This window comes from Podarcis pityusensis (assembly GCF_964106645.2).
Source record: "Podarcis pityusensis genome assembly, chromosome: 1".
In the NCBI taxonomy this organism is placed as follows: Eukaryota; Metazoa; Chordata; class Lepidosauria; order Squamata; family Lacertidae; genus Podarcis; species Podarcis pityusensis.
In genome coordinates this window covers 83,306,337-83,369,111 of record NC_138028.1, presented here as the reverse complement: position 1 = coordinate 83,369,111, position 62,775 = coordinate 83,306,337, and the positions used below count along the sequence as shown (strand labels likewise).

At 45.7% G+C, this 62,775-nt stretch overlaps 2 protein-coding genes across 19 annotated transcripts in view; one reads left to right on the top strand and one right to left on the bottom strand.

The window, feature by feature from the left end:
- The first annotated feature begins 2,086 nt into the window (after positions 1-2,086).
- On the top strand, positions 2,087-34,285 carry P2RX3 (purinergic receptor P2X 3). 8 transcript variants are annotated; one of them, XM_080994868.1, is made up of 12 exons: positions 2,087-2,391; positions 13,702-13,837; positions 23,688-23,759; positions 24,391-24,454; positions 25,204-25,297; positions 27,072-27,149; positions 28,346-28,487; positions 29,894-30,030; positions 31,237-31,330; positions 32,489-32,554; positions 33,098-33,175; positions 33,853-34,285. In XM_080994868.1, exons 1-12 carry the CDS (start codon positions 2,273-2,275, stop codon positions 33,976-33,978), a joined length of 1,206 nt encoding a protein of 401 aa, XP_080850994.1. In that variant the 5' UTR covers positions 2,087-2,272; the 3' UTR covers positions 33,979-34,285. The 8 variants fall into 8 exon arrangements, with proteins under 8 accessions (XP_080850994.1, XP_080850998.1, XP_080850993.1 ...); XM_080994872.1 differs by lacking the exon at positions 2,087-2,391 and adding an exon at positions 12,346-12,429; XM_080994869.1 differs by lacking the exon at positions 2,087-2,391 and adding an exon at positions 13,241-13,459.
- Positions 34,286-36,937: 2,652 nt separating this feature from the next.
- The window catches only part of SLC43A3 (solute carrier family 43 member 3), a 46,580-nt gene continuing 20,742 nt past the window's right edge, over positions 36,938-62,775 (bottom strand). For 10 of the 11 annotated variants that reach the window (XM_080994597.1, XM_080994603.1, XM_080994604.1 and 7 more), the window contains 12 exons: positions 57,474-57,698; positions 55,984-56,113; positions 52,766-52,812; positions 49,854-49,930; positions 49,557-49,649; positions 45,805-45,944; positions 44,140-44,294; positions 42,853-43,035; positions 41,067-41,186; positions 40,764-40,950; positions 39,122-39,245; positions 36,938-38,447 (listed from right to left, as the gene is read on the bottom strand). In XM_080994597.1, coding sequence (XP_080850723.1) covers positions 38,295-38,447; positions 39,122-39,245; positions 40,764-40,950; positions 41,067-41,186; positions 42,853-43,035; positions 44,140-44,294; positions 45,805-45,944; positions 49,557-49,649; positions 49,854-49,930; positions 52,766-52,812; positions 55,984-56,113; positions 57,474-57,657 — 1,593 coding nt within the window. In that variant the 5' untranslated portion in view covers positions 57,658-57,698 and the 3' untranslated portion in view covers positions 36,938-38,294. Of the gene's footprint in view, positions 38,448-39,121; positions 39,246-40,763; positions 40,951-41,066; positions 41,187-42,852; positions 43,036-44,139; positions 44,295-45,804; positions 45,945-49,556; positions 49,650-49,853; positions 49,931-52,765; positions 52,813-55,983; positions 56,114-57,473; positions 57,699-62,535; positions 62,681-62,775 lie in introns of all 11 variants that reach the window. The other variant, XM_080994596.1, reaches the window with a different exon arrangement.

Here is a 62,775-nt window from a genome sequence, read left to right as displayed (position 1 = left end):
TATTTGAAATACTGCCCCTCAATGGGGCCAAACTTAGATACACAAAATGTTTAGGGGTATGCGTACACCTCCATCCCAGAAAAAAAGCACTGGTTTCAAGTTACAAGAAAGGAAATTCCTATTAAACACCAGGAAGAATTTTGTGACGGTAAGAGCTGTTTGACAGTGGAATGGACCCCCTGGGAAGGTGGTGGAGTCTTCTTCCTTGGAGATTTTTAAGATGAGGTTGGATGGCCATTTGTCATGGATGGTTTAGTTAAGAATCCTGCACTGCAGGGGGTTGGACTAGATGACCCTTGGGAACCCTTCCAACTCTTGATTCATAGAATCATAGAATTGCAGAATATCACTTAAGCAATGTTACGGACAATAAATAATTTGAAGAGCTGAAACTGTACAAGACTTTTTGCATATAAGGCTCCATTCAAAGTCTTTCTGTAGCTCAGTAATAGTTGCTTTTAAGCTTTTCTGACCCTGAACCTACCTTTTAATCTCAGCCTGCAACTTGAGTTCTGGTTTTAGTTTTTAAAAACTGTATATATCACCTTTCTTCTTTCCTCTCAGGCAAAATTCCCATACTGTGTGCCACAAGAGAAATGGGAGTGTGCTGTGAGAAGCAGACAATTAAAGGCTGTACAAGTCAGTGCTGTGGACTTGCTATCTTCCTACTGGGGAGGTCACATCCAGAACACTAACTTGTGTAGAAACCGGGGGGGGGGGCAGGGGGTGCCATGCTTATTTTGTTCACTCTTAAGAACAAATCTTCTCAGGCACAATAGTCAAGTGATGTTGTTGGAGGGCAACTCACATCCACCGCAGCCAGTATGGCCAATGGTAAGGGATGATGGGAGTGTTGGACCATGTATATGCCATGGAAGCTCAGTCAAGAGTTAAGCTCACCACAGAAATCAGTTCTTTAGCAGACTTGTCTTTACCGGTCCAACGCCAACACACACACACACACACACAATTTACAGATGTTACAAGTAGTCTTCTCTCTATATCTCTGAGCCCAGAGAGGGGTCTTTGCTTCAAAGTCCTTGCTGTGTTAAAGTCCACAGCCAAGTCCTTAGTCCAGTTGCTTTCAAAAGTTCTACAGTCTTTCAAAAACTGTTAATAGTAATAATAATAAAAAATGTATTTATACCCCACCCTCCCCGGCCAGAGCCGGGCTCAGGGCAGCTAAAATTACAGTAAAAACATTGTAAAATTACAATGAAAACATAATGGGGGGATTTAAAATACAGATTAAAATACAATTTAAAATGTAGCCTCATTTTAAAAGTAGCCCATAGATCAAAACCATAAGGGGAGGGAAACATAAGGTCCACACCAAAGGCCAGGCGGAACAGCTCTGTCTTGCAGGCCCTGCAGAAAGATGTCAAGTCCCGCAGGGCCCTAGTCTCTTGTGACAGAGCTTTCCACCAAGTTGGGGCCAGTACTGAAAAGGCCCTGGCCCTAAGTTGAGACCAGTTCCAATTTTTCTTCTTCAAACTGCTTCACACTGTCTCAGGCAAATTCTCCTACTGTCCCACAAAACATATGCCGTAAACTGGACCCCTGGACCTAGCCTAATATGCTTCCTTTTTTCGGCTACTGAGCTTTGGTAAGTGAACTTGAATTGTGCGTCTTGAGACAGATAGCCCAAAGGAATAACCAGGAACTTCCTTTTGCGGTTGCTCACACTGTCACTGATTTGGGACTAGGATCCCACTGTTTCCAATGCAGGCAGCATCTTGTCAGAATGATTTCCCATTTTCCAATGTCGTCTCCGGAGGGGAATATTATTCAGCTTTCTCCTCCCCCTCTCCTTCCTTCCCCTTTGACTGATGTTGCGAAGGTCTGACACAGCAGGGGCACTATCTGTAGAGCTGGAACACCACTCAGAGGAAATGCAGCAATTGCAGATTCATTATTTAATGCTCAGATCTCTTCCATCTAGGCACTCGCTAGAATCCAATTTGTAATTGATGAGCTGGAAAGCCCCACCTTTCTCTGACTGCATCACCGGGTGTTGGGTAGGGGTGGGGGTGGGGAAAGAGATCTTATAAAAGGGGGTCCCAGCCTCTCAAGCATGCCCAGAGTAGCAGGAGACAACAGCAGGAGGGAGCTAGCAGAACGTCTTCTTTTCAAAAAGCTTCTGAATCTTCTCCCTGCGCAGATTACACCTCCGTGTCCACCACTCATAGACCCATCACAACACCCTTGACATTCCAGTCCGGTCTGCAGAACATCTTGGATTTGCTCCTCAGCGCCCAGGCTTTCCTTCGGCATGAACTGTGTGGCAAACTTCTTCACCTATGAAACCACCAAATCGGTGGTGGTAAAAAGTTGGACCATCGGCGTGATCAACCGGGCCGTCCAGCTGCTGATCATTTCCTACTTCATTGGGTGAGGGATGGCATGTGAATCGGGGAAATATATTCTCACATGGGGGAGGGAGGGTGGCTGTAGGAGAAACAAGGTAAGGGCTTACACCCCACAAATCATCATCACTCAAGAGGTGACAACTTTTTACACAAAGGTGTTGGTAGAGGACAGTAGAACAAGGAAGGTGTTGGGGAAGTAACCGAGAACAGCTTATTTTTGATGGGTGTGAGAAGCCAGGTAGATAAGGCTGCTAAGTCAGGGCTTTTTTTCAGCTGGAACTCACCAAAACGCAGTTCCAGCACCTCTCAGGTGGGTACCATTGCCACTGTAAGAGAGAACAAGGAAGGTGTTCATGGTGAGTTCTGCTATTTCTTTTTCTAGAAAAATAGCACTGTGCCAAGTGAATGGTTCTAAATGTAACTTGTTCCTGTAAGGGAGACTTGAAATACATAGAGATTTTCACTTGGATTCTCCAAACTTGCAAAGATCTCTAAGGAAATAATAACTCACATAGGCTCTGTCAGCTCTGGAAAAGGAACATGCAGTTGCAGGTGGCAGGAAAGCTTATGGTCCCACGAGGCTGCAGACAGTGTTGTCTCTGGCTTGTGGGGTTTGGGTAGCGGATAGAAAATGATTACCATCTCTCACAAGTCTGGAGTTGAGGAGCTGTTTGGAGAGCCAGGAGACTTGGATTCAGGGCCACAGCAAATTTTATTTGTTAAAACCCTGTTTCATCATCCCAAAGGGATGTTGTACAAATTCATGGGCTTCTGCCCTTAGATAGCCCCAAGGAAATCATAGAGAAAAAGGAGCTGCTGTTGCTGCTGCTTTTTAACTGAAGAAGTGCTTCACAATTATTTGCCTATTGTGCCATGTGTTTACCTGAGATCAAGTAGCTGAATTCACGTTATCCCTTTAGAAACTTTGTTTGGACGTGTGATTATGTAGGCAAGCTTGTCCACACATACTGTATAGTCATTTCTTCCAACAAAAGAAGGATTCTGATAACTCTTTGCACTATGTTGTGCCATTGCAAACTTGCCACCCGAGCCAGAGCATCCAGCCCCACAGAGAGGCTGACTTTACCACATGCCATGATAAAATTTGCTTTACCAGATGGCAAGAGGCTCCTGGTAGTTGTTTTAATTCATTCTACTCGTGGCTTTTATGGGTTGGGTGTTCATTTGAATGTGAGCAAAGAAGAGGGACACGTGCACGTTTGAACAGACAGAGATGGGGGAGCTGCGTGTCGTTCCTGGAAAAGTAAATCTATCTGTGTGCTGAATGTGGGAGATCTGTATGAATAACTGAAGCAAGGACGTGATTCATAGGTTAGTGGCAGACAGCACATGATTTGACTGCGGAAAGCCCCCTGCTCCATCTCTCCACATCTTCAAGGAAAATTATTAGGGAGCAGGTGATGTGAAAGAGCTCAGCTTGAGACGCTGGAGAGCCACTGTCAGTCAGAGTGGGCAATGCTGGGCTTGATAGCCAAAAGGTCTGGCCTGGTAGAAGGCAGCTTCCCACAGTTCTCAGGGGAGCTGGGACGGTTTGGGAAGGAGGCGCTTAACAGTTCACTTAACTGCTTTGGGATGGGTTCTGTGTTCTGTTTTTCCTGAGACTGTTTATACCGGAGTAGTCTCACTGACATCTTAAAGTTGTTTCTGGGAGAAAAATATATATTGGGGGGTGGGGTAAAGGAGGGGAAGCCTTTTGGGGGATGACTGCATGGGATGGTAACTCTATAAGAAGGTACATTAGTGGATTGTGAGCAGGCTGACCAACTTTGAACTACTTCAGCAGGAAGGGTGTGTGTGTGTGTGTGTGTGTGAGAGAGAGAGAGAGAGAGAGAGAGAGAGAGAGAGAGAGATTGTGCACATGGAGATCATAGCTGCAGGAGACAACTACTATATAGGGGTAGAGGTTATGAGTAGTTGGAAATTATGGAAGCCAGCAGCTACCTAGGGAACAGTGACTGTGAAGGCCATCTGGTGGCAAAAAAAAGAAGTAATATGGAAACAGCTTTTGCTGCACACAGAGAGATGTAGAGGGGGGGTGGGGGGAATCACTGCTGGGTATCCTAGTGCCCTGGGCTTACTATTATTGATTACAGTTAAATAGGTCCATGATATGGTTTTGCCTTACATGCGAAAGAATGTTAATGTCTCCTAATGGCCCGTGAAGGTCTCTTTATGGGAGATAATTGTTAGGAGATGGTTTCTTCTAGTTAACAGAGAGCTTTCTGGAATGAGTAGGACGGGAAAGCCAGCGGAATGAGGGGAAGAGGATAAAGCCTCAGTTTCCCCAGGCAAGGGGTGGGGGTTGTTGTGAGATGTGTGCCTGTGTATGCTGTTACAGAATAAGCACTTTTGAAACTGATATTGTTGTGAAAAGGCAGCACCTATACTTTGGAGCTTCCCGCCAATTCACATCAGGCAGGCACCTTCACTGTATTTTTTCTGTAAGCAAGATCCAAACAGGTAGATGTCAATATGCTTTAATTTCTTTTTAGCTTAGTCCTGATTCTAATTGTTTTTTAAAAATGTTTTTAAATACTTGTTCTTAACTATTTTTTACAGAGAATGAACATATCTTGTAAACCCCTTAGTTTCGTTACAAACAAGCAGTACATTTTTTTATTTTTATTTTTGGTAAAATAAATATTTGCAGGTAAGAGGGGCAGGATTCAGCTAAAAACAAAAACAAAACACCGCTGCTGTGAGTCAAGCAGTGAAACGGAGGGCCTTGAATTTGGAGCTTTGGGGTTCAAGACTTCTAGTCTGGCCCCACATAGGTCCCTGACTGCAGACCTCAGTCCCTGATCTGTTAAATGGAATGATGGGTTGCTTGTGAGGATAAACTCTACAAAGTCTGCAAAGCAGATTAGTGTTGTCTAATTTCCAGGAAGTCCCATGGAGATAAGTCCCATGGAGATATCCCTGTATAAACAGTGTTGGGAAGAGGCTATAAAAGTACAATATGAAACAATAATTACGAGCTCTATTCTGGGTTGTGAAAGGGGTGGTGAGAGAGGGCAGCTATATTAGCAAGTGTCCTGGTTATATGCAGAGGTGGTAGTAGTATATGGGAGTTGCAACAGTGGACACTTCCAGATGAGCATTGAACCTGAATTGTTTGTAGGAAGATTAGGTGATGTCTGTTCTTTGGGTATTCACTTTGATTTGTTTATCAGGACCTTAAGACGACCATTGCATCAAGCATACCATCCAGTGCATTTTCCCGGTCACTTTCCTTATCTCAAAAAGTGGGAGTGGATTTGTCATGCAGGACACCAAATCCACTTTAATTGCACAACCTGAATTTGCTGGTGTATGACTGAATCCCACCTGAAAATAGATAGCCTGCAAGCGCTCAGTGCCAGAAGATTGGTGGGAGTTCATTTGCTTGATGAGGCACAGACTTGTTTCCTGGGCATCCTTCCAGAGGAATATGAACGGAGGGGCTGATGGCAGGAAATAGGTGGAGGCCAAGCCCCCTCCCCCCTCTGCCATCTTTGCTTGAGTGCTTGGACAAAATTGTTCCCCACCCCAAGCCTGATGTTGTTAACCAGAGTTCCATTAGCATGGATAGCCGCTTGGGCCTTGCCCATTACTTTCTCTCTCCCCTATGCATACTCCCCTCTTCCGGGGGAAACACAATTTCTTATCCGCTACTGCATTGCTGGAGAAAACTCGGCTGTAAATCCTGTCTTCCCTCTCCACTCCCAGGGGTCTAACAGACTAAAGAACATTGTTCTTCTTGAGACAATTATTTAGCAGTGCAATAAATGCACAGACTCTAATCCAGCATTAGTTCCCTAGGATTAAGGCTGCAGTCCTAAGCACATTTACTAGGGAGTGAAAACCGTCAAAACATAGTTACAGGTAGGGAGCCGTGTTGGTCTGCCGTAGTCAAAACAAAATAAAAAATTCCTTCCAGTAGCACCTTAGAGACCAACTAAGTTTGTTATTGGTATGAGCTTTCGTGTGCATGCACACGTCTTCAGATACCTGAAGAATCTGAAGTATCTGAAGAAGTGTGCATGCACACGAAAGCTCATACCAATAACAAAGTTGGTCTTTAAGGTGCTACTGGAATGAATTTTTAAATTTTGTTTTGTCAAAGCATAGTGCAACTTACCGTATTTTTCTGTGTATAACACGCTCCCGTGTATGAGACGTCCCCTATTTTGGGGGACCCAAAATTAAGAAAATAGGCGGAGATTGCCCGGAGTTGTTGAGCTTTTTTGAGGGGGGATTGCCCAGGGCCATTCAGCTTTTGTGGGGAGATTGCCGAAATTCCCTTGCCCACCTGAGCAAAGCTTCCTATTGCAGACGACGCAAAAGCCACCAAACATCTGACCGCAAGCCGCCAGCAGCTGCCTATCGCCTGCCCAACTGAATTGTCGCTGCAGCAGCCAGTTTTAAAAAGCCCTTGCCGCAGCCAACAATCACGCACAATACCACCGCAGACAATCTCCAGCTCCCGGTGGCAACCAATCCCCAATCACCCCTCTGCACTACCCATGTATAAGATGAGCCCAGCTTTTCAACATTAATTTAACGTAATAATTAATGATGATGATAAAAATAATAATAATAATAATAATAATAATAAATTTATACCCCGCCCTCCCTGGCCAGAACAGGGCTCAGGGTGGCTAACACCAATAAAACTACAATAAAACATTAAAGAAAAAACAGTTAATTAAAATACGGGTTAAAATACAATTTAAAATGCAGCTTCATTTTAGTAGTAGCCCATAAATCAAAACCATAAGGGGAGGGAAACATAAGGGTCAGACTGAGTCCAAACCAAAGGCCAGGTAGAACAGCTCCATCTTGCAGGCCCTACTGAAAGATGTCAAATCCCGCAGGGACCTGGTCTCTTGTGACAGAGCGTTCCACCAAGTTGGGGCCAGTACTGAAAAGGCCCTGGCCCTAGTTGAGACCAATTTAACCACCTTGCGGCTCAGGACCTCCAAAGTTTTGTTATTCGTGGACCTTAAGGTCCTCCGCGGGGCATACCAAGAGAGGTGGCCCCGTGGGTATGAGGGTCCTAGGCCACATAGGGCTTTAAAGGTCAAAATCAGCATCTTAAACCTGACCCTGTACTCCACTGGGAGCCAGTGTAACTGGTAAAGCACTGGATGAATGTGATCCCATGGCAAGGACCCCGTAGGGAGCCTCACTGTGGCATTCTGCACCCACTGGAGTTTCTGGGTCAGCTTCAAGGGCAGCCTCGCGTAGAGCAAGTTACAATAATCAAGCCTGGAGGTGACCGTCGCATGGATAACTGTGGCCAGATCAGGGTGAGAAAGGTAAGGGACCAACGGCTTGATACGGCGGAGATGGGAAAATACCAGCTTTGCCGTGGCTGAAACCTGCGCCTTGATGGAAAGGGAGGCGTCGAAGGTTACACCCAAGCTCTTGAAAGAAGGTGCTGGCACTAATTGAGCTTCCGCAAAAGATGGGAGTTGCCCCCCCCCAACCCCATGTCGTCCCGACCCAGCCAGAGGACCTCTGTCTTCAAAGGATTTAACTTCAACGCAGCCATCCGTAAAAAATCCTCATCTTATACACGGGAAAGTACGGTACTTCTGCATAAATATGCATAAGATTGGGCCATCCATCTTATTGAATGCAATCTGACCTCAGTCACAAGTTGTTCTTATAGTAGTTTCAATGGGCCTCATGCTACAATGCTATGGAGACCTCCTTGGGAGTAAGCCCCCTTGAACTTAGTATGATTTACTTCCAATAAACACGCATAGGAATGGGCTGTTAGTCACCACACACTGTAGCTAGATCAGGACTACAGTGTTTTACCCATCTGATGTGTGGGGTCCTCAAGGTAGTCCATATTTCACAAACTTAAACTGCAGTATGTTGTCACTGGTAAAAATTCCCCGCACCTGCGCGCGCACACAGTGCAATTGTGGGACTTGTTAGATAGCACATGAAATCTCTCAACCGGCAAGTGAAATAACCACCCTGTTTCATTTCTGTGTGATGCTATGAGCATGGGCGATTTGCAGTGGTGTTTCCCAGAGAGTTGAGGGTAGTCTGAAAGATAAGTTGCTGCTTGCGATGAGATTCTCATCACACTTTCACAGCTAGAAATGGGTTTGGGAGGGTTTTGTATTGTACTGCAAAGTTCCTTGTTCTTGACACTTTGATATGCCTGATCTACTTCCTGGCACCACCTTCTTTGAGGCTTCTCACTACACCTGTAGCTGGCCTGGCCTTTTAAACGGGTGTTCAGCTTATCCACATTGTTCTGCCTTCTGAGCCGGAACGCTCAAGAGCATTGCTTCCTTACTGGAAGAAGAACGCATCAGCAACACAAACTCAAAAGTGATGCTGCCTTTGGCTAATCTTTGCCTAATTAATGTACAGAACAGATACACCCTTGGCCACAAGAATAAAGTGTCGTGTGGTAGCAGTCTCACTTAGCGCTGTCTCAGAATTCTGTTGCATCCCATGCAAAATAAAAGGTTAACCATATCACTAGCCTACTTGGGATGTTTAGCAATAGGTAATTGCTGTCTTGCTATCCAAAAATAATAAATAGAATGTATGTTTATTTATTTGTTTGTTTATTTATTGCATTTAAATCTCAGCTTTCCTCCAAGGAACTTAAGAGTGGTATAGATGGTTCTCTACCTTCACATTTTCTCCTCACAACAAGCCTGTGGGGTAGGTCAGGCCGAAAGATAACAACTGGCCCAAGGTCACTCAGTGAACTTCCTGACTGTGTAGGGATTTGAACCCTGGTCTTCCAGGTCCTATTCCAACACTCTGACCAGTAGGTTATATATCTTACCTCTGTGGAAGGAGTATGTGCACATCTGGCTATGTGTAGTTCTTCATCAGCCCCCAGGATCAGCAGCGCAGTGGAAGGGGAACTCAGGGGAGCACAGTTCCATGATATTTATTCTGAGTAGTATGAGGGCTATCACGTGCCTGAGATGACAGTGAGGTTTTCCAGTTTGCTTGTGGCAGAATAACAGAAGTCAGAGAATGAGGGAAATAAGCAAAGAACAGATACTCCTTTCCTTTTCTCTGAAGGATGCCAACTTCATGCTAGTGGTTTGAACTTCTTTGCAATAATGTTTGCATTTCTTTTCTTTCACCCCTGGTTAAAGCATATCTCTTCTGCCAGGCATCTGACAGCTGGTTGATGACCTATTCAGGGTGTCTTTTTCCAGCTGGAACCAGTAATTATTTTTTGGGGGGGACGCATACCCCTAAACATTTTGTGAATCTGATTTTGACCTCATTGAGGGGCAGTATTTCAATATGAGTAGGAAAATGAGAGTATCCACAAACCTTTTTAAAGAAAAAAAGCAGTGACTGGAACTCACCGGAACTCAGTTCCGGCACCTGTCAGGTGAGTGCCATTGCCATTATAAGAGAACAAGGGAGGAGTTCATTGTGAGTTCCAGCACCTCTTTTTCTAGAAAAATAGCACTGGACCTATTGGATTAAACGTTCTTCTGCTGAGTTTGTGTGTGCCTACATTTTTGGGCTCCACTTGAGGGTTTGGTTGTGAACCTCCTGCAGGTATTGCTGTGTGAGCCATCACGACGAGCTCCCGCACTTCAGCCTTTAGCTGCCTGTGATGCCTTATTAGATTCTGCACAGATCGAAAGGATACATGATACTCCTGTACAAACCACAATTAGTTGCAGGGTCTATGCAGGCTCTCAAGTTAACACATGTAGATTGGGGATGCTGCATGTCACAGCAATCCTTTACTCACTTAGCATGGAAGGCCTTTAAAAGAGGATTCGACATATTCATGGAGGATAAGGCTGTCCGTGCGTAGCAGCCGTGTTATTGGCTGTGCACTTCCTCCACCATTGGAGACAGCATTTCTCTGAATACCAAGTGGGGAGAGTGCTGTTTTCATTCCGGTCCTGCTTTGGGGGGCTTTCCATGGGCATCTGGTTGGTCACTGAGAAAACAGGATGCAGGACAAGATGTACCTTTGACCTGACCCAGAGGGGTGTCTCTTCTTACCGTCTTATGTTCTTACATAGTAAATGTGGGTTGAAAAGGCTCTTGTGTCACACGATGCAGGTACTGCTAACCCCCCCTTCACAGGGTTTCATTTGGCTCACAGCCTAGCGAAGCATTTGTAGTCTGTGTAATGGACATGCTGCTCAAAGTTGGCACATGGAGTCTAGGAATTGGCATGACATTGATCGTACCACAAAGCATGAAATATGTTTGTGGTCATGGATTCCATTAGCTTCTGAGGAACCTTCAGGAACTTCCATTTTACTAAGAGGCAGGTTTGTAACTCGTGATTGTGGGGAAAACTCCATGCTTATATTCTAAATTAGGGCAAGAAAAAAGAAAGGGGGGGCTGGGTAAGTATTTGGGGAGGGGGACTTCTCAGATCCAGCTACTGAACTTTTCCCTACGCAAACAGATCAATCCCATCCCAAGGAAAGGGGGTCAAATCATTCCCCCCATGCTAAATATTTAAATCAGAAGACCCCCCCAAATGGAGAGTTTAAGTGGGTAGACACTTGAAAGCACTATGCTCTTGTTAGCCCTTATCCCACACCTTGTTGGTGTCTGTCTGTCTCAGGAGACAATGGAGGAGTGCGCCTTTGGGGGTGAAGTCAAACTGCTGGAAGGTTGCAATGCCTGCTGTGGCTGTGGAGAATGATGTGGGAGAGACATGTTTTGTTGCAGCTGAGGCAGATGAAGGCGTCTGGTTGGTTGTGCTGCTGCAGATGCACCATGGCATAAATCAGGAGACCACCACCTCCAAACAGAGTTTAGGTATGCACGCACTTGAAAGCACTATCCTCATGTTGGCCGTCATCCTACAGCAGTAGGAGGATATCCCATCACCACCTAATGGAGACAGGATGCATTGCCATAGAAGGGATAGCCATTGGCTACATTCACAGGATGAGTGTGATATGGTTCAGATGCCAGGGTGAGGGAAATTACATGGCCTTCCTAAAATGAAAGGTTCATAAAATGGCAAGATTATTATTGCAGGGTGATGGTATATACCGAGCTTTTACCAATCTGTCCCCCAAATGTTTTGGACTAAAACTCCCATGAGCTCTAGCAAGCATAGGCTGATGGGAGTTGTAGCCCAGAACTTTCGATGGGGGCCAGGCTGGTATAACCCATCTAGTGTCTGACTCTCTCTTGCCTGCTGCCACACTGGAGTGATGTGCTGGGGTTGTTCTTAGCCTCCCTAGTTTGTAACTACCAAGTAGTCAATATAAAACAGTGTTGACCCAGCAGAGAAGTTGTTGTCACCATTTCTGAGCCTCATGCTGGCAAAGTCCATTCCACACAGTACTTGCAAATATCAGCATCCTTGCTGGAGGGACAGGGCATTTTTCCCAGTGACAAAACTGGGATGGTCTGAGTGCTGGGGAAATGTGTGACATCCCTTCAATAACAGCTCTTCCTCAAGAGGAGGGGACTGGATCCTGTGCGTATGTTGCCTAAAACAGCAAAACTCCATTTTTTTGCAAAGGCAGTAGGGAAGGAGTGCTGTAAGATAGGATAAACCCTTCTACTTCTTCTGAGTTGATCAAACAGAGGGAAATAAATGGACCATTTAACTGCTTCATTTCAAATGACCGTGTGCTTAATGTTGTTAGCATTTTACCAAGTTCTAAGTGGGTATGGAAGGGGGGAAATATCTAATTTAATTTGATCCATTAGTGGCTTCCAACCTTGAATGTTGGCATCTGATACTTCATGAGGGTTGGGGGTTTTTTTGTTCTCCTTTGTGATGTTCAAAGGCTGTCATTCTGGTATGGATGGGATGGCATCAGCTGTGCCTGGCTCACATGGTCTTCTTGAGCAAGGGAAGGGATGAACAAGGAAGTGATGTCTCATAGCAGAGGCCATTTTTTAATCTCTAGGCAACCAAAGAGGGATCCAGCAGGGAGACTGAATCCCTCAGACTGGAAATTAGCTGCAAACATTTAGCTGGGAAGATAATTGGCAGTTGGAACAGTTTGCCAATGGATGGTGCTTGATTCAGCGCTAGATGTCTGATATCCCATAAAAGGTACAGACACTATCTAAGAATTACTGGAGGGGTAATATATGCACCCTGCTGTATGACGGAAATCAGACTGATGACAGAAAGGCCCTTTACAATCTGTGATTCACTGAAACCCAAATTAGACAAATTGCATTACAGATTGCATGCTTAAAGCACATGCTCTTATTGGGGAGCAGGCTTAATTGAAATCAGTGGGATGTGCTGCTGAGTAAATGTGTTCAGGTGACATTTCTCCATTTGGCCAGTGCTGATATGCTCCCTGGCCTCGTTCTTGGTAAAGTCACCGTTGTCAGAGCCATCAACTGCATACATGGATGGCGTTTCTATCTATCGCTGTGATAAATCAATATAAATCTGAGCGCTAGAGGGCAGCACCCAACAAAAAATGAGATGCGATGTAAAAATTGCCTTACAATTTGGTTTGGACAAAAACATTCTTTTAAACGCCCTCCTACAGGGCTTATCGTCATTTATTGCCTAGCAGGGAGGCCTGTTGTGGGAAACATAATTTTTTTTTGGAAGCAATAACTGGGAGGGATCTACTATTATGGGGCAGGGGGCTAATGGTATAGATAGGACAACGGCTGAACTGGAAAATAGTATGTTTATGGTTCAAACTTCATTTTAAAAGGACCTGAAAGCCTCACATCATCACTTCCTTTGCTTGCCAGAGCAAGCAGAAGCTGTCAATTACCCTTGCGCTCCAGCAGATCACCTCATCACTCCTTCTCTGAAGAAAGCCCCCAACCCCCCAATTCTCATAACAAGGCAACCAGAAGAGGCTTTTGAAATGCCAAACAAATTCATAACATCTGTACTGACTGCAATAGAAATGGATTACGCCCACAAGGAGGGAGCTGGAGACCCCAAAATGAGATAACTGGCTGGCAACAGCTGAGAGAATGTGGAAGATGTGACCTCGCTACCACAGGGCTGTGCAGAAGCATGAGGAGAAACTACTTGGCCCCAAGATCTAGTAGTCATAGGGAGATATTCCGTTAACAGTGCTAATGCTTAGGACACCAAAACAGGGGTAAGCAGTGTGCTGCACTCCAGCTCCCATTATCTCTGACCATCAGCCATGCTGATGGCAGTTGGAGCCCAACAACAGTGGGAGCACAGTAAGTTAGCTAACCCTGCAGTAAAAGATCAGGGTGGTTTTTGCTCATGTAAATTAGTCCACCATTATTTTCTGTGTCTTGTCATTTCATACAAGGCATGCCTAGCCCTAGAGGACTTGCTAACTGGTTTATTCCCCCCCCCCCCATTCCGCAGGTGGGTGTTCTTGCACGAGAAGGCCTACCAAATAAGAGACACCTCCATTGAGTCCTCTGTGGTGACCAAGGTGAAAGGCTTTGGCAAGTACAGTAACCAGGTCATGGACACGGCTGATTATGTTACGCCTCCACAGGTAAGCCTTCACGAAGTTCGCAGGGAGGGAGTTGGGTTGAAAGGGTATGGAGCTCTCCCGAGGCTGAAAGATGGGCAGGCCGTTTGGTTTGTTGATGTCTGAATAAATAAATCATTTTTATTTTTGTCGTCATGATTTCAATTTAATAGTTGCTTGCTATGTAAGGAGTCTCTAAGTTACTTGAGATCATAAAGTATAATATAAAATCAGAAAAAGCAATACAAGCTATACAATAACCCATAGCACAGACCCAATAAAGCAGCAGCAAACCCTTCAGCAGCAGAGTATGGCTTCAGCAATAACTTGGGGCAGGGAGGTAATGTGGCTCCCCTCTCAGAAAAATATTCCCTGTTATAGTTTGTGCATGACTGTGCATCACTTTTTGTAACAAAGATTACTATATACCTGATTACTAGCAAGGGAATGCATATGCTGACTGACTCCATGTAATAACATTGTTTGTGAAGTGATAATAATGTTCTAGAACTGTGGTTCCCAAAATGGGGCACACGCCCCACAGGGGGGCAATTTGATTTGGGGGGGGGGCAATTCGAGAATGAGTTATTAACAGTGAATGGCCTTTTAGGCTTCCTCCACGTGAATATGAGTTCACTTTTTGAATAAAAAAGGTTGGGAACCACTGTTCTAGAATGACCCATTCAGCATGGCCTGCCTGCCCATGAGGCTGGTTGAAATAGCTGCCTCAGGTGGTGGAAGTTGAAAAGACAGTGCCCCCATGGGTGCCCCCTGCCGTGCCGCCAGTGGAGAAGTGGCACTGGCACTGGCATCACTTCTCCACCAGTGACTGTCCTTCAGCTTCCCAGGTATGGGCAGCATGGCGACACGTTCCCATTTCATCTCAGGAGGCAAAACAGGACGCGCTGCCCCTGCCATTCAGTCATACGAATCACCCCCTGATGTTGCAGCCATCAAGTGATAAATGTGCAGGCATGAACCAGATATACATACGTAATATTTTAATGGTGCAAATGAGCCATTTGTGTTTGCACACAAACAGTAAATGGAAAAGGATCAGGGCCTATGGTGTCTGTATTTTAAAAGAACAAACATGGCTGCACAATTTCAGATGCTCAGTTGTGAGTATTTCTTGCCCTGGGGAATCACACCTGAGTGCAAACCTTGTTTAAAGCACTTCTAAATGCCTTCTTGGAAAATAAGTGTCTTAATGATTTCATGCTTGCTCACTTGCCACGGCAAACGGTGCCATAAAGGAAGATTGTTGGTAGCAATACAGTACAGATGAAGGTATGAAGAGCCTTTCTTGTGGATCTAAGGCAGCAAGTAACTGGCATCAGCAGAACTGTAGATAAAAGTTTATTGGAGTCTTGAGTCGGAATATTCTATGGATATGCGTTCAGATTTCATTGTACCTTCAGCATCAAATCTGAGACAGGTCAGTGAGCACAAGCAATTTGTGTTCTAAATATATATACACTGTACTTCTCAGGACCGCAGATAACCCTTCTATGCTGTCCCCCCCCCCAACCCCATTGGAACTGTAACAGAGTTCTAACGTTGCTCTCATGTTCCCCAACTGAGCAGGAAATTCCCAAAACATGCTCAGGCCCATTAGGAATACAAAGAATGCAGAAGAAGAGTTCCATGAATAGAAAACATTGCGGGTAAGAACATGAGCTGTTCCCACTCCCCACCCCCAAAGATGATAGGAACAACTGCTCCGAATTCTGGAGCCACCAACTTCATCCCAGTTGTTTCTGATTTTTGCTGCATGTTGCAGTGAAACTGATGGAAGGGGTGGAATCCAAGAGTAAGGCTTAGTGAAGGATATGGCGTCCTGAGGTCTCTGCCAGCATTTGCAAGTGGACTGAACCCAGGCAGCTGAATGTGGACCTCTGCCAGGGAGTTGGGGACAACAGGATAGGATTGTCAATTTGTTTGACTTGGTCACCGCAAACTGAGTTTTCATGGGGCTTAATAAAAGAGCGTTCATGTTCATTTATTTGATTTTAAAATCTTTAAACTGCCCTTTGTCCAGACAAATCCTTGGGTGGTGTAGAATAAGAACAATATACTGTTGTGTGCCACCCCAAGATCCAATTGGTGTGAGGTTCCAAGGTTTACCCAAGGTTTGTGCTTCCTTTGGAAAGAGGGACAGCGGAGATTGTGGTGTTGTTATGATATATGGCTTATTTACACATATATACAACCTGAGCCTACGATGGAGGTTTTCACAGCATTAACACTCCAAGAGGGCCTTGTTTATCCCATAGCCACGGCCTTGCATTCACACGCAAATCAAACATCACTCTGACTTTCTGGCTTCCCAGCATGCAGCATTTTTCCAGCTTCTAGCTCACACCCTTCAATTCTTCGCTCTCACCTTTGTCTTTCTAACTACCAGCAAGTTTGGTATCTGGCTCAGATCCACTTCCTTTGTTCTCTTAATGTCCCCATAACCTAGGCTATCACCTCACCAGGAAGCTAGCCTGACTCTTCTAGGAATTTTAATCCCATCTTATATTACACTTGCTGGACAGGGGATAGAAGAGTTTCAGCATACAGCCTACTCCCCGCCTTCCCACCACCAGCCAACTCATAACAATACAATAGAATCAAAACAGAATTCATCATAATAAAGATACACACACCCATTCCCTGTTACACCCCACCCAACTCCCTGGGTTTGGAACTTAACTGGTTAAGTTGTTCCCATGATGCCTCAGCATTCTGACGTCAGCTTTAGAAGCTGGGAGGAGTTTCGTTTCTCTGTTCCCCTCTGGTCTCTGAGGGAAGAGGTGGCAGTTTGTCATGGCTGCTGTGAGCCCAGGAGATTCCTGGGGAAAGTCGGAATAAAGGACTGATATTAGACAAACCTGGTCTCTGTCTGTGTTTGTCGAAAGCTAAGTGGAAGCTACGTGACAGTTTCACCGCTGTGTTCAACTCTGCTGAGGCGTGACTGGAGAGCTACTGAAGACGGAGCTGAGTGGCGCAGCTCGGAGGAAGCGCGCCGGGCATAAAGAGCTAATTGTGGATCGTAAATCAATTAGCGGGGGTCACGCCAAACCAATAAATCAATTGAACAGGTTATGGGTGCTTAATCACCGATCGTAAAAACTGTCACAGGAACGCTTTGAAGTGCCGGAATGCGTTTGAAGTCGCTGGCAGGAGTTTTTGCCTGGTGTTAAGAGGCAAAGGAGAGCTGCGGAGCTCAGAGCAGCTGAAAGACACAAAGTGGGTTGCCTGTGCTGAGAGCTAAGTGCTGGGAGCTGAAGAGCAGCTGGAAAATCGTTTCCCCACGGATGGGTGCCGGAGGAGCTTGTGATCTGTGAGTACAGCTTGGGGCCCCTTGGGAGAACGGAAGACAATGGCAGGCAGCCAGGTCTTGGAGGACATTGCGTTTCAACAGCTCACTCTAAGAAGTTGAGCAAGGGCTGCTGGGATGTGCTGTGAAGCTTCAGCAGGAGGCCAGAGCCCTGGAGAAAGTATTGAGAAAAGCCTAGAGATGGCTGGTGCCCCTGTTCCTGATGTTTTAGCCTCAAGGAGTGCTAGTGAGCAGATCGGGGGGGCGAAGGATTCCAAAGGCAAGTGTAAAAGTTTTCCACTGTGCGTGCTGGAGTGGAATGTCAACAAAGCAGGTTCCCAGAAAGCCGCAGTGGGAGCCAGGCCAGAGGGGGCGGAGCTGGCAAAGAGTGCTTTACCGGAAGAAGGAGGGCCAAGCCAGCTGGGAGGAGCCCCGGGCAGTGTTTTTCCACTGGAGTTCGTCGCTGCTGCCCATGGAGAGCGGAGACAGCTGGGCAGGAAGGTCCCAAGGTCAACCAGCTGAGTTCTCATGGGAACCAGTCTCGGAGAGGAGGCCAGCGTGGGAACGCAAGGGAAAGACGTGGTTCAGACGCTGGGGAGGGTTGTTTTCTTATCACTGCTTCTATGGCAACTGTGAAGAACAACTCCAGCCAGGACACGGTGACACGCTGGGTGTTGAATACTGCTGTTGGTCAGCACCTGCTAAGCGAGCCTGCTGGCGAAATGCGGAACTGCAGGGCTGTTTCAACAGGACACAACTGTGATGTTAGCAGACGGAATGAGAAAGTCGGTTTCTGCTGTGGCTAACATGTTTTTTCTCCTTTACAGGAGGAGCTAGAGGTCTACGTTGGGGGGAAACAAGTGGCCAACGTGAAAAGGGGGCAGAACAATCTCTTTGTTCTGGAGTCACCTCTGGAGGGTGGTGGGAATGCTGGAAAAGCACAGGCGCAGTGTGCTAAGGTTCCCAGTCATGTGCAAAAGCTGCACAGGTGCACAAAAGGGTACAAACTCCGGAAATGTGGGAGGTCCCTAGGGTGCAGGGCATGCAAGGGTGCACAGGTACATGGTTTTCCCAGGTTTGGGAGGGTAGCCAAAGAGCCCTTTGAGCTCTTTGAGGCAGGTGGTCCAAAGGTTCAGGACATGATCTTCTGTGGATATGATCCTGCAACCAATGGGTGGAAGTTTGCATACCCAGAGGGTGATCAAACCAAGCTGCTGGTCAGTAAGCAGGCTGAGTCCTGTGAACAGGGTGGGTGTTCAAGACTCAGGGATAGTCCTGTTTTTCTCTCAGAATGTCTGTCTGATTCTGAGGAGGAAAGGGAGCCAGAGGCTGATCCCGGTGATGGGGACCAGGTCCAAGATCAGGGTTCAGAACCCGGTGATGGGGACCAGGTCCAAGATCAGGGTTCAGGGCAGGTTTGGGCATCTCCAAAGGTTGTGAAAGGAGTGTCCAGGTGTGAGGCTTCATCTCCGGTTAGCGTAATGGAGAAAGCTCACAAACAGGGTGTCAAGTCAGAGGGGGAAGGATCTGACGGAGAAGACACAACTGCTGGCCCAAATGGGTCAGTAGGGTATCAGGTCACAAGTGCGTGGAAAAGTGTCGCACAGTGTGATTCTGGGAATGTTGAAGGGGTTCAACAGGTGCCTGGGAAAGATGCCGGGAAGGGGCACAAGGCAAAGGGAAAGGTGTTGAACTCAAAAAGGTCTTGTCAGAATGGTTCGGCAAGAGGGGGTGTTGGGTTTGGAACTTAACTGGTTAAGTTGTTCCCATGATGCCTCAGCATTCTGACGTCAGCTTTAGAAGCTGGGAGGAGTTTCGTTTCTCTGTTCCCCTCTGGTCTCTGAGGGAAGAGGTGGCAGTTTGTCATGGCTGCTGTGAGCCCAGGAGATTCCTGGGGAAAGTCGGAATAAAGGACTGATATTAGACAAACCTGGTCTCTGTCTGTGTTTGTCGAAAGCTAAGTGGAAGCTACGTGACAGTTTCACCGCTGTGTTCAACTCTGCTGAGGCGTGACTGGAGAGCTACTGAAGACGGAGCTGAGTGGCGCAGCTCGGAGGAAGCGCGCCGGGCATAAAGAGCTAATTGTGGATCGTAAATCAATTAGCGGGGGTCACGCCAAACCAATAAATCAATTGAACAAATACCACACACTCTTTTTTAAAAAAATAAATTTTATTTTCCAATTTTTCCCAATAGTTTTTTGACATAAATACAATCCAGTATTTTTCAGCAAATATATGCAAATGCCACAGTCTTAAACTGGCATCAAATAAATTGTAAAGTCAAGCTTTTTGGGGGCGGGGGGGGGGGAATTGCCATGTCAAATGGGTCCTGTGCTGTTTATGGCCTTAAAAGGATGCACCAGGACCCATCTGTATTTCTTAATGACTTTTTATGGTCTCCTGAATGGGCAGTTTGCCAGCAGGGCTGGAATATGGGACGGTTCTCAGCAGTTGTGTACATGAGAAACAGCACTGGCAATTTAAATAGGCAACAAAAACAGACTGGCAGGATGGGGAGAAAGTCAGACTCTTGTGGTTGGCTGAAGTTAGCTGGAACTGGAACTGGGGTGTTCAGCAGCTGCTACCTACGTGTGGGATGTCTGTTTGCCTCCAGTCAGCTTGCCTATTTGAAGGGGGAGGGGGACAAATATTGCAAAGAAAACCAGAACTCAGTTGATTTTGTAGAGAACTCATCCTGGCAGCAGAGCCCCTGAAGCTCTTTACCACTCGGGGAAACAGCAAATGTGTAATCTCCTAGCACACACCTTCCTCCATTAGGGGTGGGCATCAACTGTCTCCCCCCCTTTTGCTTAGTGCTAGACCAGGGGTCAGCAAACTTTTTCAGCAGGGGGCCGGTCCACTGTCCCTCAGACCTTGTGGGGGGCCAGACTATATTTTTTTGGGGGGGGGGAATGAACAAATTCCTATGCCCCACAAATAACCCAGAGATGCATTTTAAATAAAAGCACACATTCTACTCATGTAAAAACACGCTGATACCCGGACCATACACGGGCTAGATTTAGAAGGCGATTGGGCCGGATCCAGCCCCCGGGCCTTAGTTTGCCTACCCATGTGCTAGACTGAGCAGTTTGCATTCCTTCATCCTTAAGCATTTTTAGAAAATTATCTGAAGGCATTTCCTGTTCTGCATGGCAGGTCATGGGTCAGGAATGTTGGGTGGCTGTGAAGGGGCCGCCCATCTCCTGGGCCCAGTGCTCCTGATTCTGAAACAGCTGCAGCCAACATTTCAACTCCCCACCCAGTTTCTATCGGGGATTTAAATGGCGGCTCCCAACCACAGGCAGTGCTTGCCAGCTAGAGCATTGTGTCATGTTACACCCCCAGCATCTGTCACCAGGGTAAAGATGGGGGGGGGGAGGTTAAGGTGAAATACACCAGCATGCAAGTTGTTGTATTTGAACATCATTAATGGATTATAGTATGCTTTGCTGTTTGTCTTATGGTTCAGTTTCCCTGCACCCCCCCCCCCACACAAATGGGTAACACATATATTTGATACATTAAATTAATTTTGTTTTTTTAAAAAAAAAAAAAAAAGACGGCACCTGAACAGGGTAGAAAATCATCCTGGCTTGCTGCTGTGCCTTTTAACAGCATCTTACTCAGCAGAGATCAGCAAATGAAACCTTTTATGTCCTGGAGATAAGCATAATAATCTGCTAATGTCTTTACAGCTACAGTGGTACCTTGGTTCTCGAACTTAATCTGTTCCAGGAGTCCCTTCGACTCCCAAAACTGTTTGAAAACCAAGGCGCAGCTTCCAATTGGCTGCAGGAGCTTCCTGCACTCGAGCGGAAGCCGCACTGGACGTTTGGCTTCCGAAAAGCGTTTGCGAATCGGAACACTTACTTATGGGTTTTCAGTGTTCAGGAGCCAATTTGTTCGACAACTAAGCCATTTGAGAGCCAAGGTACCACTGTATCCATAAAGGCATAAAGGACGGAGATGGTGTACACAACATCACTTGTTTAAAATGCAGCTAGGTCATTTTTTGGCTGTGGAAACATCCACTGGTGTTCAGAACACAGTGTGCACACAGCATTAGCTGCAATCCATATCTTTCCTGCACCCTATCTCTCCCCCCCTAAATAGTGTGTTTTGATGTGTTTCCTCCCAAACCAACTTCGATCCAATATCGATCCAACAAAAAGGACAACCTTGCTGCTTTTTAAGCTGGTAACATGTACACAGTTCTTTTCTCATTTTGGATTCGAAGCTGGGTAAAATACATCAAAACTCAAGATTTAGTAAGGAATGGCAGGACTGATACAAGATAAATATGGATTGTGGCTAATGTGTGTATCCTGCTTTTCAAACCAGCAGTGGGAGTGCACTCTAAACGGAGTAAAGGGAATGTGCGGTTCAGCGAAGGCTCAGACATGGAGGGGACACCTCCAAACTCCAGCATCAGCCAGAGCCGAGCAGCTTTTCAGAGAGCTGCAAGGGGGAGGAAGAATCAGCAAAAAATGCTTTCCCCCTTCCTTCAGCAGAAACACCCCAACAGTGGAACTCTGCTCATAGGAGCTCAAGTTCTAAGCCACATGTTTCAATTTTGCTTGCCGAAAACTGCAACAGGGGAGGGGAACTGCCATAAAATATTTTGGAAACTCCGAGTAACCTTTTTTCATTGGCAGACGTAGGAAAGTTGTGGTGCAGAAGAGAACTTTCCTTCTTAACTTATTGGAAAATTCAGAGTAATTCCAAGCACAGAAACCAGCTCTGTTTTTGTTTTCCTGCCCAGTCCCGAGGCAGATGCTTGAAAAAGGGAAACTCATTTTCTCCTAAGAGTTGTGGCTTCTTATTTCCAGACTTGACATTCCAGAACATAAGGGCTGCTCTGTGCTGTTTGTTTCAAAGTGGGACCTTGTTTCAGGATCACTTTACATGGAAATTTAGTTACTTCATTTTATGAACCAGAGATTCCAGGTAAGCTGTGCGGGAGAGGGGGAGATTTGAACTCGCGTCTCCCCAGTTTCATGCCAACACTCTAATACACTCACCACATTGCCTCTCTTACTTTTGTTTGTCCATCTATGTAAGCATTGTGAGGAGCCAGGGTCAATCTCAGTTCCTAGTGCCTGTGTGAAAAATGCAGCTGCAAGCATTCAGTTTTTTTAATCGTGTGAACACCTTTAGGTATTTAGGCGCCCCTAGGTGTGGAACATTTTACAAGTGCGCCATACAGATCCTTAGATTATATTGAAATTACACAGCTTTAAAAAAAGTTATTCTTTATTGAAAAATAAAAAGGATTTTTGTACCCAGTATAAAATTACAAATGAAAAGAATAACAATTGTTAAAATACACCTGTGAAAAAAAGATTGTACTTATCCTAAACTTAACCTAATACTGTGTTTATAAAGATGATTTCTAAATATTGTTAATTTTGTCCTTGGCAAGTCTACATTTGTACTTGTTTGTCTATTCCCAGTAACAAGGGCTGGTGGACTGGCTGGCTTGGCTCCCACATCTTCTTGCCTGCTTACTCTGAGGCAGCCTTTGCTCCTGGCAACCAGCACCCTCTGGCTGGCCCCAGAGGCCCCATTCGCCTGGGGAGCTTGTGGCCAGGGCTGGTGCAGTAAACGGCTGTGTAAGCCTTTGGGAGGCAGAGATGCAGAAGGGCATCAGAGGAGGGAGGGAAGAAAAGTGGGACGGAGGCCAGGGATGCTTGCAGCACCCCTGGCCATCATTCAAGGCACCCCAGGGTGCCACGGCACACTGGTTGAAAACCACTGGTGTACAGAATGCAGGTTCTCTGCACAAGTTCCCTTTCAAATATTAAATGCAAAAGTGACTGTGCATATGGCTGAGTAGCTGCAGAAGAACAGCCAGAGAAAAGGGAGGGGTTTAATGTTAATAATAACAATAACAATATTTTATTTATTTATACCCTGCCCATCTGGTTGAGCTTCCCCAGCCACTCTGGGGAACACAGCATTAAAGCTTAACCCTTTCTGATGAAAAAAATCCTCCCCAGCAACTTTTCCCCCTGGGAAGGAAGGGTACCCCCCAAAACCTTTTCCTCCCCAGTGGTGGAAAAGCTTGGGTGAGTGCTCAAGGGAGGGAGAGGGAGGGTTTTTAAAAAAGAAAAAGAAAAGTGTTGTTGTTTTAAAAAAATATATGCACAATTGCATCTCCTTTCCAATTCGTTGCCTCAGGGTCTTATTTTTAAAATTCTAATCCACTGCAAAAATAGTCACAGGTCTGGTATGGTGAATTTTTGCAAACTTATTGAGAGTTGGTTGCAGCTGACTAACATTGGTCGATGTGGACAGGCAGGCTCATAAAGAAATGTTTGCTCGTCCCCGTCTCTTAGTCTGTGCTTTGATCCTTGCCTGGGTGTTCTCTGATTCTTTCCCACCCATTGCTTCACTTGGCATACTCTTCTTCAACTTGTCGTTTGGGTTTAATTTTGCATTTTATTTTCTTGGTCTATGACTGTGGTAACTCATTTGTTCACCATTCTTCTGTCTCTATGCCCTTCCTTGTGACAACGTGAACTTTCCCCTCCTTTCCCACCCTGCTCCCACCTGCTCCTAGGGAACATCGGTCTTTGTGATCATCACCAAACTCATTGTGACGAAGAACCAGTTCCAAGGCGTCTGCCCTGATGTAAGCAGGTCGGGCAAGAGAGGGTGAAGGGAGGTGGCCTGGGGCTGTGGTTTCTCCTGCCATGTCTTCCGGGCTCTAGACAAAAAGGGGCTTAGCCTTTGGTGCTTCCCTCCTTAGCTATTCCTTTGAGAAGACTATCCTGCTGGCAGAGGAAGCTTTGCAGCAGGAGCTGTCAGTGGGGTGGGGCAGAGCTGCAGAGCCGCCCTCCTGACGCCACGTAGCTTGCTTGAAGCGGATGTGCTGGGGCACAGTGGCAGCAACGTGGGCACAGCCAATCCGGTGTTCTTGCTGGTGGCAGCTCTGACGTTCCGCACTGGCCTGTTCATTTTGGAGTATAAAAAGCTGCCTTCACCGTCTAGCTCAGAACTGCTCACACTAATTGGCTACATTGGTGGCAGAGAAAGGGGCGGGGTGGAGTTCATGGATTTTATTAATGGGCTCCCTCCAAAAAAGAAATTTAAGGACTGATTGTGAATGAGACAGGGTGAGGATCGGGAGCTAAGATATTCTTAGCTCCCTCAGGAGTCTGAGCATCTCAGAACAGGGGGACAAGGTAACTGGGAACTAATATTGGAAACATTAGAGGTTTCTTCTCTCTGCCCATCTCTTCTCTTTCCTGTTTCATAAATAGCCGGGGTACAAGTGCAAGGGGGACAAAGACTGCAAGAAGCCCGTCCCCACCGCCACAGGAGCAGGTAAGCAACGGACAACAGACAAGGAAGGAACAATGTATAAATGAAAGGCTTGTCTTTACCTTTCATTGTCACTGTGAAATGTATTGGCTTTGGCTCATCGTTGGCAGAATGATCTATACACCATTGACCTACTTTTTTTCATACCCAATGATCTGAGGGCACATGAATGATGCTGTGACAGTCCGGGGGGGGGGGAGGGAGCCAAGCTGGGGCTGGTTGGTACTTGGATTGCTCTGTACAGAATTTTATTTTTAGAAAAATTTCTGGGATGACGGGAAGGATAAATAGTTGGAATGTGTGGAACTTATTTTTCCCACCATACGTTCTTGAGTTGTGTTGAAACAAGACAGGCATCCAGCACAGGAAAAAATGAGGCTTAAAAAGAATAATGTGGCTTTAGAGATTATTTTGATTAAGACTGTCTGCAGGCTCTAGCTGAATCAGCTCCCAAACCAAATCAGGCCAGTTCAGGTTGACCTGGGGTTCAGCCAGGTTGAGGCAGTCATGGATTGCCCCACAGTGGATTGGATGTGCTTGATCAAAAGGCAGGTGGTTGGGTGGCGGCTGAGGAGAGCGTGGAGACTGCAATGGACCCCTTATAATGAGCTGGAGAGTTCCATCCAGTTTTGCTATTTGAGGTGAACTACAAATTCTCAAGTAGTCTTTGAATGAAGACATGGCTTCCTGACATGCTGAGCTTTGCTTTTTTTTACCATGACATTTTCCTGATGGAGTGTTTCCTTCTGCAGGGATCCTGACGGGCCGATGTGTTAATTACAATTCCACTTTCCAGACCTGTCAGATCCAGGGTTGGTGCCCAGCAGAGGTGGACAATGTAAACGTGTAAGTGCTTAGACCATGATTATTTCAAAGAGAAGGAACATTGACCCCACTGTGAACCTTCAATCAGAGCTGGCGCCCTAGCAAACTGACTAATAATAATAATAATAATAAATTTTATTTATATCCCGCCCTCCCCAGCCGAAGCCGGGCTCAGAGCGGCTAACAACAATAAAACAGTACAAAAGTACAGCATAAACAACAGTCTAAAATCATTCGTTATAAAATTAATTAATTCAAGCCACTGGCAACTATTGGGCCAGAGCTCCGCGAAGATTGCCGAGGGAGGGAGTCAGGCTGTGCCCTGGCCAAAGGCCTGGTGGAACAGCTCTGTCTTGCAGGCCCTGCGGAAAGATGTCAAGTCCCGCAGGGCCCTGGTCTCTTGTGACAGAGTGTTCCACCAGATCGGAGCCACAGCCGAAAAAGCCCTGGCTCTAGTTGAGGCCAGCCTAACTTCTCTGTGGCCTGGGACCTTCAAGATGTTTTTATTCGAAGACCGTAAGTTTCTCTGTGGGGCATACCAGGAGAGGCGGTCCCGTAGGTACGAGGGTCCTAGGCCGTATAGGGCTTTAAAGGTTAAAACCAGCACCTTAAACCTGATCCTGTACTCCACCGGGAGCCAGTGCAGCTGGTATAGCACCGGATGAATGTGGTCTCGCAGCGAAGACCCCGTAAGGAGTCTCGCTGCAGCATTCTGCACCCGCTGGAGTTTCTGGGTCAGTCTCAAGGGCAGCCCCACGTAGAGCGAGTTACAATAATCCAGTCTGGAGGTGACCGTCGCATGGATCACAGTGGCTAGGTCAGGGCGAGAGAGGTAAGGAGCCAACTGCTTAGCTTGGCGGAGATGGAAAAATGCCGCCTTTGTTATAGCTGCAATCTGCGCCTCCATGGAAAGGGAGGTGTCGAAGATTACACCCAAACTCTTAACGGACGGTGCTGGCACTAATTGCGCCCCCGCAAGAGATGGGAGTTGTCCCCCCAATCCCATATCGCCCCGTCCCAGCCACAGGACCTCTGTCTTCGAAGGATTTAGCTTCAACCGGCTCCCACGTAACCATCCAGCCACAGCTTCCAAACATCTGGTCAATGTGTCTGGGGCCGAGTCAGGATGGCCATCCATCAACAGATAGAGTTGGGTGTCATCGGCATACTGATGGCAACCCAGCCCAAAACTCCGAACAAGCTGGGCGAGGGGGCGCATAAAGACTAGTCAAATAATGCCCAGCAGACCCGCCAACTCTTGTCTTGAGGCCAAAAATGTCCTTGCGTAGGTGGTGGCTTAGCTTTTCCATTCGTTTTAATCTGACATGGAAGGACAGGATGGTTCTTTGACAGTTATCCCAGTACTGATCCAGTGCCTTCTTAAGACTTCCAGCTGCAGGTGACTTGAGCATCATAACCAGGCCCCAACTGGTGGATGCATGAAATGTCTTAGTGCCTCACAGACAAGTATAGGCTTGTTCCTGATTTAAAATGAGGAAATCCCCCATATCTTATTTCACCTGGTTATTTCATTTGATTAAAAGGTGGTGATGTGGTCATATCCTTCACCACATCTGAGGCAGCAGTCTTCTTCAGGAGGTCAGGACATGCCCCACTGAAAGCACAGACAGCCCCTGTCCTCCAACGAGGGAAATGGCTAGCGGGGCTTAGGAGGAATAGCCAGGAGACATTTGCCACTTGAGGCAGTCCCCTCACTTTGCCTAATGGCTGGGCCAGCCCTGCAGTACTCCGCCCTGTTCCAAATGATCAATTTCCTTTACTTTTCTCCCTGCAGACCTGTCATGCTAGAAGCAGAAAACTTCACCCTCTTCATTAAGAACAGCATCCGTTTCCCCCTGTTCAATTTTGAAAAGTGAGTAAAGGGGCTCCAGCCTATAAACCTGAGTGGGGATGGCATTCAGGAATGTGGCTCCCGATACACTTGGTCTGAAAGCTGCCCTCTGGAAATTCCCCTTGGCCAGAGGTTTCCTCATCCCGCTGGAATTGTCTTCTCTGACAGTTGCAGGAGGGCTCCATGCAAAGGGTGGGAAGTGGTGGCACCGACTGACAGTGGCTGGGCTGCAACAGGCCTCCTGGGCCATCAAACCAGTCTGCAGCATAGGGCAGGGACAGGGAACCGTGTGGCTCTCCTCCCACCCCCACCAATACTCCTGGACTCTAGTTCCCATCAGTCCCAGCCAGCATGCCCAGTAGTCAGAAATGATGGGAACTGTATCCCAACAACACCAGTTCCCTATCTGCAGCATAGGCATAGCCACTGGATGGCATTTGGCTGAGTATGTCATCTCTGTCAAGCACAGTCTGATGCAGATTCACAAATCTGGTGGCCACCAGGTGATGGGAATTGTAGTCTGAAACACCTGGAGGGCATGGCTAATGTGCAGTGTAGTGGGTGCAGGTTGCATGTCAGCAAAGCAGGCTCCTCCACACCAATATTATTCTTTCCTCCCTAGAGATACAGGTTTGGGTTGGGGGTTTTTTGCAAACAGTAAGAATGTGAATTGTGCCAGCAAGCATCTGTGGAGAAGAAGAAAGAGAGAGAGAGAGAGAGAGAGAGAGAGAGAGAGAGAGAGAGAGAGGCCCCTATAATGACCTCTCTCCCTTATAATGTCTCCAAGCAAGTTATTTTTATTTATTTTATTTCATAAAATTTATATATTTAGCATTTATTGATTGTAAGGTGAAACCTCAAAGCAGTCCATATTGACTCTGCATTCCCCTTGGCCACTGGGGAGAGTCAGGGCTCGCTGTTTCATTGTCAAGCAAGTTGTGCCACAGAATTAGACTGGGAAGGTTCAGAGAGCAGCTCACACATCCCCTAGCAAACCTTGCAGTTCTTCTGGCTGGTCTCTTTCACCCTGTGATGGCTGTGGCTCTAGTGTCACCTCCAATTACTTCTAGGTGAAGGGAGCAGTAGGGCAGGCTCCTCAGACCAAGTTGCATTGCGCCACCAAGCCCTGACTTTTCTTGCCTCTGACTTTCCTCACTCTCTTCATTTGGGGCTCAGCAGTTCTCATCTTAGTCTGACTTGCTTTGCCTCCTTCCCAGGGGAAACCTCCTACCCAACCTCACAGCTGAAGATATCAAGAGATGCCGCTTCAACCCAGTGGAGCAACCCTTCTGCCCCATCCTGCGCCTTGGGGATATAGTGAAATTTGCTGGGCAAGACTTTGCCCAATTGGCTGACACAGTGAGTATTACTGCTGCCAATACGAAACACTAGGATGGGTGCTCTGTGGCTGCTGTGGGGTAGTGGCCAGGATTGCAGTTTTGAGCATTGGAAGCCTAGTTTCTGACCTGAATCTCCCCCTCAGCTGCGATGCTTTCTCAGTGGTCTTGGGAACTCACTGATACACAGTCTGTCCTACCTTGCAAGGCTGCTGAAATTCTAAAGTGCAGCTCTGATCAACTTAGAACATCACAACCATTGAAATTAATGGTGCAACAGTGGTACCAGGATGAAAGCATTTGCAAACAGAGATTGCAGGGACCACAGGTATGGGGTTAGGGTAGATAACTTTATGGTGATGTTCATAAGATTACACCCCTGTACTTTGGAGATGCCACTCCTCAGCCCCTCCAAATAGAGCTCTGAAACCCTGGAGAGCTGCTGCCACTCAGTGCGGACAATATTGAACTTGATGGACCACTTTCTGGAAACTTGGGTGCAACTCAGCTAACAGATAGTGTAGGAATCTGGAGGTTGCTTACTCTAGCTCTGTACCTTTGATCTCTATGCTGACTTTTCTATCTTTTGGTATTAAGGCTGATATCCTTAAGCTGCATCCTCTCTAACTTTCACCTCCCTCTCCCTCTCCTCTTTTGGACCTAGAGATGAGAGGTCAACAAAAGAAGCAAGCATATTATTTCTCCAGCCTAGTTAGCTTAAAACTAGAACCTCTACCCTACCCAAGTTATGTGCTTCCCATAATAAAATCATTTGCTACTTTTCCTCAACAAGGGTCTCTGTGTGACCATAACAGGCAAACCTGCACACTTACAGTTATAAGCTGTCTCATTTCCATTACTGGTGGTCTCTGTCTCTGTGTAAAGCAGATTCCTATCATCCTAATGGATCCAGAATAGCTACCACTCATTCACAATCCATTGGTAGCCAGGATTAGAACCCCTCACACCATGTGTAAGCATGAATTAAAAAGATGGTGGTGGGGAAAACCCATCCTTGTACTATACAGTGGTACCTCAGTTTTCGAACGTAATACGTTCCGGAAGAGCGTTCGAATTCTGAAACGTTTGAAAACCCAAAACTCAATACGGAAGCCTTAATACAGAAAACACAATATGGAAAACAGTACGGAAGCTGCGTGGCATGTTCGACTTCCAAGGTGCATTCGAAAACTGAAATGTTTGTCAACAGAGACGTTCGGAAACCGATGTATCACTGTATTTTAGTGACCCTAATTTGCACAATAAAATAATTAAAGACCACAGAAGCATAATATAATTAGTATGACATGATCTTGGGCCACCTGCCTTTAGACCTGTCTGTGAAGTTCCTTGTCCCTGCTTAGTGGCCAGAAACTCCCTGCTCAGCTTGTAGGGAGATTTTGCCTGAGGGTGTGTTTTTCTGCACAGGGTGGAATAATAGGGATCAAGATCGGATGGGTGTGTGACCTGGACCATTCTTGGGATCGCTGCGTCCCCAGCTATTCGTTCAACCGGCTTGATGGTGTCTCTGAAAAGAACAAAGTCTCTAATGGATACAATTTCAGGTAAGTGTGGAGCTTTTCAGTCCTCAATCAAAACCAGTGCTCGGAATCCCTTCCCCTGTTGCAATGACTTGGTAAATTAAGATTCCTCCCCACATTCTCACCCTTGCTGTGGCTTGTGAACATGCTGTCCTGTGCACTTTCGCGCCCACCCACACATCTTCCACCTGCTTTCCCCCCGGTGCAGATACACCAGAGGCAGCCCTCATTATATATGACTTTTCAGCTGCAGAACTCGTCTCGCACATAAGACACATCTGCTCTGTACATAAATGCAGGTGTCCTTACTCTGCCAGCCACACACAGAGAACAAAGGGGAAGAATGGCAGTTCAGTAGCAGAGGGCACAATTTGCATGCAGAAGGTGCCTGGTTCAACCCTTGCTATTTCTAGGTGAATTATCAGATAGGTGAAAGAAAGAAAAATATGTTTGAGAATTTGAAGCGCTTCTGTCAGTCAGAATAGACCAACAGTCATCAATATTTTGAGACCTGGGACCCACCTTTAACCCAGACTTGCATTTGACACCCATTTCTTATCCTTTTTACCACATATTTTGTATGATAGTTGTGCCACTGTTGCAGCCCATCTTAGTTCAGGCTGTGAGAAAGCACTGTTTCATGACACACCCACAGCAGACCAATGGAGTAGAAGGTATTGAGCTAGCAAATTATTAGTCTAGCAAATTTTGAAACAGCTTCCTGTGTATTTGGGGGTCCCAGCACCTTTAATTGTTTCATTTATTTCTCAGGGTGCGATAGGAAGTTTTGTCACCATGTACTTGTGTGTTGAGGCACTCGGGGTTCTACCCAACGAAGTTGCCCATTTCCCCAAAGACTTTTGCTTGTGCAACAGAACTTCTCCTCCCTCTCCCTGTACACCCACCCATTCTGTCCCCTTAACCTTCTAGAGCACATGGGAAGTAGAGAGGGAAGGGAAGTCCTTGTGTGAACAGGATGGCTCTGTTGGACACAACCCACAGTTTGCAAGTAACAGCCTTAGTGCCTTCTAGCTGCTAGCTGGCAAGCTGGCAAGCATTCTATTGCAGGTTCATAGCCTTCCGACTCTCCTCTTCTACTGTTACAACCATCCAATGGCACCTCACCATTATGTTTACCTTGCATGGATGTGTATGTACATGCAATCATGTGTTTGCTGTCGGCCTAAACAGACCCATGGACTTGTGTGTCCCCCTTTCCCTCGCCCACAGATATGCCAAATACTACAAGCAAGAGAACGGCACAGAGTTCCGCACCCTCATGAAAGCCTTTGGCATTCGCTTTGATGTTCTGGTATACGGGAATGTGAGTGGCACAGGGCAACCGTGAACAGAAAGCAATGGCTAGGCAGAGGCCTGATGGGATATGGTGGGAGAGAGTTAAATCTTAACTAATGCCCAGGGAGTTAAAAGCCCAGGTCCTTATGCATTTACAAAGGTAATATGTCTTGCAAGGGGTACTTGTAGCACAATCCTATACATGTCTATCCTGATGAGCCTCATGAAATTCAAGGGAACATACTTCCAGGTGTCCAATTGTAGGATTTCAGCTACAGTATTTTAATGAAAGGAATCAGGTTGATCCAGACTGAGGCTGCAGTCCTGACCATGTCTATTCAGAAGTAAACACTACTGAATTCAGTGGGATTTACTAGCAGTTTGGAAGCACGTCAAAGTGCAAGTAGATAAATAGGTACCACTCTGGCGGGAAGGTAAACAACGTTTCCGTGTGCTGCTCTGGTTCGCCAGAAGCGGCTTAGTCATGCTGGGCATGTGACCCAGAAGCTGTATGCCGGCTCCCTCAGCCAATAAAGCGAGATGTGCGCAGCAACCCCAGAGTCATCGGCAACTGGACCTAATGGTCAGGGGTCCCTTTACCTTAAATGGGGTTAGGATCACAGCCCAAGTTAGTTGAAATCAGAAGAGCAGCTTGGGGGGGGGCGTTTTTAATGAATTCTATATTAACGAAATATAAAGTAAAACAGTGCTAACAGAAAAGAATCTCTAAAGTAAATAAGAAGTGGCAACGTTAAGATCGCGAAGGATATGCATACATTCAAAAATTATTCTTTCAAAACTTCACAAATAAAACCCATCTTTTCACAAATATGTTCAGATGCTGCTAGTTACCCACTCTTCTGTATTATGTTAATTAATCAATAATTCCATATTGAATTATTATTGTGGAACTGTGGATTCTTGACCATCAAAGTGACACCAGTGGCCATGGCAAAGATGGTAACCTGGAATGATTAAGATGACAATGGCATCCATGACTGTGGCCCTTCTACAGAGAGCTACAAGCTAAGGTAGAGGTGCTTTCATGAATAGCCCAAGAACGCCTTTCACAACTGGAGGGGGAGCCATTTTGGTGGTATCACAGTTCGCTGACATTTATTCCAATCCTCTGATTCTTCAAGGAGAACCGCTTTTGGTATGCTAACTTTGCCTTTTGTTCCCTCAGGCTGGGAAATTCAACATCATCCCAACCCTCATCAACACAGTGGCAGCCTTCACGTCTGTTGGGGTGGTAAGCATTTTGGATTGCCCAAGCTTTTGTCATGTCTTCTCTCCTTTCATTATTTAGTCCAAAGAACTGGTTGGATTTCACCATTCATGGGTTTTAGGTCTCAGAACTTCACACACCTGATTAGGACAAGGTTCTCTAGAGCAGTGTGGACACTTTTTTAAGCCCAAGAGCTACATTTCCTTCTGGACAGCCAGAGTGCTCTTGTCCTTCCTTCCTGCTTGCAAACTTCCCACAGGCATTTGGCTGGCCACTGTGGGAACAGGATATTGGACTAGATGGGCCATTGGCCTGATCCACCAGCCTCTCTTTATGTCCGTATGGATTCTCCGACTGGGGAGGAGAGTGGAAAGTGCTGGATTTTAGGAAGCTCCGGAGGATCAGGGATTTGAGCTTCTTTTTGGACCGGAAGCTTTTTCTAATTTGAAAATGTCGATTAATGCACCAGTCAGTCCGTTATGCCCAGAGTTGCTTCTTCTGCTGTACCATTTTGCCTGGCCACTTTTCCTGTGAGAGGCCATCTCACCTCTTCTCTTCTCACTTCAGGGGACAGTCTTGTGTGACATTATTCTCCTCAACTTCCTGAAGGGAGCAGATCAGTACAAGGCCAAGAAATTTGAAGAGGTGGGTCTCTACAGTACACAGTTAAGTTCATTGCCAGCAAAAGTACCCCCATGCCAGTAGACCTCAGCCTTTTCAGACCAGGACCCTCTTATGGTTGTAGTGCTGCTGTTGTAACCCCTCTTATATCAAATGATGACCTAGCAGTGCATCTTGGCCCACCAGCTGAAAATCAATTATAGTCGACTGTGCTCGCTATGAGGAAAACTCCCCTCTACTCCCCTTGTTACCTCCGCCCCCAGCCTTGTTCACACGTAACACTGAACCAAACCATGACTCAGTGTAAATAAGAAAGTGTGCTAATGCACACTTAGAACACTATGGCCTCTTCCTTCTTCCCTGCTCTTGCCCTGTCACAAGGAGCTAAGTCACAGTCTGCAGAGTAGAGCATGAGAAGAAATGTTCAGAATTGTGCAAGCTAGTGTGGGGCAGGGGTTCGAGTGTTGGGCTAGGCCCTAGGAGACCCAGGATCAAATCCCCACTTGGCAATGAAGCTCATTAGGTAACTTTGGGCAAGTCACTGTGTCTTGGCCTAACTTAGCCTCTCTGGGTTGTTGTGGGGAGAACCATATATGCCACCTTGAGCTCCTTAGAGGAAAAGTAGGATATAGAGGTAATAAATAGGAATAATAATGATTCCTCTACAAAGGTAACAGCTTTCTGTCTCTCTCCGCACCCAGGTGTCAGAGAAAGTGTTGCATCCAGACACTTCTGGAAGCCCCATTTACCAGAACAACCAGACCCTGGGACGTCGTTGTGAGGAGAAACAGTCAACTGATTCAGGCACCTTCTCAATTGGACTCTAACAGACAGACATGTGAAGAGGACATTAACAAATTTCCTACATTGCTCTGCTGTCATGGGTGCTGCCCCACATAACAGCCCTTCACTTTGGATCCTTCTGTCACATCGCACCACTGGGGTTGAGGGAACTGGTTGGTTCGTTTCAGTTTACTGTGTGCTTCCCAATTCTCTCTCTCCCCCTCTCTGTTTTTTTCTCAGTTTCACATCATGGCCCACCTCTCCCAGGGAAGCTTGTGAGTCTTAACTTGTCAGAGACTCATATCCCCTCTCACCTCTTCCTTGAGAAAATAGCCACAACAAAAAGTGTTACTTAAAGAAAAGGAGATTCCTGGGTCACCAACACCAGTGCATTAAAAGTGGGTGTGGGATGATCATCCAAAAAAACTCTTAAGGGTTCCAGTAGAACTGGAAAATGTATCAGTGGAAAACCGCTTTTCACACCAAACCCATGAAACTCAGGTTCACTATGGGATGGCATGACAGCAGCAGCATCAAATCTCCACCTCGTGAGCTGAGCTGTACCATGTGGTGACATTACACAGGAACACCTAAAGTCCCAACTAGACCAGCATCCTTGTTTCACAGTGGCCAGACAGATGCCTGTGGGAAGCACACATGCAGGACCTACATGCAGCAGTCCCCTCCCCACTTGGGAATTACACTAACAGGAATACAGGGGCAGCCAGTGGAGGTTGGACAGAGCCATGATGGCTAGCAGCCATTGATAACACTCACCCTCTTTTAAAGCCATTCAACTTGGTACCATCATTACATCTAGTGAGACCAAATGTCATACTTTAACTGTGCAGAATGGAGAAGTTCTTCCTTTTGTTTCTCCCAAATTTTCCAATATTTAACTTACTGGATGGCTGAGTTCTAGTATTATGAGAGATGGAGAAGTTTTCTCACATGACCTTTGTGTTGATCCATGTGACAGTATTTTATGCAGAGATGGAGAAGTTTAAAACACTGTCACATGGATCAGCACAAAGGTCACGTGAGAAGGTGGTGGTTGGGGAGCTTTGACCACTCCTTCGCCTACCAAATGGCCAGGCCTTTTGGGCAAAGTGATGGAAGTTTCTGAATAAAAATAAAAATGCATGCGTAATCTATGAGGCAAGAAAACATGGATGTGCTGTAAATAGTGGTGGGTTTGTTTGTTTTTCATTCTGTGACAACGCCGATAGGTACTCCCTACTCCAAGAGCAGTGGAGACAATACAGCCTTTGGATGAGAGAGAGCCAGAGACTTACGATGTCTAATATTGGTTCCATTTTCAAATGTAGAAGCAGGGTCCAGTGGAAGAAAGTCGGCCCCTGCAGCAGACACCACAGCTCCTAATCCTACATCAGGTTCCCCAAAGGAACATTAAAAGCTGCCTTATACCTAGCTAGATCACTGGTCCATCTAGTCCACTACTGTCTTCATTGCTTTGCAGTAGCTTTCTGAATTTTTTCAGATGTGAATCTCTCCCCGCCCTACCTGGAAATTGAACCTTCGACGTGCAAATCAGATGCTCTCTGATAGAGCTAAGACACTTCCCCAAAGCAACAGCTTGGACCACTGGAGCCTCTCCTGCTGCTTTCAGCCCACTAAACTTGTAGCTCGATCTACCCCACATTCAAAACTGGCAAGTGCTTCCCCACCACTCCAGCCTTGCTGTTGCCAAGCACTGACCCCAATCACAGGTGATCTACCCTTTCAGGAAGAACATCCCCCAACTGTTTGCCTCCCCCAGGAAACATCCGCTCATCTTCTCATACTGGTAGCAAACACTCCGCCCAGGAAAGGATGGTCATCCGGCAGGTGTAACATGGATTTATGATGTAAATTCTTTTGGAAGGTTCATAGCTTGATCAAGTGAGAGCAATATGAGTGTCCTTCTGCTGGATTGGAAACTGTCATGCATGCACTGTCGTTCGCATTTGATCACTGAATGTCATAATCAAGGCTGTGCATGCAATTCTCAGTACCAGATTGGACTGTCACATAGAGCGATGGAAAAATGGTCAGTGGGGTGCTGTCTCCTTTGACTCTGCTAATCACCTATTTGAGAGGGGTAGGCCCTGCTGGAATCAGCACTTTCTTTTGTATTCTAGAATCCTTCAGGCTGCCTGACTCACAGGCACTAGCTTCTGTCTTTATGAGAGGCAGGAACACAGGCAGAGACTTCAGATGGCACAAATGGTCCCCTTAACTTAGGGCACAACATGATGACAGAGGAGATGATGCATACTTTCCCATGTTGCTGGTGCAAGCTTATACGTAGACGAGCTTGCAGAAGACAAGCATCAGCTCAAAGAATAATGACTGAGAATATTCGTGAACAGTTAGCTGGTGCTTGAATCAGAAACACAAACATCCCATGTTAACCTGCCTGTAGCAGCAAAGCCACAGTTCTACAGTTAACAGAAATCTATTTCTGGGCAGTCCTAAGAAACTGCTATTGGCAGCAGGCGTCCCGGGTTCTGCCCCAATTTGGGGGTGCCTGGCGCATTTGTGAGGTTTCATGCGGCAGGAGGAGGCCTGACAGGGCCCGTTGCAGCCTCTGGAGGGCCTGACGGGACGCGGCATGGCTGCGGCTAGGCCCAAGGGGGCCTGCACCACAGCGGGCATGCTGACATCAGACACATGCTCCCCTGTGGTGCGTGGCTCCAGTGCAGAAATTTGTGGGTGCCCGGCCCCCTCATGGGGAATGTTGTGGGGCCTTGAGCACACAGCCCCCCCTCCAGCATCTATGACTGGCAGAATTGATAAGTCCTGGGCTTTTGAGGAAATGTTCTTGTTTTGCAAAAGCTTCTAGAAGTGTTAAAACTGCTGCATGAAAGACTACTTTGGAAATCTCTCTTCAGCAGGGAGTAAGAGCATCACTATTTCATGCAGCCTTCAACTTAAGTAAACTTTAAATATAAACATAGGCGTCAGTATGTGTTTGACAGAAAGAACCAGCAGCATATAAGCTGTCTCAATAAGCTTAACTTTTTTAAAAACAACAACAAACCATTGGCTTTATGTCTCATTGAAGCTATTCAAGTCAGAAGAACAGAGTGTGAATGTGTGGTAAAAGGATAAGCTTCCAGATCCATAATCCTACAGGTGCATCAGCCCCATCCATCTCCTGCCCTGTCTTAGATTCAGATTCCCCCTCCTGACACAAGCCCCTCTATACAGGTGTCTTACTTATTTTGAGACAGCACTGGTCATCTGTTTATTCCTTTAAATTTGCATCTCATCTTTTTTCCTGCCATGGAACCCAAGGCGAGGAACACGTGGTTCCTAGGCATCCTGTCAGGAACCACAAAGAAAGGAGGAGGCTAGAGCCCCTTCTAAGGTTGGCTGGTGAAATGACCCCACCCCCAAGTGATGGTCTGGCAACACAACAAAACCTGCTGTTGTAGTCAATGCTATAATTGATACAATTATAGAACCCAACAAGTCACTACACTTTCTTGCTGTACCTTGAAAGGAGAGTTTATCTGTGATGGGAAGAGCTGTGCACCAGTGTGTGTGTGTGTGTGTGTGTGTGTGTGTGTGTATAAGAGAGAGAAAATGATGCTGAACATCAGGTTTCTTATTCTTCTGCTATTCTACAGTATTTATGAACTTTCATTACAGTTGGGTTCCCTTCTGAATTTAATTTAATATTGGACTTCTTGACTGCCACACAATGCCTGAAACTAGTGCATTATTGAAGTATTCAAATGGCATAGGGTGTTGGTTTTTTTCATCCCATGACTTAAAAAACCTTTTTTTTTTTTTTTGGAAGGAATATCTCCCAAGCTGTGTAATGGACTTTGGTTCTTAAAAACCAGTATCAAATATATCTATTTAATAATTCAAAAAAATGAGGGTAGACTGTTTTTCAACTAATTCAAAAACTTAAGGGGAGACAAAAATGTTAAGTCTTCCACTTTAAAGAGTTGCATTTTCTGACATATTAAACATCCTAACTTGGTACCTGCTCTAATACTGGCTTGTTTGTATGATTCACAAAAATATAGCTCTGTTAATAAACAAAATAAATGTAAGTGAAATACAACCTAAATTCCCACACTAGGAGGATACAATATAGGTTTGATTCCTAGAAAAATAACACTCTAGAGAGAGGGAGCAATAAACTGTGGTTTGGTAACACAGATGTGTTTAAGTCCATTCGTTTCAAGGGACTTAAGCACACCTGACTGTGTTGGACTGTGACCAGATTTTGCTGGGAATGAAGCTCAGAGAGAGAGGAGGCTTCTTCCTCAGTTCCCTTTTCAAATCTTCTTAAGGTTCCCTTTTGATAGGAGAGGTTCGCAAAGTCTACACAGCGAAGGGCTCAGATAGAAGACTCCAGGCCTTCCTTCTTGCCTGCAGTTAAGGCTGGGGAGCCTGCGGTGTGCTGTTCATTCTGCCGCCGCTTGCACTCCAACCACACCATCACTGGGTTGACCAAAGCCAGAAACATTAGGACTACAAGACCAATATTCACCTGGAAAAAAGAGATACACTATTAATATGCAGGCGGCAGCTTCTAAAAATGTTCCTTTCTGGGGGGCTCTAGGAAATGTGAAGTGTCTGAGGCTGGCACTTAGCCTAGAGAGCTACCTGGGTCTCTATGCCTGCTCTGCGTAGAGGCAGAAGGGAACAGGTGTATGCAACTGGCAGGCGGAATGAAGGGTTTGAATCAGCCAGGCCTATGGCAGCCACTTATGCAGCACCAAAAAAGAGAGGAAATGCTTCAGCACCACTCCCCGCCCAAAGGACACATGAGGACAGAGACTTGCATATTTCCATATGCTAATTTATAACCATATGTGCAAGTTCAAAAATGACTATTTCAAACAAAAAATGCAATATATCTAGTCCTACTTGGGACAACAGACCAGGTGCCCTGTACGCTGAATTGCTGTCCAGGTCCCCTGCCCATTTAAACTCAACTTGGACTAATAGACTTCCCCCTGAAGAGCAGGACACTCTCAGATATATATTGCAATACATGGGGCCTGGCCTTTTGCCTGGTCAACAAAGTAGTACGTCAGGTCTCCTAGTTCCCTGTTCACTACCGTCTGCAATACAACATGTTCCTGAAAGAAGTAGAGATCCCCATTTGGGGTACTGACTGTCCCGTGGTGAAACAGACTCATTAGGGCACAAAACACTCACATAAAAGGGATCCCCGTTGAGTGGGCCCCTGATGAGCGAGAAGCAGGGGTATTGCAGGAGAGACACCACGGCTGAGAGCCCCATCACCAGGCCGTAGAGTTTCCCAAAGTGTTCCAAGGGGAAGCTGCCAAGACACAGAGTGGGGGAGGGGGAGGAAGAAGGACATGGAAATTGTGATACGGCATGTCTAAGCGGACTATCCTCCTCACAGTGACTTGTCACCATGTGCTGCTTCTCCACCTCCCATCCTTCTATATTTTTATTTCTTTTCTTTTTGACTTCCGTGTTCCTTTCCTTCCTCATCAGGAGGAAGGACAGCAGACCTGTATCCCTCATATGGTCAAGGAACAGGGCAGGACATTTGTTTACAGCATCTGCATCACTATTTCATGGCACCCACATACCCTCCAACATTTCTCTGATGAAAATAGGGACGTCTCATTCCATGATAATTTTACTATTTATACCCCACACATCTAACTGGGTTGGCCCAGCCACTCTAGGCAGCTTCCAACCAGCAGCGGAGAATGGGGGCGAGGGGGGCGTGGTGCGGATGGTGCCCTCAAAGGGGGTGGAGCGAGCTACTCATGACAGACATTTGGCATGCCACCTATCTGCAACTCCCAAGCCTCCCCCAAGCTGTCAAAGCGGTGCAGCCCCCCCTTACCCAGATGGCTCAATACCCGGGGTGGTCCGCTCCCACCCACCCCCTTCCTATGCCCCTGCTTCCAACATATGTAAAGACATAATAAAACATTAAACATTAAAAAAGCATCCCTATACAGGATTCAGACGTCTCAGGGGTCAGATAACGCCATACCCTCCAACATTTCTCCAGTTAAAAAAGGGACATCCTAAGGAAAAGTGGGGCATTCTGGGATCAAATCAGAAACTGGGACGGCTTCTCTAAATCAGGGACATCCCTGGAAAATAGGGACACTTGGAGGGTCTGCACCCACACTGCAACAAAGGGCTTTTCATTAAATCTATTGAAGGAAAATTCCATGCTAACATGTGGCCTGCCTCCTCAATGACTAGCTTAAAATGAAAACATCCAGCAGATTTAGCACTCATACTAAGCCCTTTCCTCGTATCTGCTTTCTTTAGTATTTTAAGCCAAGTGCAACAGTCACTTCTCATACACTGCCATCATAGCATAACTGCAAAACATTAAAATGCCAGATAAATAGTTCATCTTGCCCAGTTTCTTGCGTCTGACAGAGACAAGCTCTAGAAAGGTATCTCAGCAGGGGTCTACAAACCCAGAAGACATAAATTGTGCTATGAACTGTGGAAGCTGCTCCTAAAGCAAGATTCTGAGAACTGCAGCCATTTATTATTAGTATAAATTGATATTTTTAGCCCTCTTGCGTGTGGGGAGAATCTTGAACAGCCTCTGTTTCTGCTAAAAAATTCAAAACCAGAGGAGTCGGTAGAGAGGGAAAAAGGATTTCAGTGAACAATTTTCTGTAATTGATTGTTATTCTGCACTACTACCAGTTCCTCTCAGTGGCTCCAAGTACCATTCACTGAGTATCAAAACTTCCTTCTGCTTTCATCCTTCCCTTTCTCTTTCCCCCGCCCCTAATCCATCCCTCCCAAACCACACTTTCCTCTTTTCACAGAGAGGCCAGTTACTTACGCAATGGCTAAGAAGGCAGCATTGCCCCCGTAGAGGAAGGAGCGGCTCAGAACCTGCAGGATAAACGTGGCATACTGCACAGGCAGCACCGGAATAGAGGCACAAATTGAGAAGGCCACGCACTGCAGCACTGTGATGACCAGTGACAGCACACAGGAGCGCAGGTCCGCAAGGGAATCTGGCACCCCTGGAAACAGAGAATACAGACAGAGGTGAGCAGGGCCAAAGGAGACCTTGGGGCATCAAATATCCTTGATGGGCAGTCTCATAAGGAAAGCAAAACACACACCAACGGGGACGTACCTTGTGAACTCCCTTCCTTTTTATGTCCACGTTTGTGACGGTCCAGGATAAGCCCATTCCAGGGGGCACAGATGACTCCACAGAACTGGGTGAAGGCAAAAGCATTGGTGTAGCTGCTCACTGTTGACAGAAAGAATTAAGACAAAAGGATGACAAAACCCTCTTCCCGTCAGCACAAATATGTGCCAAGATTTTCATACATGTAACCCATTATTAGATGATGGCAAGAGACTAGGAGGAATCAAAGGTCAGGAGCCCTTAGTTCTCCAGTAGTTCCAAGCAAAATATTTTGAAGAACTACCTCTTCTTTCTCAATAGGAAGACTATCACCATCAGGAGGGGCTTCCCCTCAACTCCTAGACCAGGGCAGTCTCCTGGCATAGCTATTTAGCTAAGTCATTACAACACCATTTTAATTCTATTTCAGCAGCTTCTTCCTGAGGTCAAGAGCACTGCTGAGACAAGATGGCCTTCCTCTCATGGTGAGAGAAAAGGGAGTCAGCAGCACCAAATAACAAGAGACTGAAAATAGAGGCATGCCTCAAAATTGTACTGAAATTATGTGGGCTGTATCCACCATTAAGTCATATTTAGCGTAGACTCATTGCAATGAATGAGTACAACTAATTTAGGTCCATTCATTTCAAGAGCTCTACTTTAAACATAACATACCCTCCAACATTTCTCCGATGAAAATAGGGACATCCCATTCCATAATGATAATTTTACTATTTATACCCCACACTTCTTACTGGGTTGCCCCAGCCACTCTGGGCAGCTTCCAACATATAAAAAATAAACATTAAACATTAAAAAAACTTCTCCATACAGGATTGCCTTCAGATGACTTGGGGGGGGGGGGTCGGGTAACTCCATACCCTCCATCATTTCTCCAATGAAAATAGGGACATCCTAAGGAAAAGTGGGGCACTCTGGGATCAAATCAGAAACCGGGACGTCTTCTCTAAATCAGGGACGTCCCTGGAAAATTTGGATACTTGGAGGGTCTGACAGAACTTAAGTTGGCTATACTGTATATGGAACTTTGATGAAACACAGAAAAGCCCAACAAGTTTCAATGGAAACCTTCCTTAGGTGCACAATAATTCAATTTATTAATTCCAATTACAAAACATCTCTCATAGTGTGTTTTTTCCCTTCTACACTCTTCTAGTCTACCTGCCCCAAGACAAAGGGCAAGACCCAATGTTAGCCATAATGAGAATAAACCCATTGCAAACAATAGACTTAGGTCCACTGATTTCACTGGGTCTACTATGGCTATGGCTTAGTTGGATCTCACCCAATAACTCTTATCCATCTCCACACACATATTTTTGCTTGTTTCTTACATATCCTAAAGTTGGTGGAGGGGCTAAATTTTCCCAAAGGAGCCCAGGGTGGCAAGAAACAGGGCATCAATACAATATAGTTTTAAAGAAAGTAATAAAAACACTTAAAAACATAGACACATAGCCTGACAGCTAATAATTTCAACAATAATTTTATTATTTATACGCGTCCATCTGGCTGGGATGCCCCAGCCACTCTGGACAGCTTCCAACACATATAAAAACATAAAAAAAATGTCAAAAATTAAAATAAAGTTTCCCAAGAACAGTATTTTTCAGCTATCAAATGTGTGGGTGGACAGAAATGTTTTAAAATTCCTCCTGAATGTTTATACTGAGGGTGACAGCAAAGGGAGGGAGATTATTCTGCAAACAAGAGAACCTCTTAATCCCCACCCGATGGTTCCCTGCCCCTTTCCCAATACTCTCCTTACCAAGGGCGGCGTCTCCCTCAGCCAGCTGTGTCAGCATGGGGTTGAGGGTGCCAATGAAGAGATAGTGGCGCAGCTGCATCACCGACAGCCACACCAGATGCCAAAAAAACAGTTTGGAGAAGACACAGCTCCAGAAGGAAACAACAGCTGGAGCCTTGAGGTTTGCTGCAGTCTCAGCATCTCCTAAATAAATCAAAAAGAGGGGACAGGAGGCATGTGTAAAATCTGAAATGATCTTTATGTCACACAGTACCTTGCTACTATTTCACTGCTGACAGTCATACCGAAGTGAGAGCCCTTTCTAGGCACAAATCAAATGCACATCCATTGGTTTTTATGAGGGCTTCTAAGCAATTAGCTCCCCATGCAGAGGCCTAGAGAATCTCTCACCCAGGGGTGAAAAATGGGCATGCGAAGCTGGTTCTGGTATAGGACTTACATTTTGTCAGTAGTAATGCTATGGATAAACATGATTAAGTATGGCTGAAATCTTCCAGTCATTAATTCACATTCCCTGGGGAAAACCCACTAAGAGCAAACAAATGAGTTAACTCTTCCTGCTTGCCTGCCCACCCAAAAAGGAATAGCTGACTGTGAGGCTTCAGAAGACATTCTCTAGCAGGAATGATGAGCATAGATGACTGCCTGTGAATTACTAGTAGCACAGGGGTGGGTGAGTAGGATCAGGGCCGGATTAAGGTCTGATGAGCCCCTAAGCTACTGAAGGTAATGGGGCCCTTTATACTGCAGGCGGGGCCCATTACTTACATCACAGGAGCATACACAACACAAAACACTGTTGCTATACGTAGGTTTTATTTTATTTGTTTTTTATCTTATATTTTGGAAATGCACATCCAGGTTTTTTTCCTTTAATTTTTTTGGGGGGCCCCAAGAGGGTGGGGCCCTAAACTATAGCTTGTTTAGCTTACACGTAAATCCAGCACTGGGTAGGATTAAGAAGGGTTAAAGGAACTGACTTGACTCTTGAGGTCCCTGGTATTGAACCCCCCCTTGCTCACTGGCTCTGCTAAACACAGCACTTTCAGACATTTGAGGGTAAGAAATGAGGTATATGAGCCTGACTACAGAAACACATAAATGCACACAGAACCTCTTCTTGGAACAAATGCCAAGTGAAAGGTATATCTGACATAAACTGCACTTACTTTGCAGCAGATTTACTCTATTTTTTAACATATTTTCCCAAATGCAACATTCCCATCCAATATTAAGGCCCAGCTAGAATCTCTAACCATCAACCTTGGAACCGGTCTCAGTCCCTACCTATGCCAACAAGCCCTTTGTTGGTGGAATTTTCTTCAAGTGCTGGGTCAGCATGTAGATTATCCGAGTCTTCTGCATCATTCTCATCCAGGACTTTGGGGCTACGTTGCTCCTCATAGGTGCGATAGGAACGGGACCTCTTGTGACAGCTCACTCTGCAGACACAATCAACATAACTGGTATCCTGGGGACTTATTTCCCATACAAAGAATGAAAACCCAAGTTCCACATGTGCAAAGAGAGAAAGACAGGGCGGTACAAACACAATTTATTTGATCTTTCAGATGATGCACCATGACAGAAAGGTACAAAATCACAATGGCATTGATCATAAAGCCAAGTAAACAGAAATTGCCATTAAATGCATAAACTATAAATGGATGATTCAACATGTAAGAGAAAAGGAGTACAGGAAACTGAGAACTCAGCCTCAGATTAGTTCATCTCTATTGCAGCAAATACTTTCACAACGTGTTTGAACCAACAACATTCCTCTCTCTTACTCTTCTTCATTCCTTCAGTTTTCTTATTTGATAGTGGTGAGAAATGGGAAGTTTCATTCCAAACCAGTTCACTGCTAACCAGTTTAGGCTGGGAGTTCTCTACAAACTTACTTGGGAGGGAGTTCCATAGAACTCTGAGATTTAAGGCTAAATGACACATTGCACGCAAACAGGTTTAACTATAGCCCAGTAAACCTTTTTGAAGCGGCAATGCTGCTTTCAGGGAGAACAACCAGGAGCACAGAAATGGTAGGAGGGAGGGAATATGTGTTTAAAACCCTACAGGGAAGGGAATTTGCTCCAGGGGGTAATTTGGGGCAGGAAAATGGCAGGTGGGGAAAAGGCTGAGCATCTTCCCATCAGCTGCTTCTCTACTCTGGATCACACACACCCCCTCAGGTTTTACTGCTTCAAAAAGGGCTGTAGTCAACATGTATTTGCTTGCTGTGTAGTTTGGCCCTTATGTCAATGTAAATTTCCAACTAAGCATGCAGAGGTCTGGGGTCTTAGGGATACCTGCCTCAACTGCAGGCATCCTGAAACAATGGGTTCACTTTGGACTATGTTTCCTGCATCCTTTCAGTGAAGGCCATGCAGCTGCTGTTTAATTAGGGCTTTTCTGAAGATGCTACAAAATGGCACCTGAGCTGCTCTCCAAACTGGTGTTTTTCCCCCCAATGGAGCTTGGGATGGTGATGTTGGGAGACAGCCACAGTAAAAACTGTGCAGGGTGTGAATCCTAGCTTTATCAACTGGGCAGAAGAAGTTGTTAAGCTGCTCTTTTATCTTTAATAGCAGCATGTGAAGAAAGCCTGCAGACGAAGCTTTTCTCATCATGGATATAAACATCACCTGCCAATCAAGCAGTACGGTTACAGTGGCCCCTGAAGAGTTGGCAACCCTATACGAATCCCAGAGCACTGTGCCTGCTTGAAGAAGCACTCAAAAAGCAGAACTGTCTTTTAAAAATAACAGTGGATGGAACCCACTGGGGATAGCTTCTTTCTTCTACCACCACCAGGGTTCTAGGCAGCACTTTGGGAGCTTGAAAAAGAAAGGAAGGAAGGAATGGAAGGAGATAGAAAGGGGCTCAGAATCTTAGTGAGGGCACACAGGGGAGAGAGCTGTGTATCAGACTGAAGTACAGGCAAGTGCAGCTTACCCGTATGTATATCCTGGGGGCAGTGGATATGGAATATGGCTGCGGGGCATCAGAAAGAAAGTACGGATCAAGTGCCAGGCACTGCAAGCAGACATGAAGAGGAACATAGTTCTCAGCGAGAGGCCTTGTTCATACAGCAGCTGTAGACAAATAGCACAAACCTGAGTTAGCCAAGCTCTGCGTTGACTGTAATCTGTGTGGTGCACAGATTGCTTGCTTGGCTTTGGGCTCATGTAGCAGATTATCTGCCTGTCTTTTAAGAGTGGGAGACAGATCCAACCCACAGCGTACAATTCAATATAAGCAGCACTACTGCATCTCTTCTGCAATTCCCATTCATTTGAACAGGAAAACGCACTGGTGGACTGTGCTCTATTTTTAATTATGATGAATCTCCACCTGAGACACCAAAATGCCTTGGACCAGTCACTAGCTCTCAGGCTCATTCTTTCATTTGCATAACAGATTTATCTGGTCACTCAATTTGATTTGATCTTTTTTTATAGAATTCCCCAGGCCCAGCTACTGTTTCTAAGCAGCTTATGCATGTCATCACAATAGAGCCAAATTATATGTGATATCAAAATGTGTCTGCATTTAATGTGTAGTGTTTAATAGGTGAAAACACAATAAAAATGTACTTCTTGAAAAATCTTACTTCCCCATAACAATAGATAGCACAGTGCTTCCAGTCACTGTGCCTAAGTACCATAAACCACCGTCAGCAAATCATGCCTCACATTCCCTTCTTAGAGCACAGTTTTGCCATGACCATGCTCTCAGAAACATGGATTTGAGAAGCAACATAAAGGTAAAGGGACCCCTGACCATTAGGTCCAGTTGTGGCCGACTCTGGGGTTGCGGCGCTCATCTCGCTTTATTGGCCGAGGGAGCCGGCGTACAGCTTCCGGGTCATGTGGCCAGTGTGACTAAGCCACTTCTGGCGAACCAGAGCAGCGCACAGAAACGCCGTTTACCTTCCTGCCGGTGCGGTACCTATTTATCTACTTGCACTTTGATGTGCTTTCGAACTGCTAGGTTGGCAGGAGCAGGGACCGAGCAATGGGAGCTCACCCCGTCACGGGGATTCACCAACCTTCTGATCGGCAAGCTCTAGGCTCTGTGATTTAGACCACAGCGCCACCTGCATCCTGAGAAGCAACATGGTCACATGCATATACAATGCTGAACCACAGCTGGAAATAGAACCCTTGTGAGCTGACGTCTTCCACGCTAACTATAGTCCTGCTTCCTCTTAGCTGAAATCACGCTTAGGATACTGCACCCTTCCTCTGCTTTCACTACATCCCCATATTCTCTTTCCTCATCCTCTGTCCTCGTGTGGCTGGATTTTAGTTTGTGTCATCAGGAGTGCTGACTGCTGCTTTCTGTGTGGTGGCTCATGTGCTCTCTCTACAGAGAATGGTGATCCCTTAGCTCAATGCATATCTGAACAGTCTTAATGCAACTGGTGAAAAGAGACAACTGTTAATACTAACAGCACAGAGACTGTCTTCCACCAGGTGTAGGGAGCCAATGATGTTGATGTTAAGTATTGCACATACAGTATCTCCAGGAATCCAGTCAGGAAGCTTTGGGCTATATGAGATTCTACAGAAAGACCCAATTGAGAAAATCGAAGTTGGCCAATAAGTCGAACGCAAATGGTAAATGAGGATATCCCACTATGGTTCAAAAACATCTAGGATATCCTTATTTACCCTACAACTCCCCCTATCCCTGAGCATTGGGCCATGGTGCCTGATGCTGATGGGAGCTGCAGTCTAATGACCTCTGAAAAGCACACTGGCTATCCCTGGGTGAAATGTTGTGATCACACATTGAAATTGAGTTGCTGAGTCCCTGACTAGCTGAAGACACAGGACTCAGAGCCAAACAAGATGCATCAAGCAGATGCATTCCCCCCCCCCCATGGTGTATTTGTTGTCTTTACTGAAAAATAGTCCAGAGCATTATGAGTTTAAGAGGATGAATGGAAGAGGGTGTTTAATCTTTTCCCTTCTTCCTGCTTTCCTACTCAAAATTGCTGCCCCATCCAGCAGTCCTCCCACCTATGAAGGAAAGAGTGTTCCTCTGCAGGAGAATAGCAGCTGGAGGATATTTGGAGTAGACAAATGCCAATAAGAAAAAGAAAAGGTTGAACAGCCTCTATCCCATTATGATCAAGGCGGCATTGTTGTTGTTGTTGTTGTTGTTGTTGTTGCTGTTGTTGTTTAGTCGTGTCTGACCCCATGGACCAGAGCACGCCAGGCACTCCTGTCTTCCACTGCCTCCTGCAGTTTGGTCATACTCATGTTGGTAACTTTGAGAACACTGTCTAACCATCTCGTCCTCTGTCGTCCCCTTCTCCTTGTGCCCTCAATCTTTCCCAACATCAGGGTCTTTTCTAGGGAGTCTTCTCTTCTCATGAGGTGGCCAAAGTATTGGCGCCTCAGCCTCAGATCTGTCTTTCCAGTGAGCACTCAGGGCTGATTTCCTTCAGAATGGATAGGTTTGATCTTCTTGCAGTTCAAGCACACTCCAAGTGGATTCCCCAAGAATCCTGAGAACTGTAGTTTGTTAAAGATGCTGAGAATTATAGCTCTTTGAGAGTTAAACTACAGTCCCCAGTGTTCTTTAGGAGGGGGAAAATCTGCTTTGATTGTGCTTTCAATGTATGGTGTGTACTGAGTCCAGGTCACAGCTGCCCCATGTTGGTTTTCACAGGGAAGAGAAAGAGTGTTGGAATAACGAGACAGGTGACTGTGCCATATCTTATTATTTGGCCTTGACCTTCAGCTATGACCTAACTAGGAATTAGCTGAAAGCGCAAGGATGACCCTTCACATACAATTTAGCTACTTATCGGATTAATAGTCTCGAATTGTCTCAGGGTCACTACAAGCAGCCTACTTAATTCTCCAATGTCCTGCAGCAATGTGACCAACAGTTTGCTACTCTAATGCTCTTGAAAAGGCATGGGTTAGCTTATCTACGGTACAAGCATAATACAACAGCTTCTAAAGGAAGTGTTTTTTATCATTATGTAAGTGGAAAATTAATCAGGTGGGGATGAAGAGACAAATGTGTTGCATATGTTCTTGCTATTAAGTGTTGAGAGTTAATCCAGTTTAGAAGCCCCCAAAGATTAGAGGAATATGATACCTAGCACTTGCCAATTCTATCCATGCAGACTCCCAGATGTTCAATAAGAAAGACATATCACATGATGTCAGAGAGTTGTAGAATTTTTCTGACCAGAGGTTGAAAATGTATCTACTGGAGTTGGGCACCATTTGGAATCTCAAAATCTTTCTCCATCCACATGTTTTCCTGTCTTCCTATTTTCCCTCATTCTTCTCCCTCCACCCACTTAAATCACTATCTTTCCTCCTCCCTTCTCCCTCCCCCCCATCATCTCCCATCCTGGACTGCTTCTTTCTTTCTTTCAGTGTCCAAACCAGTTGCCAGTTCAGGCCATTAAAGAGCCAGCCAGTGGCTCAATCAATGCTATTAAGTTAGGTGGGACAAAAAGGTGGTGATGCTTGAGTCCAAACTTCCCTTTCCTGTGAAATTTCTGAGGGTTCTATGACTAGGCTGCTGACTCAACATCTTAGAGGAAGAAGAAGCACTGTCATAACACACATCATTTCTTAGGAGGAAAGCCCACAACACAGGATGGGGCAAAGGATTCTGGTGCTTGTTTTTCCTAAGTGTGGTAATTTTTAATTCTTTAGGAAACAGTCACTAACCTTGATGACAAGAAAAACTGCCGAGGAAGAGTCAAAGGCCCCATTGTAGAGGGTAATGATGGTTGAGCGGTGTTTTCCAAACAGATTCCCAACCTGGAGAGACAAATAATATCTCAAAGCAAATTGACTACTTTCCTGGAGGGGGTCAGCAGATCACAGCCAAAGGGCCTAGTTGCCAGTGAACTTTAATATGTTAGAGTATGGAGGCAGGGACAGGGTGCCCCAAAGGTTCTCCTTTAAAGAATTTCCTTTCCCAGCTCCCTCCCCATTAGGATGTGTGAGAGAAGAGCATCAAACCTGCATGTTGGTGAGGATAAAGAGGATCCCACCGACAGAGAGAAACGTCAGTGCTGGGAACAGCATCAGCGCAGTGACTGTACCGGGAGAAAAATTGATGGAAGGGCATATCAGCAACATAGGCCTATCATGCTCATAAAACAAGACACAGCTGGGCATCACATCACTCTACGCAGTGGTGCCACTGCAAACTTTGAACTGCAGGAACTCATAACAATCCCTATAGCAGGCACGTCCAACAGGTAGATTGTGATCACTGGACGTAGAATCATAGAATCATAGAATCATAGAGTTGGAGGAGACCACAAGGGCCATCGAGTCCAACCCCCTGCCAAGCAGGAAACACCATCAGAGCACTCCTGACATATGGTTGTCAAGCCTCTGCTTAAAGACCTCCAAAGAAGGAGACTCCACCACACTCCTTGGCAGCAAATTCCACTGTTGAACAGCTCTTACTGTCAGGAAGTTCTTCCTAATGTTTAGGTGGAATCTTCTTTCTTGTAGTTTGGATCCATTGCTCCGTGTCCGCTTCTCTGGAGCAGCAGAAAACAACCTTTCTCCCTCCTCTATGTGACATCCTTTTATATATTTGAACATGGCTATCATATCACCCCTTAACCTCCTCTTCTCCAGGCTAAACATGCCCAGCTCCCTTAGCCATTCCTCATAAGGCATCATTTCCAGGCCTTTGACCATTTTGGTTGCCCTCCTCTGGACACGTTCCAGTTTGTCAGTGTCCTTCTTGAACTGTGGTGCCCAGAACTGGACACAGTACTCCAGGTGAGGTCTGACCAGAGCAGAATACAGTGGCACTATTACTTCCCTTGATCTAGATGCTATACTCCTATTGATGCAGCCCAGAATTGCATTGGCTTTTTTAGCTGCCGCGTCACACTGTTGGCTCATGTCAAGTTTGTGGTCAACCAAGACTCCTAGATCCTTTTCACATGTACTGCTCTCAAGCTAGGTGTCACCCATCTTGTATTTGTGCCTCTCATTTTTTTTGCCCAAGTGCAATACTTTACATTTCTCCCTGTTAAAATTCATCTTGTTTGGTTTTGCCCAGTTCTCTAATCTGTCAAGGTCGTTTTGAAGTGTGATCCTGTCCTCTGGGGTGTTAGCCACCCCTCCCAGTTTGGTGTCATCTGCAAATTTGATCAGGATGCCCTTGAGTCCATCATCCAAGTCGTTGATAAAGATATTGAATAAGACCGGGCCCAAGACAGAACCCTGTGGCACCCCACTAGTCACTCTTCTCTGTGGTAGATCTCTGGTAGATAACTGGCTCCCCCCAAAGAAGATCAACAACCCCTGAAAATGGACCTTCCTCCTCCCTAAAAAAGCTCAGCAACTTCAACCTGAACCCCAAAAAGGGGGGGTAGATCACTGCCAGTTTTTAACTCTGAGTAGATTGCAGTCCCTTGGGAGTTGGCCACCCCTGCCCTATAGCAACATCCCCCTAGATATATTACACACACACACACACACACACACACACACACAGTGCAGCAGTACATAGCACAATGCCCAAATTATTAGGACCAGCTGGCAATAATAGAAAAGTGAGTCAGCAAAGTTATATTGATTAGCATGTTGAACTTTGGCTGTGGAGACCTAGGTTCGCATCCCCAATCAGCCTTTAGCTATTAAATTAGAAATACAAAGAAACTTGCAATTAAGTATTATCTAGCATGAAGTAGGAACCCCATCCAAGGAAAGGAAAGAAGTACCCAGCCTCTGCTTTATTGGTTTCCTCTTTTTCCTTCTTTGTTTATCTGGCCCCAAAATGTCTGAAAGCCTTGTTATCACCTTGTTAATTTGCCAGAGTAAGGAGAGAATATTAGTCATCCTGACAAATGAAACAGAAGTCCTAATGCTGCATTCTCCTCTACTTTTGATCCTAAATTTCTTTTTCTTCTTACAGTCTTGCTGGTGTGTGCACACAGAAGCAGCTCAGTACTAAAAAATGAGACATTCCAGTGCAATAAAAGGAACTCGTACTCCTCAAGCCATCTCTTGCTACAATTCTCCAGTCAACATATTAATACAGGGCAGCACACTGTGCCATTCTAAATTTCTATGCCAGCTCAGGGGGCTCAGAATGCAGCTATGGGAAGGATGAATCCAGTTCCCTTGCTTTTTGGTATTTAGCATTTGAGAAAGACTAGCACAACTTGCCAGGGGTGTGTGGAAAGAGGCAAAACAGGAACTTACTACAAATATAGATTGTAGTTAAGATCCCACCTCATATGATTCCCCTTTCCAATCTTTAGAAATATTTGGAGGATCCAGCATAATTTTGGGAGACCTACACAAGCAATAATAATAATAATATTGGACTGACAGCTATCTAGCAACACGCAAAGACTGAACGTCTCTCAAGATGGAGAGCTATAGTAGCATGGTTTCTCCCTTCCTGCAACCATTGATATAGACATTGAAACTCTTGTACATCACATCACACATGTGTACGTAACACACACACACCCTTTCTCTTCCACATTTACAGCCATCCCTTGATTACAGGTGTTGCTAAGGCACACTTCTAAAACTCATGTCCGCACTACATACAGACACACACACACACCCCTTCCCAACATGAAGACAGTCCCAACATGAACAGTCATCTTTTGCTCCTCCACACAAAGCCATACAAAATGTATTTAATTAGGTATATGTTAAAATGATTTCTACCCCACCGGATGCACTGGATGGGTGTTTTCACATATACAACTCTGCATCAAGCTGACCCAGCTTGCAACATAACATAGTATCACGTCTTTGATTGTTCTGAAGGACAACAGCAACAGTTCCCAACAGTTTCAAGCCTAAAACTGGAACTATTGTGTCCAGAATTTGTACCCCTACAAATCTACCTAGATAAGCCCAGCTCTTCATCCAGGAACACTCACCTGCTGAGGAAAATGCAATGAGGAGAGTACCAGTGGTGTAGGCAGATCTGGAAGACAAAGAGATGCCCTGAGCTACCAAATGGGCACTGGGCTGTGGACACGTGGGCAGCAAGGTGAACTACTTCCTCCCTTCATCCCCCATCAGACACAGTGAGCATCCATCAGCTTCCCATCCTTTTGGTAGACAGGCAGGCAGCTGTGGGAGCCATGGGCATCGGAGGAAGAAAGATGAATCAGTAAGATGGAGATTGGAATTGAGAGATCATTTGAAAATAGAAATAGACCGGTGGGGGAAAGATGAAGCAAACCATGCTGAGGAACAGAATAAAAACTGAAATTAGAAAAGAGGAGAGACTCAGGCAAAGGCACAGCCTGGAGGGAGTTGGACCAGGGGCAGGTTTAGGGGAGTGTGACTAGTTCTGTTGTACTGGGTGTGGAGTTTTAGGGGCGCTGCCGAGGACACCACAACTAGGATTTACAATGGAGTGCAAGAGGCACCGAATTTTGGTGTCACACAGGATGCCACTGAAATTTGAGACCCCCAGATCTGCCTCTGGTTGGATCGTTAAAAAATGTCCTCCATTTTTGTTTAGGGTTATGAGAAAGAAAGAATGATGATGATGATGATGATTTATTACTTATACCCACCCACATGAGAATGTGAATGAGCATTAACTCTAGTTTAGTTTCAGCTCAGATACTGATAGACAAACTACATGAAAGTTATTGTTTTTCTTCTGTCTCTAATATACAGGTTCTTTTTTTAATGGCACTGGGTGGGTGATAATTATTGGAACTTAAGCAGCTGTGGAGAAACAATTTTAACCATATCCTCCCCTGCTGATTCCTTGGGGAGTCTTCTGATGTTTTTGGAATGCTGCACCCATTAACATTCTTTTTGTATTAGGTAACACCCAGCAGATAACACCAGGTTAGGAAAACATTTCCACAGCTCTGCTTAGTTGGCCACGTGCCCTGCGAGGAAAGAGGGCAAGGACCCAAAAGAGCCACCTCAGCACTACTCTCCTGCCCACATGGTTGATCAGTTCACTCACATGAGCCGCATGACTTTGCCCACTCCATTAATACGCCCAGCCAGTTAAGGAACCTCACAAACTGCAGCCACAGCAAATACTAGCTTCCTGCGTGTGGTCATAGGGAACCCTTGGACTTCCTGCCTCATAGGCTGGCATAAACATTGCTTCACTCGGGTATCCAGCTCAAAGAACAGGCACTGCAAAGGGCTCCCTGTTTGCAGCTGATCATAAATAAAATCTGTATCAGATAACAGGGCAAGATTGAACATTGACACCTCACTGCTGTAGGCTCACTAACCTCCCATCCCAGAAACTGCCCTCCCCACAATTTGGCATGATCACCAGGGGAACACAGATTGGTTTGATTCACAGCTAAAATGTACTTGGGCAGAAGTGCTGTATATAATCAGCATGTTTTGCAGTGAGTTTCATATATGAATTATGTGCCGTGTGAAGAACCATTTTATTTTGTCTGCCCTAAATCACCTGCCAGTCATTTCCATTGATAACTACACCACACCCAGTTATTTTATGGTGAAAGAGAGGGGGAAGCGTCATTGTCTCTCTGTTCTCCTGTCACTATCAACTGATAGGGAATTTAGAACAACCTGTCATCTTCCCTGAAACATCGGCTCAGGCCCTTGTTTGTGAAGGGTGAGCTGTGTGCATTTCATGGATGCACCAGGTTCCCCACACAAGTGAAGAATACAGGCATTTCAGATGTTATTTCAGGTAATATTGACTCCAGAAGCACATCACTTCTATTCCACACCCCCAAGGTGGAAAAATAAGATTGGTTTTGAAGCCCTGAGCATTAGAAGGCTCTATGGTTTCAGTGTGAAAACTGCTACAAATTCAAATGCAGCTAGGTAAAAAAATGTCAAAAGTTTCCAATTTCCATCTTAAAATAAAGTCCAGGAGCTCGTTATACCTGTTGCCCACAGCCTAGCCAATCTGTGTCCAGCACATGCCTGCACACTTGCTATGCAGCTAGTTCTGTACACAGCCCAAATAGAAGTCAGAGCTGCCAGATGAAAAACTGCAGCTGCCACAGTCTCAACAAGTCTTATGAATAGGCCCTCCAAGCCATGGACAGCTGCTAGTTACTTTTCTAATACTCCTGCTCATCCTATGAGTCCCTATCTATCCCCAGTCAGCCTGCTCTCCCCTTCACTGCTTCAGTCAAACTTTTTTCATTTGAGGAGATGAAGGAACTGTCTTTCAGAAACTGAACATGTCAATGCAAACTAAAAATGTGCATGCATGTGTACTCAGTTACATATCCTGTTCATTTATTACATAAGAGGGAGGCTGATGTTTTGTATGCAGCAGTCTGCAGAGGCCTCATGCAAAAACTAGCAAAAGTTTCTGACCTTCCTCCCTTGGGTATAACCTCCCCCTTGACAGGAGCAGCAAGCTGTTTATTAGAGTTATGTGAAGATTAGTACTAAGTCAAGAGAAACTTCGCAGTACTCATATGGAGGCAGTCTGGGCTGTTAAAGATAACAGGCATTTTATCATTCTAGCTGTCTGACAGCATGCACATGAGCATGGGTGGAAGATAAGGAAAGAATCAGGAAGGAGGGAGGGATAGAAATGTGCATAGAAGTGAATTTCTGACCATCACAGTTCCTTTCTGCCCAGCATATGCCAAGTGTTTGGGACTCCACCCATCCCACCTAAAAAAGGGACTGGAAGAACAGACAGTAAGAGTGGCCTGAACCACTTCAGACTATAGGTAGGCATCACTTTTTAAATGATAAATAAATGTTGGGGAATTTTTGTGCAGATGTGTGTCTGCTTTGCTCCTCTTTTGGTATGCATACCCCCCCCCCCAGCAATGTGAGTAGTCACCCTAGGATCCACCCTCCAGAATACTTCAGTCCCTGAATCAAGTTTCAGAGAGTGAACTTACTTCAGTCTAGAATTACTCACTCTTAATCTATAAAGGATTTTAAGTGTTGCATTGCAGGGTGGAATTCAGCAGGTTCCACTTCTCACGTCTTCTTAGTGCTGCAGTGGTGGAAGAGTTCACTGCTGCCCAGTTTTTAGCCACTACGTGACTATTAAAGGCAGGGGAGCTCTTTAACGGCAGGCGCTAGCAATCCTGCTTCAGTTCCACAGAAAAGGCAGAGAGCTCCAAGCAGGGAAAACGAGAACAGGTTGTGCCCCAACACTTACATGGCAAGCAGACGTGCTGCTGTGGTGCCAAAGCGGTCAAAGATGTAGCCTGTTGGGAAGGTCATGAAGTTGTTCATGAAGGAGCCAATGGTGAAGATGAGGGAAAACTGCTCATCCTGAGCACTGCAGTCTGCAAAGGGACAGAGAATTCAGATATGGTCCCTATGTATAAACCCCCAAGCCCATATTTACTGTGTGCAGAGCTCAGACTCAACATACTTTAGATTTTTATCTACCGTATGTCTCCCAGCCTAACACACCCTGTCCCACATGCAAAGCAAACCCCTAGCACCATATTGTTCATAGCCAGTACCCAGTTTCCAAAAGGAGAGGAGCCAGGATCAAACCCTCCTAATGAAAGTTTCACAGCTTCTCATTTGACAGCCCTTAACCTCAGATTCCTTAAGTGCTGCAATGGTTGCAGTTACTTAAATGTTTTGAAAGGGCACCCTGTGGGTACTTAAAAATACTCACTTTATTACTATGGTTGAGCCCTGGCACTGAAAGCCTGGCATGTCCTGGGGAGTATTTGGTGTTGCATTAGACTGAAGCTACATCAGTGCTCCCCTTCCAGCCTTCAGTTCAGGACATGGAAACAGCAACTTTCCCTCCACACTCCAAAATGCTCCTTGTTCTGTTCCTTGAACTTTTTGCAGTCTACCCATTCACAAAATGTAACGCAAGAATTATTTACAAGCAAGTGTACCAGCCTGAAGTGTGGAGTGCTTGCTAAGGAGCACATCTGTTAAGGCAGAATGGGCTCCAGCTGCCACTCAGTATGTTAGACTGAATTCCTTTTTTCAGATGAACCAAACCTGCCATTCCAAGCCACAATGCCTGCATGAGAGGAGCACGGTAGGAAAGTTTGTATCCCTGCAATGAGGTGCTCACATCACAGTGAGAAAACCTACAAAATGAGTGCTGTACTCACATTGGCATCACTCGGGATGATGTATAGACCACACCAGCCAGTCTCCAATGGTACTTCTGAACCAGCATGAATGTCTCAACACATTCAGGAGTTCAGGGGCAGGGAACCTGTGACCTTTTGTGGACTCCAGCTCCCATCATCCCTCTCCATTGGCCATGGTGTCTGGGACTGATGGGAATGAGGAGTCCAACAACTTCTGGAGCACCTCACCTCTGCCATAATTCATACACTCTCACACCCACTCTCTGTGCAGTTCCCAACTAACTCCCTATGTCAGACCTGCTCAACATGTGACCCACCTAGCTGAATGCAGACCACCAGCTCTGCATGGTTATCTGCCGCAGGCTTGGTAAAACTCCTTGATTTCTGCTGCCTGCAAAAGCAGGGTTATCAAGCATCTGGCAGTTCACAATACATGAACAACCGTCTGCATTTGGCTTGGTGGGATTACAAGTTGTGCAGTCCTGCCCATACAGCTGTTTGTGACTCCCAACTAGCCCAGTATGTGTATAAACTCAGAACTTCCCTTTAGAAGCAGACCCCCACCATCTGATCTTACCTGTGACATTGCTTGTTTGATTGGCAGCGGCAGACATACACAGATCCTCAAAGTAGTGCATATCCTTGAGGACGTACACCAGGGATGCCCATCCAAAAATGACACCCGCAAAGCACATGCATTCCACTAGACCTGAGAGTAGCGTGGCCAGACGTTTGGCCGTGCTTGAGCCCCGAAGCTCCATGGCACTTCCCTGTTGATCCTGAGGAAATTCCTTTTCTGATCCTGCAAGCAAAGAGAAAATGTAGTCAGTGAAATATGTGGAAAACTAAGCAGGGAGTATCCAAGTTGCTCAGTAGCAAGCAGCTGCTTCTGCAGTGAAATGTGTAACAGCATGCATGAGTTTATAAGGGGAGGCCGGCTGAAGATGCTGGACCTAGTAGAGAGGCAAAGGGGGAAATGAGGAAGTAGATTAGTGGTAATATCATAAGACCATGAGCAAGGACCAAGCAAGCTCTCTACATCTACGACGCAAGGAAACAATCGTAAGAAGAGAAAGAGAGACAATATAAGAATGTGTAAAATGGACACAGAATAGGTTTGTGAATAGCTACAGTGATACTTGGGTTTTGGCAAAGCACCCTATTTTTAAATAGAGTGCTTGCAATAATAAAGAGAATTTAAAGCTCAGGCTGCTTACAAAAAACAGTTGGGGAGTTCAGTTATGAAGCTTCCAAGGACAACTAGCTTATGGGCAGATGCAGAACAACTTGGCACTGCCCTTCTCTATTGATCTGTTGTGAGAAAGCCCTAGCTGCACCTCAGGAGCACAGAAACGAGACCAAACTCGCCTAGCAAGTCAGAGGATAAAGATAGCTAAACTTACAGGATTTCATGCACTAATATTGGAAGAATCTGGTGACCTAGGACTGGTGCATGTTGTTGAGTGCACCCAGTTCCTTTGAACTCATTGCCTCTCTTCAGTGTAACTATATTGCAATGGAGTTAGGTAAAATCTCTGGAGCGTACTCCATGACATTATAGGGTTCTTCTTTATGTAACTTTGTTCTCCTTTACCTTGCAGTGGGACAATTCACTCCGACAATGGCCTACCCAGTGACCTTCAAGGGGGTAGGGTTTATAGCCTACTTCCCACATCAAACACTCAAGCAACCCTACACCACACCATGCCATACAAGCCCTCTTGTGGCAATGACTTTGCTGCAGGATTTCTCCAGGTCTCTGGTTTGTGGTGGTAGGGAAAGCCCTCTGTGCTTTTGCAACAAGAATGAGCTGCTGCTGCTACATTGGCTTGAAGTATACTAGTTAACAACAGTGTTTTAATAAATGTTACATTTCATTTAAACAAAAAAAAAAGATAGTTTGGCTTTCATAGAAAAGGTCAAGAAAGCTGTATCTGGGAGGGGTGGGGTGGAATCTGCTTGTTTGTTTGCTTTTGTTTTGTTTTACTACAGATTCCACCAAAATGTGTCTCTCACACACTTTTCTACAGAAAGGAAAGCTGGTGAGTGATTAACAGGGTGAGGTGGGAAGTCCTTGATCAAATCTCTCCCTGGCCAAGAAAGTACCATATTTTTTGCTCTATAAGACTCACTTTTTCCCTCCTAAAAAGTAAGGGGGAATGTGTGTGCGTCTTATGGAGGGAATGCAGGCTGCGCAGCTATACCAGAAGCCAGAACAGCAAGAGGGATTGCTGCTTTCACTGCGCAGCGATCCCTCTTGCTGTTCTGGCTTCTGAGATTCAGAATATTTTTCTTCTTGTTTTCCTCCTCCAAAAACTAGGTGCGTCTTGTGGTCTGGTGTGTCTTATAGAGCGAAAAATACGGTACTTCTTTGCCTTAGGCAACCCCATTGTTTTTCAGAGTCAAACAAGATGGGCCCTGCCATGGAAGATTTTTTTTTTTAAAGAAAAATAGCCATCACATGGGGGCTGAGTGAAATTGGCACCAAGGTATCTAGGGGGTAGGGGTTTGATCCTTTGCCTCACCATAATCACAATCTTCCTCCTTGCATATTTACAGTGGGAAGAAGTTAGCACCAAGGGCCTCTGATCAAGGGCAGACATTGGTAATATGGCACCCTGGGCAAGGACAAGATCCCACTCCACCCCGCCCAAATATGCCTTATTTTCACAATAATTTCTTTTGGTTACTGTACCCATAATGTTTGCACACACACCCTGGCTTGGCACCCCACGTAGAGAAAACCACCTGCAGCACCCTAAATCTGGCACTGCTCTGATCAGATCAGGATCACAGTGTGGGGGGTAAGCTTCAAGTCTCCCTCCACACCATGGTTCCAATTATAAATAAACGTTGCATTATATCCTTGCTAAATTTCATGATAGAACAGCAGCAGGCACACACCCTAGAAGCCGCTTTGTGCATTACCCTTACACTGTAAGAACCTGCATGTCGGAAAAAGCATGAAATCTATGTGTTGACATCACATGTGGCTATTGCACAGACACATTTCACTGCCTGTCCACACACAGATTCACAGTACTTATACATGAAGCAAAATAAACATGTATACAATCACTGTCTGCAATGATGTACATCCAAGCTTCACACTTTTCCCTACACACACAAGTCCTTAATACGAAAGAATGAATTCAACATTGGACAACACAACCACACTTTTCTAATGGTATCTGATATGGAATACGGTTTTGAGTTTTGAATCTGCACCCTGTACGGTTCAAGCAAGCAAAGACAAGTCATTGTTAACAAAATAATAATGCTGCATTTTTATAGTGCCATCAGGGCATTCTTCACTTAACAGAGAGAGACCCCTGCCCTGAGAAGCTTACAGTTTACATTTAGACTATTGGCAGCAGGAGAGATTACAGAGAGATGGAAAAGTGTGACAAGGGTAAGAAGGCATGAAAGATGAGCTTGTGCAGTTACACGTGATAATTGATTGCACATATGATCATTGCTAAACAGGAATGCACCCTCTCAAACTCCCTCCAACATTCACAGATTCACATCCTGCCATCTGTTTAACTTAAGACACCCAACTTTCTGTCAATCACCTATCCTCCTGCTTGACATGTGCCTATGCCACCAGTTATCCCCTCACTTATCTATATTTCTGCCATCCTCCCATCTTTTGCTGGCAAGCTCATCACCATGGTATTTCTTCAGTGCTGTATAATAAGCAGAGAGATAGGTTTGGTCTTTGGTTATTGTGGTGGGTTGCATATGGAGAGAGAAAGAGTGTGTGTGTGTGTGTGTGTGTGTGTGTGTGGATGTGGGGCATGTTGCATTGTATAACCTTCATAGCTGCAGCTTTGTCTGTGAATCATTAATCACACATTCTTTTAATAAAAGCCTGTTCCCTCTCAGCTGTGGGTGGTGGTAAATGTTAAAAATAATGTTCCACATTTCTGGGGCCCGTTCAATCCAAGCCCTATCAACATGTTCCACCTAAATTAACTACCCAAGCTTAGCTTTAATGGCTGGGTAAATAAACTATATCACATCTCAATCACTTAGAAGAGAACTGGAACCCAGTTCCACAAGGCTAGACCTAGTTTGATCCAGGTACTCTCTGTTCAAATAGAGACTCAGGCTTCTTCTACTATAAACATTGGGACCATGCTGAGTAGGATGTGAGGGAGGAGTACCAGAGCAACAGACTCCCTTTGGGATACTGATCTCACTATAGGGTGTTCTCACAGGAGGATATTGTCAAAAGCTAAGTAAAAACCCAAGGATGAGTTATTCTACTGGAAACATATAGTAAACAGACTAGTAGAGAGCTAGTAAGCATCACTTCCTTTCACTTGTCAGTTCATCAACCCAAATCAAAACATCTCACACATGCCTGCCCTTTATTTGTCTTGTTTTCTTCTCACACCACTCAGTAGTTGGACTCCAAAAGCCAAAGTAGGGCAATATTTATTCATTTATTTATTGTTAAAACTATGTCCCACTTTTCACCACATGGGTCTCAAAGTAGCTCTTAATAAAATATACAATGTAAAACATTAAAAACATAATTAAACCTCCAATAAACAAAAATTAAAGAGTTTTGATCAGGAGTCCAAACTCAGCAGGGGCAGTGCCCCAGATGTGGGAGGGAGTGCCATAGAGTTGGGCCCACAACACTGAAGGCATGGCTCTTCATTGGCATGTCATGCTTCTGGCCCATAGGAACCACTAATAGTGCTCCCCCCCTCACAATGACCTCAATGACCAACTTGGGTATGCAGGGTAAGGTGGGCCTTAAGGTACCTTGGACCTGAGTTATTCAGCTATTTGTACACTAGTACAAGAACCCTGTTTAATTTGACCCAGTTGCAGACAGGAAGCCAGGGCGGGTCTTTTTAACACCAGCACTATGTGTTGGCAATAGTCTGTTCCTGCCACCAAACTACTGTTGACTGCAGCATTCTGCACCAGCTGAAGCTTCCAGACCAGACACTAAGGCAGCCCCATATACAGCATGTTACAATAATCAAGTATTGACGCTACCAGTGCATAAACCAGAGAGATCAGGTTATCCCTATCCAGGCATGTCCATAACTGACGTACCAGGCAAAGTTGATAAAAGGCACTCCTAGCCACAGAGGCAACCTGAGCCTCAAGTGACAATACTGACTCATAGAGTACCCCCAAAGTATGGACCTGTTTGTTTAGAGGGGGTGCAACCCCACCCATGACAGGAAGCTAGCCTTTTGCCTGGATGTGAGAACTGTTCTCCCACAAGGCCTCTGTCTTCCCAGGGTTCAGACTCATCTTATTGGCCTCATTCAGTCCACCACTCTTTCACAGCCTCTCCTGAGTCAGATGTAATGGAGAAACAGAGCTTGGCATCCCTAGCATACTGATGAGACCTTGCCCCAAAACCACCATTCCCAATGGCTTCATATAGATGTTGGACAGCATTGGGGAGAACAGAGTGCCCTCCCGGACTGTATACTGCCATGGGCCTGAGAAGCAGTCTCCCCATCATGCTGCTTTCTGGACATGACCCTGCAAGTAAGAACAGAACCACTGTAGAACAGTGCCCCCAATAACCAGCGCGCAGAACCAGGCAAGGAGAATCACTTGCTGAGAGATGCAGCAAAAGAAGCAGGGTTGCAGTCCCCTACCTTTTTCTTGATAAAGGTTATCCATCAAAGCAACAAAGGCTGGTTCAGTCCCAAACTCAGATGTGAAACCAGACTGAAATGAATCTAGATCATTTGTCTCCTCCAGAAGCAGCTGTAGCGGCTCCACCACGGCCCTTGCCACTATCTAGAAAAATGCAGTGTTAGCAACTGGCCAACGGCTGTTGCATTCCATTGGGTCCAAGGTTGGCTTTTTAAAGAGTCGACACACTACAGACTCTT

Coding starts and splice junctions, on each gene's coding strand:
- P2RX3 (XM_080994866.1), top strand. CDS start 13,508: ATGCTGATGGCAGTTGGAGCCCAACAACAGTGGGAGCACAGTAAGTTA. Junction 13,838..23,687: donor ATTATGTTACGCCTCCACAG/GTAAGCCTTCAC, acceptor ACCTGCTCCTAG/GGAACATCGGTCTTTGTGAT. Junction 24,455..25,203: donor CCCCACCGCCACAGGAGCAG/GTAAGCAACGGA, acceptor TTCCTTCTGCAG/GGATCCTGACGGGCCGATGT.